At 42.7% G+C, this 72,089-nt stretch overlaps 1 protein-coding gene across 5 annotated transcripts; it reads left to right on the top strand.

Annotated features, from left to right (window-relative positions):
* Positions 1-41,850: 41,850 nt before the first annotated feature.
* Positions 41,851-59,089, top strand: LOC142777221 (uncharacterized). Of its 5 annotated transcripts, none has more exons than XM_075881546.1 (7): positions 41,851-42,661; positions 49,592-49,762; positions 51,133-51,263; positions 51,752-51,865; positions 55,888-56,106; positions 56,922-57,021; positions 58,766-59,089. In XM_075881546.1, the coding sequence occupies exons 1-7, from the start codon at positions 42,276-42,278 to the stop codon at positions 58,881-58,883; spliced, it is 1,239 nt and encodes a 412-aa protein (XP_075737661.1). In that variant the 5' UTR covers positions 41,851-42,275; the 3' UTR covers positions 58,884-59,089. The 5 variants fall into 5 exon arrangements, with proteins under 5 accessions (XP_075737661.1, XP_075737660.1, XP_075737663.1 ...); XM_075881545.1 differs by having other exon boundaries at positions 51,130-51,263; XM_075881548.1 differs by lacking the exon at positions 49,592-49,762.
* The last annotated feature ends 13,000 nt before the right edge of the window (positions 59,090-72,089 follow it).

Below are 72,089 nucleotides of genomic sequence, written 5' to 3'. Positions count from 1 at the left end.
ACGCGTGAATGTCCCAACAGCAAGAACTTGGAATGTTTGCGGGGCACGTCTGCGTAGGCACGATGACTCGGGGATGCCAGCACTACAGGTGTTCGGTGAAGAGATGGGCACACGAAGCAGGACGGTGCCGAAGACCATGGTTGACGAAGTCACGCAGACTTCTCGGACGCGTAGACAAGGAACTGTTCCCACTTGAGGCTAAGCGAAGCAATTCCCTCGGACCCTTGAGCTCTGCCAGGCACTCAGGATGAAACTTCGTCTGTGACCCTGGTGAACCGTCGTCTTCGCTGCCGCCCCAACCGACGCCACCTTGCTTGCTCGCCTTCTTCTTTCCCCTCCCTACCTTGGCTCACACTCAATCTGGGGGGATAAGCCAGTAAACTGGCTTGCCAACCACGTGACCCCCTCCTCTATGCCCACTTCTCGTCGTCTTTTTTTCGCTCCAGATCTTTCATCACACTTCTGCCTGGTGAATTCATCTGCTACGTCCATGTCAGCTTTCCCGCTACACCCCATGACACACGCGCACCTGTCTCATCATATAAGCCTTTTTTCAAAATGTCGGTTTCTCATAACCGAACTTCAGAGAGCTGCACGATAACACTCAATGGTACATGCGCAATTCTACATGGCATCACAAACGAGAACTAGACACATTTGCCAGCTTTTTTTCATTCTAGAAATACACCTCAATATGTGACAAAATAAATCTATTGCCCACATCTCACTGAGACTCGTATAGTCTGCTCCAACGTTTCCTGTTCCATTGATGCAGTTCACGGTAAACGTGTGCTCCTGTAACAATAGGCTCCAAAGGAGTACTCTGCTGTTTAGATACCGAACTATCTGTAGATACTCTAACGGCTGGTGGTCAGTTTGTACAATCAAGTGCCTACCGTAAAGGCACAAGGGAATCTTTTGTACTGTCCATACGAACGATAAGCACTCCCTCTGAATAGTTGAGTAATGGGTTACGCGTGGCAGAAGCTGTTCGATAGCGTACGCTACAGATTGTAGAATCCCGTCATGCTCCTGCATTAACACAGCACCCACGTTAACTTCTGAAGCGTCTGTTCGCAACACAAAACCTTTATCAAAAACAGCAGTGTTCACAATTGGACGGCTGGGAAGAGCAGCACATAAATTGCTAAAAGCTGAGTCCCTTTCAAGAGTCCACTCCACTTTGTTCTTCTGCTTTTTGGCAGCTTGTACTAGCGACTGAGCAAGCTTTGCATACGTCTGTATGAAGTCTCTGTAATAGTCTGCTAGTCCCAAGATGATCGAACTTGCTTTTTTTGTCTCAGAACGCTTTGTGGTAAGCAGCTTATCAACTGTGGTCTCCAATGGACACACATTGCCTCCACCAATTTCATGACCTAAAAATACCACATGGTGGTGACCAATCTCGCACTTCCGTGCCATAATGGTAAGTCCGGCGTCTCTGATCTTTTCGAAGAGCTTGGGTAACGTCGAGATATGTTCTTCCCAGGAATCGGTCGCTACCAGAACATCACCGATATAGTGCTGTACGCCCTTCGTATCTCTCAGCAGTATTCTCATGAGGCGTGTAAATACGGCCAACTCAGTTTTTATGCTAAACGGCATACGCATGAACTGGTACAGCCCAGATGCCATGGCAAAGGCTGTCATTTGTTTTGATTCAGCCGACATGGCAACTTGCCAGTACCCTTTGGATAAATCAAACTTCGAAAAATACCTCCCCCCCCCCCACTTCCACGAACAACCCATCGGTTCGAGGAATCGACTCCGCGTCGGCTTCCAGCGCATCATTTACTTTGCGGAAATTGATGCACAGATGGTATGTGTTGTCGGGTTTCTTCACTACAACCAACGGAGAACTGTATGGAGACGTTGACTTTTCGATCACTCCGAGGCGTACCATTTCTTCCACTTCTGTTTTTATAGTATCCTTCACTGCAAAAGGCATAGGATACTGTAGAACCCAACTGGGTGCAGATGGGTGTAAGTTGACTTGGCACTCCACAATATTCGTTCGTCTAGGAACATCAGAAAATATATCCCTAAATGTTTTCAAGAGCTTCATGATTTCTCGCCGTTGGTGTGGTGACAGAGTCTCAGTGAGTTTGACTCCCACCTAACTATCATTTTGCTTGTTATCGAAGCATGGTATCTGTTGTTCACAAGCTTCATTTTCAATGACCACGAAGGCGCAGTTCATGTCCTCCAGCCCAGTTGTACTTTCACAGTATCTTTTTAACATGTTGATGTAAAAGAGTTTGACTTTGATACCCAAGTCAAACAGGAAGTCAACATCATTTCTTTTACCCACCACTGGAAATCATCCTCTACTTTCTGGAAGGGGCTTGTTCTGAGTAGTCTGCAAGAGGAGAAGAGCCTCATCCCCCACATTTAGGTCAAGCTTCTTTGTTTCCTTATTTATTTTCATTTTTTATCTACAGTGTACTGCAGTCACAAAAGACCATGCAAGTGGGAAATTATACAAATGTATGGTAACACGCACAGGTGTAGCCGAAAGGAACACAAGCTCACGGAAGAATCTATCGCATAGAAATATTACGAAAACCACAAAGCTTTACCTAACTAGGCAACAAATACAGTTTACAGAAGAGGCATGCATATAGAGGAATTAAAACACACACACACACACACGCACACACACACACGCCCCGCCACGGTGGTCTAGTGGCTAAGGTACTCGGCTGCTGACCCGCCGGTCGCGGGTTCAAATCCCGGCTGCGGCTGCTGCATTTCCGATGCAGGCGGAAATGTTGTAGGCCCATGTGCTTAGCTTTGGATGCATGTTAAAGAACCCCAGGTGGTCGAAATTTCCGGAGCCCTCCACTACGGCGTCTCTCATATTCATATGGTGGTTTTGGGACGTTAAACCCCACATATCTATCTATCTACACACACACACGCACGCATGCACGGACACACACACACACACACACACACACATACATACATACACACACACACACACATACTTACCCTTCCTCTTCAGATTATTCCATACTAGAGTGCAAAACGTATAACAGCTGGCAACTGTAGAAAAAAAATAAAAACAACAACGACAATACTCTGCGCGAAATAAGTTCAGAGTGTTATAATGGTATTTGCAACTTATGAAGAACCACTAATAAAAACAGTAAAAAATGATGAAGTACACAAATGAAAAGCATCGAGAAAGAATAAAAAGTCACACGAACAGTCAGTTGTTTAGTACATTCCTGGATAGGTAAGTTGCGCACTTTCAAATGAACTTGCAGGTTCTGAAGCAACAATATTTTTAGGGGGCGAATTCCAATCTGAAATGTTTCGAGAGAAAAAAGAGTACTTGCATTACATGCACTTGTATTAGTGCACTTGTATTAGTGCATGTTTGATGAGAAAGTAGATTATGTGCATGTCGATTTCTCGACATGCGTGACGTAAATGGCTGAAGGTACGCGCGCGCATTCACAATAAGTCTTTTGCGATAAAGCAAACATAAAAATTTAGGTCTTGATATTTTTCTGCACTACTCTAAAGTTGGAATTTTATTTGCAAGCATTAGAGTTTATGGGGACTCTGTTCTTTTATATTTGTTACATACGGAGCGTACTGCCCACTTCTGTACCATATCGAGCCTATGCACATCTTTTGCAGTGAGGATCCCGCGCGTAGTGAACTTTAGGCAAAACGCAGGTTCTGCGGGTGAGAAGCTCAGCAGCATGGGGAGAATTTCTCAGTTGGTGCGTAAGTGAGCGAACTTTTTGAGTAGCTGCTCTACAGATGTATTCGATGTGGGAGGACCATGTAAGACTGTTGGAGATTGTTAATCCCAAATATTTGTACTCCGTGGCTTTTGCGACGGAGTAATTACTAATTTTGTACGTATATAAGAATGTTTGTCTTTTATTGCTTACGCGAAGCAGCACAGTTTTCTCAGAATGAAGCGACTGTGACCATGTTGTGCACCGTTCGTGAATTTCCGCTAGGCTGGTCTTTAAGGAAATTTTGTCATTTTGGTAAGTTATTCTTTTTAAAATTAAACAATCCTCGGCAAAGAGCCTAATTTGAACATCAGGGCACACAGCTGTGGTAATATCTTTCACACACATAAGAAAAAGAATTCGTCCCAATCAGACCTGCGCGCCGGTACCGAAATTGCCGGCGGCGGCGCGGCGCGGAATGGGGAGGGGGGTTCATTTCGTTTCATTTCATTTCATTTTATTTACCCTCAGGGCCATATGGCATTATAGAGGGGAGTGGAAATAAAGTTTACAAGGAAAAGGAAAATACAGTATGAGAATATACAGCATAGAAAATACATATTATACAGCAGAATGTACAGCAGAGAAAATACAGCTTGAGCATAAACAATGCAACAAACTTATAAATGAAAAAGTAAAGAAAAACTCCTGATTATACAATAGTAGCTGTGCAATGACAGTGAACATAATACAATTTTGAGTAACGTTTAGCTCATACAATACTGAGTAAGGTTTGACGAAAAATATTGTTATTAGTAATAGTGACGATGTCTTCGGGAAGGTGGTTCCAATCTACTGATGTACGAGGTATAAATGATCGAGAAAAACACTGGGAATATCAGGATGCGATTCCAACTGTATGACGATGGTCGATGCAAGAAGATATGTATTGAGGATTGAGGATTAATTGGTTATGTAGCATGCGATGAAGGAATAATTTGTTAAATGTACTCAAACGAGACATTTTCCGATGGGATGCAAGGGAAGGAAGGCCTAGGCTGGATTTCATTCAACTGATACTGGCGATGCGATTGTAGTTAGAAAGTATGGAACGGGCGGAGTTATTCTGTACGCGCTCAAGTGAAGTAACCAGGTTATCGTGGTAAAGGTCCCACACTGATGATGCATATTCAAATTAGGAACGTAATAATGTTTAGTACACCTGAAGTTTTAGTGCAGAAGGTGCTTTTGAAAAGTTACGACGTATGTAGCCTAACATGCTATTAGCATTATTATTATTGTATGCAATGTGGGGTGCCCAAGATAAATTAGATGTGATAAGAATGCTCAGGTATTTTTACGAGAAGACTGGATCAAGCGGGAAGTTGCTTAAGTAGTATTTTGATGGGGTGTTAGCAGATCTAGTTACGCGCATTACCTTACATTTAGCGATGTTTAAGTTCATCCGCCATGTGCTGCACCAAGCTGCTACTTTCTTAAGATCAGATTGGAGGCTTAAACTGTCATTATTACTAGTTATTTCACGAAACATGACGCAGTCATCTGCAAAAAGATGAATGTTAGAAGAAAGTGAAGACGTGAGGTAATTATAATAAATTAGAAACAAAAGTGGACCAAGAACTGACCCTTGCGGTGCACCTGAGTGGACCGCAGCAGATGACGAACTGTGATTGTTAGCAGTTACACATTGAACATGGTTAAACAGAAAACACTCAATCCACTTGAGTAAACTGTTGTCAATATTTAGTAGGTTCAGTTTGAACAGTAGTAGTTGGTGACAGATTTTATCGAAAGCCTTACTGAAGTCTAAAAAAATGCAATCAGCACATGATGAACGGTCTAAAATGTGATGTAGTTTGTGAGTGAAATATATGAGCTGTGTTTCGCATGAAAAATGTTTGCGAAAACCGTGTTGTGCTGGTGTAAAAAAAAGAATTCGATTCAAGGAAGTTAATTAGGTTGGTGAAAATGACATGTTCTAATAATTTACAGGAAGTGCTTGTTAACGAAATAGGGCGATAATTTTTTGGAGAGTGTTTATTGCCTGACTTAATGATTGGGACCACCCTCCCGATCTTCCATTGTGTAGGAATGGTTGATGTATCTAAGGACTGTTGAAAGATTTTTGTTAGTATCACTGAACTGTAAGTAACGGTGCTTTTCAGAAATTTGGTACCAATATTGTCATGGCCAGGGGATGAGTGAATGGGCAAGTTATCTATGAGTTTAGTGATACCGGAATGATCAATGGAAATTGGTGGCATGGCAATATAATTGAAGTTTTGCACATCGGGTTGGATGACGTTAAGAACTCGAGAAAAGTTGTTTTTAAAAGTGTCATTAAGTAGATCGGCGCACATGTCAGTAGGAACTGGTTTGTCAAAATCATCTACTAGAACTATGGTGTTATCTGGTAAAGGGTTAACTAAGTGCCAAAATTTACGTACATTATTTGCAAGCATATCTGGGAGAGTTCGAGAAAGGAAATGTAATTTAGAGGATTTTAAGGCGGTAAGGTAAGCGTTCTGCGCTGCTTTGTAAATCGCCCAATGGTATTCAGAAGGCGCTAGTTTTGCTGATCTGTAAAGTCGTTTTTTACATTTAGATGGGCGTTTGATGTAGGCATTGTACCATGGTGCCTGATGATTAGAAATGATGGTTCGGTTAGGAATGTATTTCTTAGTAAGTTAGTCTACTTTTGCACCAAAAATATCCCAGTTCGATTGGACAGAGCGATCACTGAACTGGATAAAAAAGGAAGCAACGAAGTTCAATAGTTCGTCATTATTGACATCGAAATTTGCATTACTGTAATCGACTATAAGTTTATTCACTTTGGTTCATTTTGCGGGTGGCATTTTATTGTGAAAAGCAAGCATAGAATGATCACTGATACCAGGCATATAAGTGATTTCAGAGGCTAGATCAGGCGAGTTGGTCAAGATAAGGTCAAGGGTACTTGAAGTGGTACTGGTTATTCTTGTAGGTTGGGTCACCAGTTGACACAGGCCAAAAGCAGAACACATATCTACGAAATCCTTGGCTTGTGCTGAAAAAGATGATAAGCTTGGTGGATCAGTGTTCCAATTTAAGTTGGGCAGGTTAAAATCGCCTAGTAGAAACAGAGGCGTGAAAGAAAGCGCGAAGCGACCATGTTTATTCAATCGTGAAGTTCACTTATGAACGTTTCCGAAGATGAAGGCGACCGATAGATACCCTAGAATGATTTTTAAGTGACGAATTGTTAGCGGAACCCATACAATTTCAATGTCGTGATTAATCTGTATACATGACGATGGAAGGCATTTTGATATAGCTAAGAGCACGCCTCCCCCTCAGCGCAGTGTGCGATCACAGCGATAAATAGTAAAGCCTTGCACATTATGAAACAATTCATTGTCATGCGTATTTGGAGAAAGCCACGTTTCAGTAAGTGCAATCACATGAGCGCCGCACGAGTCTATCGCGGATGATAAGGAGTCAGACTTGTTAGAAATGCTTCTTATGTTTGAATAAAGGAAGTATAGCTTCGTTTTAGAAGCAGGTGAAAGACCGCCTCCCCTCTTGTTTCCCTATTGTGAACTGTTTGTAGGTTGATGTCGAGCGTGGCCTGCATAAGAAGCTTGTGATTGCGATTATTCGACGATGCCAAGGTTAGTATTGTAGATAAAACACTTGCCGTTACCTAGCATCTTATTGTAGCGAAGTTTAAAGGATGCAGCATTAAACTGATTGTTACAAAATTTAGTTAGCTTTTTGCGGGCGAGGCGGGTGGTTGCTGAAAAATCTTCCGATACACCGATGTTTCTTTTTTTTAATTGGCCTCGGAGCAAAAAAAGTTGCTCTTTAGATTTGAAGTCGCTAAGCTTGACAATTATTGGGCGGCACTTGGTAGGAGAAAAGGAACCTAGCCTGTGTGCCTTCTCAATCGTGCTGCCTGTGAAGGTACTTAAAACTGACTTTATTTGAGAGGTTAGTTTAGCTTCTGTCTCCTGCCATGTTTCTTTGCAATCGGGAAAATCAAAGAAGAGAAGATTGTTTCGCCGTGGGCGATCTTCCAAGTCATCAAGCCGTGTCTGGAGTGAAAAATTGCGTGCTTCGAGATTGTTGACCGAAGCATGCACTTCAGATAGCTCTTCATTAACTTTCTCGAGGATTTCCGATTTTCGCTCGAGGTCGTCGAGGCGCTTTTGTACGGCAATAATCTTTGCCTCTATGTTCTTCTGGCCACAATTATTTGAGTTCATATCAGCTGCTAATTTGTTCTGAACCTTTGCACTTTGCAATGATCTTGTATGAATATCCTTGATCAATTTAAAAAGAACAGGCATTTGCTCAGTTGGGTTTTCAGGCAGAGATTCGATATCTAATAGATTTTCTGAGCACGTAGTTGGTCCCGGATGTGTTTCAATGTCACCAGAGCGTAATAAAAGCAATGCGACTGAAAAACAGTATAATACAGTTTCACATAACATTTGTGGACACGGGAACACTAGCAGAAAGGCGTCATCTGATTTCCTAGCAAATAGCGGTAATGGTTTACACACCTGCATGTTGAACAGTAGATTAGGAAAACTTGATGTGATGCTGTTCCCGTGTCTACTGAAGGAAGGTCGGTGAAAGCAGCAGCCTACGTTCTTCTCTAGGCATGATGTCAGGGTCGATGCGGTTGGCAGTCCGTATTCCACAGCGGAAGATAGCTTTGCCGGCAAGTGCACATGCCCGGAGTCGATGCCGGACGAAAGCAGTATCGGCACCATCGGCGCAGCAGGGGCGGTTATCGGGCTGGCAAAGGCAACCGCTGACCACGACAGCAGGAGTAATGGTAAGTACTGCATGTTGAACAGTAGATTAGGAAAACTTGATGTGATGCTGTTCCCGTGTCCACTAACTTAACTCAAGAGTGAGGAGAAGGGTTAACTCAAGAGTGAGGAGAAGAGAGCAAAGCTTCATTCGAAGTGAGAAAGACGGAAAGAAATTCGCCAATACCAAGGAAATATGGACGGTCTCCTGGAGCGAAGCTCGGTGTTTCTAGATCCTCTTCGCTTCTGCGCAGTGCGCCGGTGGTGTTCCGTGGCCCCGGAGTAAGACAGTGGAAGCCGCCTTCATTTTTTTTTGCTGCCCCTTGCACTTTTTTGGAGGCATTTGATACGGGCCGGGAAAACTGCCATGGCCAGGATGGAAGAATCCGATATTAAGAAGCGCCTCGCGAGATTTCCGCTACAGGAAGGGAGCATGTGCTGCCGCATCGGGAAGGGGTGAATTGGACTCACCAATGTCTATGCCTCAGTTTCTCATGAAGTCAATATCATCCTAATGACGTTACGGGCAGTTTTGAATACCTTTTGCCTTGACTAACACGCACATAGTACTAAAAAATAAGGTGCAAGGAAAGAGCATCGTCATGCAAAAACATGTGACCGGGCGCTAAAGTGACGGGAAGTCGCTACCACCGAACAAATTTTGTCCGAAGTACCGGTAACTTCGCATATAGCTGCCCGGTGATGGATGAACAATAGCGCAAGATTTTGTGTGAAGTGCTGCCCTCAAATGAGCGTAACGTTCGCAAGTCCCCTCTCGTGTGTGACTTTAAGCAAGAACGTGGCTCATGACCAAGTACATCTAATTGCTTTATGCCACAGTGACCCCAAAGCAATGGTTATATATGTATATATATATATATATATATATATATATATATATATATATATATATATATATATATATATGTATTACCAAGGTTTCAAGCACAATCTGCATACATAACTCAATGGATTTCAGGAAGCATCAGTTTATTTTTTCTTAGGCGAAGAGGGGCGGGGCAAGGGAGCTGCATCACAACACCTATATGACGATTTCGTTTGCTGAAACAATCAGACACAATGGCACTTGGTCTGCTTTATTCAGTTATGCACTTATTTATTGCATGAGCAAATGCCAAGGGAGTAAAGCGTACAAACCCGCAGATATATTCGTCTGCCTAAGGAAGGTAATTAATACTCATGTAGAAGCAGTACAGAAAAAATGTCGTTTGAAGGAAACCATGATGTGTGAAATATAGCGCTTGCTACGATAAATAAATATAAACCTCTCCACACTTCCACACTGCCCGTTGTTTGAGAACAACCAGTGTGATTAAGGAATTCTGAAAGCATTTAACCACTCAATACACTGTTCCGTGACCATCATCGTGTGAGGCACAGTGTAAAGAATGTGAAATAAACATTGTAGTAGACCAAGCGAAACGTGTGTCTAACGTCATTAAGAAGAACGAACATGTAACCAATAGTTGCGAAAGGCTTTAGTGCAGCGTCAGATTCAACTCACTGACGACCATCGGGACCACACGTTTCGGCTTTCACTGGTTAACCATATGCACGGAGTGTTTGGGCGGTGATTTTTTTTTGCTGCTGTCGCTTGCTAGAGCTCTAGAGAATCGCACTATAACTTTCAGGAAATTCGGGTGGTGCATTCATTCAACTATTTTGGGAATGATGGGAAGTACACTGCTTGGATGGCATTGCGTTAGTTAGCGAATTGCCTACGGGTGTTCTCTGTTTCGATTTGGTTCTGCGCGAAGCAGCTTCATCCGGCCTGCAGTGTTCACAGGCGTGCGTATATTTGTGTGTCGGGGAGCGGCGCAAGGAACGAAATCTTCTTGAAAGTGGCGGGAGAATGATAGCTTTTCTGGTTTGGGAAACGTTGCATATTTAGGGTTGCTATTTCATAGTTTTGGCAAAGTGTCGTTCATGTACCGATCCCCATTAATGTATAATCCAAAATTTACCAAAGAAACTGCATAGATTTCACTTTATTGTCTGTGTAATTACGTCTTCCCTAGACGCACTCAACGTGGCTGGAAAATTATGACGAAGCTACGTGAACGCCTCTCAATGATCTGCTGAACCTCCCGGCGCTAAAAAAATCTCTTCTGCTCTGCACTAAACGGTTTTTACAGCAGAGTGAGAGATCCGTTGTATACAAATTACTGCTTTCATGATCTTTCTGTGCATGAGCACATGTGGCTGCCGTTTGTGTAAAGAAAAAAAGTGTTTGTTAGTTACTGTTCTATAAAGTAGATTACAGACAAAATAGACGCAAATACCCGCCACCAAACAACAAATTTGACAAAAGACAGGCTGTAACTCAGAGGTTATCACAGACGAATACGTAGCCCAGCCCGGTGATCCTACGCCTGTGTTATCCTCACCTATACCCGACGGACGCGTGTAAAGCGTGCGGGGAAAGGACCACACTGCGGCACATGCTTTGGGAGTGTGCTGGAAAAGTTCACGTCACTGCCATCGTTCCCTTCGCGACGAATGTTAGGCAGGAACGAACTCCGAGGCCAAATGCTGCTGCCACCACCCCGCGAGGGCAGGGGCCGGACTCCGCCGCGGCTGCGGTCACTGTTGCCGATCGGCGGCTGGGAGGCGGAACTCACCAGGCACAAGCTGGCCGATAAGCTTTGCGCCATCCAGGAAGCTGAAAACGCCGCCCGGGTCCAAGAACTTCGAGCAGTCACCTGAGGCACCGCCGTCCTAATTGACGGAGAGTGGGAAGGGACAGGGGTAACTCTCCTCTTTCCCCCCTTGCCCGGTAAAACTGCCGAACTTTAACTAAAGTTCATTCATTCATTCTTTTATTCATTCATTCAATCATTCATTCATTCCTAAATTGATGATGGATATTCTAAGTTCAAAACGCATGTTTATTTTTATCATTTCAAAATATTTTTTTATTATTTGCTAGCGCCAAATCTCGAGAATTCTTAGCACTGTATAGTACCCCAGTTCGGTTGAATTTGTCCCGGTTTTCGGTCAATATCGAGGTCACGCAGAGCTTCTGCGATCAACTTTTTATTTGGAAAAATGAAGCAAGCCTTTATTGACAATAAGTCTATGTCACTTTGTTTTATTCTCAATGAACGAGCGCCGCGAATGGCAAGAACGAAATCCACCCGAAGCAGACGAAGCTTCTACTTTCCATCAATCCTATTATGGCTGGAGAGTCCGGTGTCTAGCCTGTTGGCACATAGATTGGAATCGAGGAACCCATCGTTCATAAAACACATATACAAGAAGACAAATAAGACAACCACACACGCTGGGGCTTGTGGCCGTCATGTGTTTTTTGGAGGCTGGGTTCCTCGATTCCAAGCCATGGTGGTCAAAGCGCAGTTCAATCAGCCTCACTTGCCCCACGTAGACATTTCAAAAAATTAATTTCAGCGCAAACAAACGACTCATTCAAGTACACACACACCCACGCATCAAACATGCACAGCTCGGTGTTTGTGTGCGTGAATGTGTCAAGTGTTCGTGCTGAAATTAATTTGTTGCAATGGTCCACCAGGTAGTCCAACAAAAAGTTCACTCGAGTAGACACTCGAGCCAAATTCTACTCTAGGTTTTGTGTTATGAAATTTTACGCTGAAACTCTGACCTTCTCAATCGGCATCAACAGTGCGCTTGTCGACCACCGAGGACACTGTGATGTGAAAACACTTGCTGACTTCGGTCGTTTTGGTAAAAGTTAGGATGACCGGTGTGGCCAGAGCCTTTATATTGTACGGCGTTGTGTGCCTTTATACCACGTGGGGTTAGCACATTTGCGGCGGCAATACATATATATATATATATATATATATATATATAGGCAGGCATGGTGGTTGAGTGGCCGTAGCGTTGCATATAGTCTAGTAGATCCTCCGTGAGCGGTCACAACGTGGTTTATTTCGACGTTTCGGCCTAGAGTCTGATGAAGGCCAGACTCTAGGCCGAAACGTCGAAATAAACCACGTTGTGACCGCTCACGGAGGATCTACTAGACTATATATATATATATAAATATATATATATATATATATATATATATATATATTTATTCTTCGCAAACCCTGATGAAGACCGGGGTCAACCAGTCGAAACCGTTGGTATTAAAATTAAGACAACCGCTAAGTTGTGTTTCTTCTCTTCCCAAGTAGGTTTGGCCAATTGGAAAACATATTTAGTATATATATATATATATATATATATATATATATATATATATATATATATATTTATATTTATATTTATATATATATTTATTTATTATTTAATAATAAACGACGAATTGTGGCGTGCCGCCACCCGGTAGCGACGCACAGCTCTAGTCCCAGTACGCTTCTCTGAGGCACATTCGACGTAACTGACAAGCGAGTGGATGAGCACCCACTGACATCAACGAACTGAGTACGGTTTGACAAGTACTACTTAATTGAATTTATTGTAAAACATGGTAGACCAAACATGTGAAGTTTGCTTTGGAGTTTAATGTGGAATACACGGTTGAAAGCTTTGCTGAAATTCAAAAATATAAATGAATCAGACCGGCCCAGTCGAGGGTTAAAGCGACCTCATGAATAGTTCTAGCAAGCTGTGTAATTGTTGAAAGGTTTTTGAGAAAGCCATGTTGGGGGTCAGATAGCAGTTCATGCCGTTGAAGGAATTTGATTATGAAAAGTACGAGTATATGTTCAAGTGTTTTGCAGCAGGATGACGTCAGAGATATCGGGTAGTAGCTTTACTTTTTTAAGTGATCTCCTTTTTTTTGTGAACTGCCACTACCCGGGCGACACGCCAATCATATAGAATGATAGCTTACTTTAAACATAAATGAAAAATTGCTGCGAGTATGTAGTACACAGGCTGGGCATACCAGCGCAAAAAGCATTCGGAATGTTCTCGGGGCCACCTGAAGATCTTTCTTTAAGGTTCTATAAAAGAGAACAGACACCCTCAACAGGTATAATGTTCTCAACAAAATCTGATGGCCCAAACAACCGGACGCCGCTTTCGGCTGGAGTATTCATTCAACACGTCAGCTATGCCGCTAAGTTCCATTATTAGGACATCCATTTCTTTTATTTGGTCTCTTTGTTTAGATTTTGAGCAGAGAAAACGCCAGAATTTTCCCGTATTAGTTTTTGTTTTAATTTGGGAAAGTAGTCTCAATATATTTCTTTTTCGCGCACGACAGCGCACTGTGTAATCTTCCCCGAAGTTGACGTAGTGATTCGTTATTGAAGGCCTTTTTTTGCCTTGTCGTTTAATCCTACGCTTCAAATGGATAATGTGTCTATCAACCCAGGGGTTGCGGCCATTTGACTTGATGCGCTTCGAGGGAACAGAATTTTCAGTGTACTTTTCAACAGTTGCTTGAAACGTATTCAACATAATTACAGCATCATGGTCTTGCAAGTTTTCTGCAAGCTACCACAGCTCGTCGAGAATCACATCATCATTCACCTGATTAAAGATTTTGACAGTTTTGCTTTTGGGCCTAGTCTTCACGCAGTTATTTATGGCACAGGAAAAAAGAACTAACTTATGGTCTGATACGCTATCCTCCACACAAGCGGAATAATCAGCAATGCTTCTGTTGGCAAATATAAGATGGAGAATGGCGCCACCCCCTTCAGATTCATGGGTGGTTTCATAAGTAACCTGAAGTAAGTCACTTGCTAGAATTATAACTTGTAGTGCATTGTCAAGCAAGTGAAATGTAGTGGTGCAACTCAAGTTATTGATGGCACACTAAAATCCCCAGCCAGTGTTCCACTAACGTTCGTCGACATGTAATCTGATAAGGACAGCAATAACTCAGGGGGCGAAGATGGAGATCTGTAGAGCACACACAGTCTAACTGCATGTCTCCAGCAGCTTATATTAAAAGAAAAGACATTCATGATTTTCTAATTGTTGTAGTAATTTAGCTAATAGTGTGTTTTTTTAAGATAAAGGCGATTGCACCTCCCCGTGAAGTACGATCGCGACAGAAAATATGGTGCGAGTTGTCAACTATTACCTCGTCTGGCACGCACTCATGCAGCCATGTTTCCGTTATTATCGTATAATGAGTATCGTCGCCAAGAAGGAGGCACTCGAGTTCTCTTGTTTTGTTCACGATGCTACGAGCATTAACATTAAGTATTGTAAGACATTTTGGTCCCGCGCTTGCATGGTTTCATAAGGCATTTGATGTGTTGTGGCCGAGTTCTACAGACTTACTCCTTGCTTCTGCGCTATCGTGCGTAAATGCTCTCAAACTGCTCGATTGTTTCTTTCTTCATGACACATATAAAAAATGCCATCTTCTTTTGGTTCGTCATGAATAAGTGTCACCTTCTTGTCGTTTAACCTATCTTCTTTCCCGGACTGCCACAGAAGCCGTCACTTATGTCGAGTTGAAGAAGAATAATCATTACTATTAGATATAATAGGAATATTGTTGATAGTTGATATATTGATATATTCTAGTAGTATCGACGCTGTTATTCCCGTGACGCCGCCAATTTTTATACGCCAAGTTCAGGGTATCTTCAGCACATTCACGTAGGCCTACAACGTACTGATAAGTCGTCCTTAGCTCGGGGTTTACTTCATCTTGAGTCTACAACTCTTTCATGATAGTCATCGGCCCGCGTACACGTCAGCCCTAGATAAGTAAGAAGGGTGAAAAACCTATGATCTCTGGGGAAACCTACCGGTATGCCAATAGCGTTGGAGCTTGATACCGGTCCAACAACTGATGTTTTTCATGACAACCTTTCTGAGCATTTTTTTATATTTCCATTGAAGCGCTCTACAAGCCTATTGCACATGGGGTGATAACAAGTTGTGGTCATCATCTTGGTAGACAAAAGCTTCATGGTTTCCTGCATTAACTCTGACGTAAACATGAGCCTTTGTTTGTAAGTAACTCTTTAGGAATTCCGATCCTTGAGAACATATCAAGAAGTCTCTCTGCCACAGTGGGTGCATCAATCGATGGGATCACAACAGCGTCAGGATATCTCGTCGTAAAATCAATTAGCACCAGAATTTACCAGTTGCCTTTCAAAGGCGATGGTTTCACATGTCCTATTACATCAATGCCCACTCTTTCAAAAGGTGTATCAATAATGTGCATCTGGCCCAACGAAGACTTAGACAATCTTCCTTTAGGCACAGTTCTTTGGAAAATATCACATGACAGAACAAACCGTTTTATTTCTGCCTGCATCCCGGGCCAATAAAACGCCTCCTGCAGGTGATAACTTCCGCGTTGAATTCCTTGATGGTCAGCGAGAGGACTGTCATGGGTGATTTTCAGCATATATGCACGCACGCATTTTGGTAAGACAACTTGTTTAATTTTTTTTCCGTTGCGAAGGTCATACTCTCTCTAAAGGAAACCGCTTTTCATGATAAATACTTCATAATTGCCCCACCTAGTATGGCGAACCACGTAAATACAGTCAAAACACAGATGAATCATCCTTTTGAGCAACACGCAGGTCATTCTTTGTGATGGCAGGGAATCACATTTCCTCTCCATACTGGCTGGACAGCTTTCTCACCTTCGCTATTGCAACCTTCATGGGACTCTGTGCCCTATCGTCTTCTGGTCATTTGTGACGACATTCTTCTTGATCCTCCTTATGTGACCATCAGAGGTCAGGATCAAAAGGCGCTCGCACTCTTCGTATATTCCCAGTAGTAACCTCATACAGGGGACGTGGCATGCATTTTACCAACACCCGTCCTGCACAATACGAAGTAGACAGGTATATCCACGCTTATGGCAGTTCGTGTGATGTTGCGTCCGCAGGGATGACAGTGCTGTATTTTCCAGTCAAGGCTGCGCTGGTGGCGCACTCTAGGGTTATCCAAAATACGCCAGAAATACCCGAGCTTATAAAACTGAAATCTAAGACAGAGCGGGATCGGTCTCAGATAAATCTGGGAGTTTTAGCGCAGAGGCATGATAAATTATTGTCTAAAGACCAGTCTCACAAACGTTGTCCACATTTCTGAGTCCTAAAACTTCAACTTGTGTGGTGAGAAATAAAATACCCGACCATAATTTTTGTTTGCACCACAAATTAAAAGTCATGTCTAAACATCACGTGTCTTGTACACCCACAAAAAAGTAAATATTTACTAGAAAGTAGGGTGAGAATCCAGGCAAGTTGATGTCTAAAGCGAAAGTTTCGCATTCAGGGGATACATGTTTGTACAATTTTTGACCTTCGAACTAGTTTTAATATTGACAAACAACGTTAAACTTTCACCTTTCGACGGCTCATTTAGGCGGAAAGACCGGAAGTTAGGTAAGTAAAACCAATGATAAGCTGACAGCCATGTTTCTTGCAGTGCAATAATGTCTGGAGTGAATTCACAAAACAAATACAATAAATATGTACTAGCTGAAGTAATAGATCGGTCGTTCCAATGAAGAATTTCGAGAGAACCTATCATTTTGACAAAGTGTTTCGGCAACAACCTTATCTAAAATACTTTCTTTAACAAAATTGATCTTCGATAGGTTATCTTTTTTGGTATTTTTGCTTTTTATTGTTTTGAAGAGCTAACTTTTTTGGAGACAGGTAATCGAGTGCGCTTTCGGGATTTGATGTCCATGTCCATATCATTAGAATCCTGACCATTTTCCAGTATGTCATCACTTATCTTCCGGCTGTCTGTACGAGAGGGCCCTGCAGCCTTTATTTCTGAAGCTGCTGACTATGCTTCTGCTTCACTTATAGGGAGACTACCGTCAGCATGTTGTGAAGCATCCCCCATATCTCTCGGCGACTCATAAACTTGTGTCAACTGATTTGCTAGAATATGTGATAAGGACTCACAAACGGTGCTATCTAGGGGGTCTATAGCTTTCTCCAGTGCCTTTTCGATCATGTTCGCAATGGACACTGAAAGAGAGCCTTCCAAAGTTGCACTATGTCGGGCTGCAGCACCATCACAATTCCGGGTTCTAGCGTGAATTTCAGCAATGGCGTCTTTTCGTGAACATCGTATGCAACCATAGATTTTCAGAATTTGAATCTCATGTGGTTTGGTTGAGTAATTTGCTTATCTGTGCAGTGCGCTTCGTGACAAAGACTACACTTTTCGTGAGTACTACTGCATTCATTTGCATTATGCGCCTCACCACAGCTTCGGCATCTGGGATGACCTGCATCCTTTTAGGGTGTGTTCATAGCGCCAAAATTTTGAGCCTGGAGGGAATGACATGACATTTGTTCCACTCTGAATAATAGAGGCCATGCCTTGATTTCAGTGGGGCGAGTTAACCCGGCTAATGCGACAATCACGGACTAGGGAAATTATTCTTTTCTACCACTCGTGCGAACCTATAAAGTGCAGTTGCACCTGCCTCAGAAAACATCTCTAGGACCTCAGCTGGAGTCATGATGATGTCGACGCCTCGAATAATACCTTTGACGCATGTTAGGTGAGGAGGAATAAAGGTGCTTACCGGATCGGTTGCGAACATTGATCATTTTGGTAAGCCTGTGACACAGAGATGGTGAAGCTAAAAGCAGACAATGCCTCCCTCACCGAACCGCCAGACCTCTGTCATGCTGTTACAGTGAGCTATCGCTGCTTTCAGTTCCGACTGGATCACTTTTCGGTTTTTCATCTTAATGACACCGTCGTTGCTTGGGACTAGGGCCACAGACACGAAAGCAATGCCATTGCGTAGGAACTTGTCTACTGGTAGCTCCTGCGGAAGAAGAGAAGCATACCAGATGTAAGCCCCTAGTTCAGGTGTAGAAAACGGCATCTGTCTGGACTGACTAGCCAAAAAGGCACTAGCTAAGGCACAAGTAGTGGCTACTCAGATTTCAGCCATACCCCTAGAGCCAACAAGCGGGCAGGACACTGGAGCAAGCAGCAGGACAGCAGGCACCTTGCTTGCTTGCTTGCTTGTTCCTTTCTTTTGTGGCTCTTACCCACTAAGGGGGATTGGCCAAGAAGCCGGTGGTTAATGCAAGTCAATACCTATAGATTTTCGAGAATAGGGGAATATGATTACTGTGTTTTGACGGTGAAATTATTTTGGCGCAATGTCAAAAAAGGGGGGGGGGAGAAATAATAGAATTTGTTGAATATCTGAGGTGGAATCGTTATATGAAATTCTCCTGAAAGATGAATCATTGCAGTGTATCAGCTAAATAATAAGTGGTAGTGTGGCTAGTAAACAGTAGAGCTGATTGCTGAGTAGAGTAAACAGTAGAGTAAACAGTAGAGCTGATTGCTGACTCAGCAAGGTAATCTTCTTGTGTTATATATGAATTCGCAGAGAGCCCCGCAGATGTTCCTGTCGCTGTGTCCCAATGAAGTGGCCCCAAAAGACAAAATATTGGGAGTATTAGGTGATATTCCTAATTTTCTGAATAAAATTTCGAAGCAGTTTTTTCTTTGATTTTTGAATCGGTGACATGTGATAAGAAAATGGTTGATATGTTCAGGTTCGTTACAGCTTGAGCACAGAGGGGATGGCACCAGACCAGACCTGTTTAGGTAGAAATTAAGAGGTGGTACACGGCAACGTAATTTTGTTATCAAGACTTCCAATTTACGCGTGGAACAGCATTTATTATTCCATGTGAAGTGCAGGTGCGAGAAATCTGGATTCGGTATCATGATTTTTGATGAGTCTTCAAGAAGGGAAAGTTTTCTAAACCTCGCTGCTGTTACATAAGCTGTAGGAGGCGTGATTGGCACAATCGGAAGATCAAGAGATGTTCGCGCAAGTGTGTCAGCCATCTCGTTTTTAAGTATACTACGATGGCCTGGCACCCATATGATTCGCACTAGACGAATGTTTGCTGTGAATAATGATTTAAAAGTCTCTAGTACTGCTGATGTCGACGACGAAGATAAGAATGAACACACGGAATACGAGTCAGACACTATCGCAGCTGTCGAATGAGTCGCAGGAAGTTTACGAATAGCTAGTGTAACGGCCATTACTTACGCTTCAAATAATCGTGTATAATCTGGGAGGCGTAATAAAAATGACCAGAATAATGAGAGAAAAAATACCCACCCTGCCTTCTCGCCACTCATTGATGCATCCGTTGCAATTATACATTAGTGCCTCATTGAGACAGGTGTTGTTCTATCAATCAAATATTTAAATTAAATATCACTCAAATATTTAGAGGGCAAGTGTGTAGCGTTCATTCGGAAGAAATCATCAAAATTTATTTGGACTTGGCCGATTGGTTTGGCAGATGGTGTGATCTCGAATATATTAACATTTAAAGCATCTAGAAGTGTTTGAACAAATAGCACTTGGAGTTTATATACACGGGACCAATGCTCATTGAAAAAGACACCAGGCTCGGCAAAGAATACAAATGGTCGCCTTCCTAAAGTGGATTCAGAAAATTTTAAATAGGTGTTTACTGTTAAAATACAAAATCTGCAAGCAAGGGTGGGTATCCGAGCTTCTTGATACAAAACATTCTTAGCTGTGAATTTTGGCACACCTAAACAACTACGTAGGGCTTCCCGCACTAAGAGAATGAGGGGGTTTATTTTTTATGCTGGTCCACCAGAGAATAGTACACATCCGAATTCAAGAATCGGACGAACGTACATGCGATAAATCATCATCAGCGTATCTCTGCGAAGACCGGAACGGAGGCAGCAAATCCTACCTATCATTCCAACAGCGCGTGGAGCCTTAATTTTAATATATTCAATGTGGTCACGCCAGCTCTGTTTTTGATCGTACAGTACACCCAGATATTTAATACAATTAACCTGGGGTATTATTTCTTGACGGTACTGAAAAGAAATAGTAACTGGTGCGTCCAATGGAAAAACTATTATAGCACTTTTACATACGTTCAGATTCGTATGAATTTTCTGAAACCAGGTTTCCAATGTTGCCAAATAACACTGTGAAGTCGAATGTAGTGAATAAATATCGTTGTCAGATGCAAAGAACGCGATATCATCTGCATATACATATACTTGTACCGTATCACTCTGTGGTATTGCACTTAACAAAGTGTTAAATAGTACAGGCGATAGAACAGAGCCTTGAGGAACACCTCTCGTTTGGCTATACTTGGGCGTGGAAACACCTCGTTGGAAGCAATAAAACTTTCTGTCTTTTAAAAAATCATATATCCGATTTGTTATGTACTGCGGGAACGTAAGCTCTTTTGGGACATTGATAAGAATAGGATGTTCAACACTGTCATATGCCTTGGCTAAATCAAGGGTTACTAGGGCCGCATATTGTCGTCTGTGCCGAGCAAGCTTTATACGAGCCTCTAAATCAACATGCGCCCACCAGATAGAGTAACCTGGTCTAAATCCAATCTGGCGCGCACTGAGTATCGCATTATCTGTTATGAACTTCGTAACATGAATGTAAAGTATTCTTTCTATTAACTTAACTACGTGTGATGTTAAAGCGATTGGCCTAATGTTATCTATCTGCATTCCTAGTCCCTGTTTTTTAAGAAGCGGTATTATTTTTGAAAGTCTCCAGTCAGGAGGTATCCAACTACTTTCAAGTGAATAGTTGACAACGTTAAGAAGGTCTTCAGGAGAGATATCGAATAATATTTTTAACATTTCTGAAGTGACGCCATCTGGTCCAGGACCTGTGTTTGGCAGAATACGAACGACGTGCGCAAGTTCATCCCTACTTACTTCAATAAAATCATTCCCGAATGACGGTTTTGCACACTTTATTTTGATTTGTGATGTAAATCTCTTCTCCAATCCTATTGCATATTCCGTTAATGTATCTTTCAAATCTGTTGAAGAAATAATAACTTAGTCAATATTTACGTGTGCGGTAATAGCTTTACAATTACGGAGAAATCTGAATAAAGCTTTCTTGTTGCCACTCTTGGATAAGTAGCTGTACCGTTTTTCTTCATAATCGTCTTTCGCTAATGAAACTGTTCTCTTAAAGGTAGCTTTAGCAAGTAAATAATTTCTCCAATCAGTCGGACATTGGTTGGTGATAAGTTTTTTCTATGCAGCCTTGCGGCATCTATAATCTCTGGCCCAATCCGCATTGCACCAGGCAGATATGAATTTTCCCTTCGTTGAAGATTTAGTGAACTGTGATTTTTTTTGTACACTTTAGGGTGGAACAAAGGCTCATAGCTTTCATATTTGCTTTCATATTGGGCAAAGAAGACAGCGTTGACTGTAAGTTCTTTTTAAATTTAGAGTAGTTTACAAAACTTTGCACCTGCCGATCTACCGCCACTAAAGGAATGCTGACTTCAAATACCAGGGGGCAGTGATCACTACTTGTAGCAGTATCAAGAAAAGTCCAAGACGATATTGTCACACTTGAGCCAGCAAATGTCAAATCTAAGACGGACCTCGAATTACATCGAACGAATGTCGAAACTCTGAAGTTCCAACAAATAAGGTTATTCCGATTAGTCCAGTCCCACAACCGTTTTCCTGATGAATCAGTGCGGCATCCCCATGAAACGTGATGGAAATTGAAGTCTCCCGCAAATAGTATACTGTTTCTGCAAAAACTCACAGCCACGTCAAGGGCTCTTTCATCTTGTATTCCAGCCGGAAAGTAGTTGTTGACTATAGATAGTGGCGCGCATCCGGGAAAGTGAAGTTTCAGAACCAATACTTCATAATCGCGTGATATTTGTTGGTAAACTAGGTGTGCTTTATGGCAAATTTTAGATGAAATGAAAAACTATAATCCTCCACCACGTGAGTCTTGGTCAAGTCGAAAGCACTGATAGTTTTTTAGATAACAGTTGTGATCAGCAGACAGCCAAGTTTCTTGTAAAATTATGACGTCTGGAGATTGTTGAGAAATTAGGTATAATAAGTCTGTAGTTGCAGAGAGAACTGAACGGCAGTTCCACTGAAGTACTCTAAGGTACCCTATGATGATAAGCAAGCAGTAGCAACTGCTTGATATAAGATACTATCTTTCAAAAAGTCCGCTTGAGTCCTAGGTTCCTTCACACTCTTTTTTGTTTTTGGATGAGAAGAATTATTAAGTTTGCTAGCGGGTGATCTGGTGCGTTTCAAAAGGCGAGCATCCATATCTACATCCTGATTAACTATTGATTCTGAATCAGATATACCTTCCTGCTCAGTTGTGTTAGGACTAGAAAGCATTGCCTCATTATCGATAGAGGCATCTGACTGATGTTCGGCAGGTTTATTGATTGAGGCATTAGAAGGTTGGAGTTATTCGATCATATGCACCCGACAACTGTGAATCCATAATATTATTGAGTGAGTCAGACAGAATGAGTAAACATTTTTCTAATACTTTTTCTACGGCCTTTTCTACCATAGCAGAAATGGACTGAGAAAGTAATGCATCCATAGAAAGAGGTGGACGAGCTGCTATACCGGCGTAACCCTGACTCCTGCTTTGAATCTCTGCAATTGCTTCTCTACGAGAGCATCGTCTCCTTTCAATGATTTCAATCACCTGAAGTTCCTTTGATCTTGCAGGGCAGTTAGGATCGTCTGCAGCGTGATTTGCCTTGCACAAACAGCATGTCTTATTGTCTGATTGACACTCGGCAGTACTATGACCAGCCTCGTATATGGCCCCGCATATGCGGCATCGAGTCTCCGATCGACAACCTTTAGTACTGTTCCCAAAGCGCCAACATTTAGCCCATTGCAGCGGACGGGGAGCCAAAGCTTCAACCTTATAGATAAGCGGCCATGCCTTGATCTCCAAAGGGCGATCTGTTCCAGCGAATGTGGCAATTACAGTTTCAGTGGGAACTTTTTGTTGGTTTTCCTGTTTGGTACAGCGGTAAACAGAAATAACACCTACTGGGGAAAAGATGTCCAAGACTTCTGCTGGGCTTAGACTTGTGTCTACCCCCCGAACCAATCCTTTGCAGCAAGCTAGATGAGGTGGTATAAAAGAGCTCACGGGATGTGATGCAAAAGTAGTGCACTTCAGAAGGTCTTGGATGCAAGCCTTGTCTGGTGAGCAGCATAGTATCCCCCCGCGTCCAAACTGACGAACCTCTGTTATCAGTAGAGACTGGGGAGTGATTGCACGAAGTTCCGTTTGGATTGTCTTGGGATTTTTTATGCGGATGAACCCACCGGTGGTCGGCACCAAAGCGACAGGAACGCTACGGGTTCCATAGCGGAGAAACACCTCCAGGGGAAGATCTTGAGGGGGAACAGAGGCTGACCAGAGGGCAGGCCTCTTGCCCGGAGAAGAAACAGACATGAAATAAGAAGAAGTTACACTTATCAATGCACTAAAACAGTTACGGAACAAGAGGTAGATCTAATAAAATAAAAGTAACCGCCGGCTACTTGACCGCAACCCTGAGGATTGAACTAGGAACTCAGGCGCAGGCACGAAGTTTGCTTGCTTGCTTGTTCCTTTCTTTTGTGGCTCTCACCCACTAAGAGAGATTGGCCAAGAAGCCGGTGGTTAATGCAAGTAAATACCTATAGATTTTCTAGATTAGGGGAATATGATTACTGTGTTTTGACTGTTAAAATAATTTGGCGCAATGTTAAAGAAAAAAGAAAAAAAAGGGGGGGGGAATAATAGAATTTGTTGAATATCTGTGATGGAATCGTTATATGAAATTCTCCTGAAAGTTGAATCATTGCAGTGTATCAGCTAAATAATAAGTGGTAGTGTGACTAGTAAAATTTCAGAGCTGATGGCTGACTCAGCAAGGTAATCTTCTTGTGTTATATATGAATTCGCAGAGAGCCCCCGCAGATGTTCCTGTCGCTATGTCCCAATGAAATGGCCCCAAAAGACAAAATATTGGGAGTATTAAGTGATATTCCTAATTTTCTGAATAAAATTTTGAAGCAGTTTTTTCTTTGATTTTTGAATCGGTGACATGTGATAAGAAAATTGTCGATATGTTCAGGTTCGTTACAGCTTGAGCACAGAGGGGATGGCACAAGACCAGACATGTTTAAGTAGAAATTAAGAGGTGGTACACGGCAACGTAATTTTGTTACCAAAACTTCCAATTTACGCGTTGGACACCATTTATTATTCCATGTGAAGTGCAGGTGCGAGAAATCTGGATGCGGTATCATGGTGTTTGATGAGTCTTCAAGAAGGGAAAGTTTTCTAAACCTCGCTGCTGTTACATAAGCTATAGGAGGCATGATTGGCACAATCGGAAGATCAAGAGATGTTCACGCAAGTTTGTCAGCCATCTCGTTTATAAATATACTACGATGGCCTGGCACCCATATCATTCGCACTAGACGAATGTTTGCTGGAATTAATGATTTAAAAGTCTCCAGTACTGCTGATGTCGACGACGATGATAAGAATGAACACACGGAATACGAGTCAGTCACTATCACAGCTGTCGAATGAGTCGCAGGAAGTTTACGAATAGCTAGTATAACGCCGTTAATTCCGCTTCAAATATTGGTGTATAATCTGGGAGGCGTAATGAAAATGGCCAGAATAATGAGAGAGAAAAAATACCCACACCTGCCTTCTCACCACTCATAGATGCATCCGTTGCAATTACTGTATTAGTACCTAATTGAGACATTTGTTGTTCTAATAAATCAATCAAATATTTAGAGGGCAAGTGTTTAGCGTTCATAGGGAAGATATTGTCAAATTCTATTTGCACTTGGCCGATTGGTTTGACAGATGGTGTGATCTCGAAAATATTAACATTTAAAGCATCTAGAAGTGTTCGAACAAATAGCTAGAACACGAAGTTCCAGCCGTGCAAATCGTCTTCGTCGTCTTTGAGGTTGAGGTGCGTTAGGTGCGTACCTAATGTCTCCTCTTGCTTGCTTCTTCGTCGTCTCGGGGCCTGCTTTGGCTCTCTCTGCCTTGGCTCGTACCCACTATGGGGAATAGGCCATTCAACCGGCTTGCCAACGTCGTGAGTCTCTCCTCTATGCGCACTTCTCATCGCATTTTTCTTCGCGCCCGAACTACCACCTCGCTTCCACCAGGCGAATTGATCTCCTACGTCTATGTCGGCTTTTCCGCTACACCACTTGACACACGTGCGCATGTCTCATTACAACATTTCCGGTGCCATGGAACCACAGCCGGGCTAGAGGACGGCGCGCCTGCGCGCAGCTTCTCGCCGACAGATGAGAGACGTGGCGTGGGTGAGGACTTGATGCTGACGTGAACAGTGGGCTTGAGCATTGCGAGCAGTGGAGAGGGTGAAGCGAGTGACATGACACGCGGCGAGCGGTGACAGGCTAGAAAGAGAGAGTGACGTCACGTGCGCACACTGCGAAGGAAGGCATGGCCTACTTGGTACCGCCCCGGTGCAGAGAGACGGCGTTACACAGGCTATTCAAAGAGCTGCTTCGCACATAACAATGAAAATGACCCGATAATGTATTTTCTCAAGGGCCTGCCATTGGTCTCTAGGTTTACTCAAGTACCGAAGCAAATCAAACATTTCTCGGAATGCAACCGCAGGGACCTTCAGCCGCCTTTATTGTAAAGAAAGCAGCGAGGCCGTAACCAAGCACTTAAAACAGTGACCGGGCAGGTACAACTCAGTAACAGTGAGGGGAAGTCTTTGTGTTCCTTTCCTGTTAAAGGGTGAAGGGTACCCCATTTGAACACGCCTATGTTTTTTTTCGTCAAGGTAAGAGTGCTAACGAACTAGAGAGGTATGTTCGTTCATTTTGCTGACGCAGACACGATTTGTAGGCCACACAGAGATATATTGGCGGGGAAGTTACGTTTTCTTTTCTCTCGAAATCTTCAATTTTTTCGTCAGTAAAGACACATGAGCTATATTGAGACTGTTGCAGTGCAGCCGCTGACCCTCAAAACTCATCAACATGTGGCCTCTTCACTGCCCCTTCTAGCAAATCGTTCAAAATATACCTGTACAATTTTTGAGTAAACAGGCAGTTATAAGTACTTACAAAATCTTAAAGAAAGAAAATAATGTGGCGCATGAATTATGGCACTCGGCCGCTGTGCTGGAAGAATTGCGTCTGTATGTCCATTCGTCCACCCGTTCGTCAGTCCGTCTGTGCGTCCATTATTCAATCCTTGCGTTCTTCCGGGGTTCTGTCCATGAATTCGTACATTATTCAGCTCTTGCTTCTGCTCATGTGTCCGTCTCTCTTATTGTGCACACTTCTTTTGGACCAATGTCATCTAGGAAATGAGATAAGAAATGTTGATGAGACAGCGCCATCTATAGCTTTCGGAGATACTGCATGTTACACCTAGCGCAGGACAAGAATAGGCTAAGAGGAGCTTCGCCCCTAAAATTGGAGGACTGGCAGCATGAACTGGAAGCTATGTAGGGAGGGATGGCACGTTATGAAAATTTTCTGCACTTTAGGACCTTGAAAATGTTCATTTTCTCTGAACGTGCGGATTACTTCTAGGGGTATCGCGAGTGAGTGCACAGGCATGTCGGACCATCCCACGGTGGCCGCACTAACTTATGCAGCTCACAATAGTGAAAGCGGCTTGTGGCCGTGATCTTTGAGTTCACGGTGATATGGGTTTCTAACATATTTGTCATTTGTCCAGGAAACAGCAATTCATATCTACCTGACATTGAGAATCATTTGTCAATTCCAGGTTGAGTGCTGCGCTCTAGTGTTTGGCTCTCGTGTTCTCGGAAGCCTTGACTACCGATCAGCGGCGTTTTCTCACCATGCTGAAAAAGTGTTGCAGGGCCTCTTTTTTAAAGACACCAGGTGGATAATGTTATCCGGAGACCTCCGCTACGGCATTTGTCATAATCCAAGTAGCTTTACGATGCCGAAGATTGTATACAACAATGCACAGTGAACAAAAAAATAGCGTAACAGTCATCGTAGACACGAGTGAATCAGTGAGTGAGTGAGTGAGCAGTCGAGCTCGTGTATTCTTCTTCACTTACCAGAGTAATTTTCATACTAGATGCAAGACGAAGTGATTGCTAAAAGTTTATTTACCATATGTGATGGGTCAAGGAAAATAAATTAACTGAACTAAACTTCACTGGTGCAGGCTGGCAGTCGAGGCAATCGATTCGCTGGTGGTGGCCCAGTCTCCGTACATGCTTTTGGGAGGACGACAAGTGGCCACGCAGTACAGACATGGAGATCGAGAACGAAAACTGCGCAGAGACCGAGTCCCAAGCCAATTTCTCCTGTGGCACCTTGAACCAAAAGTACGCTCTGAGTGCCTTGCTCGGTTCGTGATTCTACCCTGCCTTGACATAGCGGCACACTCCGCCAACGCACGTGCGCATAGGTACGGCACATTTCACCGCCAACATCTAGCGTCGGTGTTTGACTCAGGTGTTGAAAATAAAGGAGAAAGAAGGGGTGGCAGGCACGAGCATGCGCCAGGGGCACTGTCTCGCTCAGTTGTTTCTTGGACCTTCGATGTCGGCAGACGTGCAGGTCCAGGTCCCCTTCTTAGTTTGTCACACTTCGTTCTGTTGCAGAAGTTTCCCGACGACTTTGCGATCACAGTGTGTCCCGCTTTGCGAAAGTCTTTTTTAGCGCTGAATCCCTGCATGATGCGAGGGTATAGTGCTGGAGCTGTGTGGTGCGGCGCTCGTACTTTCAGCGCATGTCTTTGACGTAAGGCGCTATCTCCTTGTGGTATTTGGCGGCATAGTACAAGGTCGTTGGGTTCATTCACTCGGTTGAGTCAAGCTCGTAGCAGCGCGCTCCTCGCAGTACCGATTATCGACTTGCCTTGGCTGGGTAGATAGGCTACCAGCACAATCAGTCTTGAAGAGCATGTAGGGTTCCGTGCGTTGTTGCTCACTGGGCCAGTTCTGGGGGTACATGGTGCCGCATGACGAATAGTACATGCGTTGTTCGTCTGGGGCACGAAAGTAAGACGGACTTACCGAGCAGCGGCTCAGGTTGTGGGAAGGCAGATCTTTGGAGACGGTACAGACGATGATTTAGTTCACCATGCATCCACCCTTATTTGCACGTTACCTGCTAGAATCCTCAATCATTGGTAGCAAATTGTCGCTCTTACTGCAAAAGACCCCTCCTCTTGCACCACCATCACCTTCCTCGGCCACGTGTGGAGTGCTGGCGCGCTGAAACAAAAAGAAAGTAGGGACGATTTCTGTTCCGAAAAAGAAAAAGAATGATGTGACTTCCGTTGTATATGACCACGCCAAATATATTTATACGCATCCAGGCCTACTAGCGGCCAGCTACGAGTACCGAGTGTTCCAACAATTGGTGAGCGGATGTCTTCCATTCCGCACGGAAAGGGACACGATGCAGCTATTCCTAAAAATCTCAGTTTCGTTTTTGCAAATTATTGCGAGTAGGTGTTTTTTATTGCTTTCATGTCATTTCACAGTAGAGAAACGCTTTCTCAGTGGTTAAGAAAGAGAAACATAACGAAATAGTTTGAAATATGCAGCCTTTTGAATGACGCGTAGTTAAGGAACACTGAATGCGGTGCAGAGCAGTATCCTTGTGTAGCTCACGCATGAGACGAGAGCAAAGCTAATAAGCACGAAATTTCTCACTGAATTTGTATTATATGCGACGCATGCATAGTGTAAGACAATCGTTATATATGTGTTCCGGAGACAACAGCGGCCAATATGTAACTTAAGTCAATGTCTGGTGTGCGATTCGGTATTCGGCCGTGGCCCGGCATTTTCATCGTTCAAGACAAAGTAAGGTCGTCGTTTTCATGGAGAATAAGTTATGGTGCCGCCTTATTATGGACTATTAACCTAGTCGTTTTCTATTTTCTACGACGAAACGACCAGATTCACGGCAGACTACAATATATCATGGAAATGGTTTCTATTGTGTCTTGGACATATTTATTATAATCGACGTCGCGACATGCAAAAATAAGATGTTCATCAAACATTTCATTTTGGCGGTGCCCATTATTTCATCGTAAAATAATCTATATGGAAGTAAGCTACCTAAATGTCATCATCGCACCGTTACCCTCACAGTATTGTGTCGCTATCATCGCTATCATCCTCATCGCATAACCTTCGTATATTTTGGATGGGGTGCAATTCCTTTGCGGTCTCGTAGATAGAAGAGGCCTCGCGCAAATTCAGTGACTATTGCATTGACCGCCGTCTTAGCGGGTCTTCAGATTAGGTTCACCATTGTCACAATTGATTGAAACTCCCGAGACTAGAACGAATGGTTTCCTATTTTTGTTGTTTTGTTCGGCAAGCAGTACAATCTATAACCCACATTACCTGAAAACGTAAACAAGAGAAAAAAACAATAGCAAGACGGAAAAATATCTGCCTCTTCTTCATTCTTCTTCTTTTCACCCTTCCGCCCTGTTTATCAATAACTATGCACAAACAGGCGTTCTCTTGAGCGTCATATCCACCATTGCATCATGGCACATCGTGAGTGATAAACAGCGCCTTTCACAGAAACGGTGCCTTCTGTTGCACACGTGCCTCAACGCTATCCTCGGTGCCCTGTGTACTATCTCGCAGTACACTCTCTAGAGGATGACAGGCTCCAACTGGAGCCTGTCATCCTCTGTTGGTCATCTTTTTTGTTTGTTGTTGTTTTGTTGTTGTTTTGTTTGTTGGTCATCTTTTTCTTTTTTTAAGATACTAAAAGACCACTATACTGCTTGAATAGCGTGAAATCGGAAGAGCATGCGTGTTTTGTCGTCGTCTCTGTTAAACTTATAGTTGGATGAAACTTTAGTACTATGTGGCATTTCCTCCTCAAAGATTGCTTTATACAAGCCTGTAATTCGGCGCGCACTGTGGACGTAAGTTATGAGTCGGGTGACCTGAGACCCCACCTTCGACGAACATTGCCTAGCGCTTGAGCGGGATCATGTCTTAGGGTGCTATTCAGGATCGACCGAGTTTCACCTGAGTGTCGCGAAACTGGGAATCTTTTCGAGCTCTGGTGACACCCCCTTGTGAACGAGCCAACAGTACGAAAAAGTCAGATCCACCCCTGAGTGTGCCCGTTTCATTGGTTACGGTAGAAGCAGTCATCGCGTCAAAGGTGGTCGACTAAGTTGGGTGGTGTTTTCAAACCACAGGCCTCTTCTTTCATTTGTTTGTCGTTCCGCTGAGTGCAGAAGTGCATCACTGGAATAATGTGTCAGAACTTTTTCATGCAGATAGTTCTAAAGCAACGGAGTATTTAAATTTATTTTGAAGCTTTTAATGCATGCACTAGGTCTTAATAAGCAGCAGGGTGGCCTCTGAATTCAGTACCGGTTGAAGGTGTTACAATATCACGACCGCATCTAAACCCGAAGAAGGCGTAAATCACTCAGCCTGTACATTGTAGCACGGTTTTCGGCCAGTGAGCGTCTTCTATGTTGCCATCGTCTGTTTGCACCGGAGCACGTGCGGCGGTTCTATTAGCTATTTGTTTATGCGGTATACTTGGCTAGTTGAGCCAGGACATGGTATGACCAAGCTAGTTACGCCAATTGCTGGTAAAGCCAAGGCAGGGGCATAGCTAGGGTTAACATACCAGGCCCGTTCCACCCCCCTCGAAGAAAAGACGATTTTTTTCGCCATGGCTTAAAAAATAAATTAAGCATTTCAAGGAGATGCACTTTTTAAAATCAAAGAGGTGTCCCCCCCCCCCCTGCAACAAAATTCTGGCTACGTGCCTGGGCCGAGAGAATTACACTCAATCTCAAGAAGACCATACTAATGAAGCCAGCTAAAGCTAGGACTGGGCTTTCTAAAGCATGCTAATTGATCAGCTATATAAGCCTCAGTAAATTACGCAACGTGAATCATTAGCACGTGAAATATATTGCTGCTAATCACCCTTTACTAATATGATAAACATTAGTATTGGGTTAATCAGGAGTATATTTATTTGCTTCGTAGTGAATAAGGTCTTGCTATTTGCGGCCGAGATAATTTACCTTTAATTCAAACCTTATCGAAAAAGACAAAACAGCTCAGTGTAATCATCGTCAACCCTTTGTCTATTAGTTAAATAAAAATAAAACAGAGCTGATGCGGTCTTCATTTAAAAGCAGGTAAGCACATGAGCAGACGACAAACTTATAGCTTGTATAACTTGGAGCTTGTATAACCTAGCACGAAGCTAGTTTATACAAGCTCCTCTATGCCTATAAACTTGCACAGGCAGTGCAAGCTCAACAACCTATTTTATATGCAAAGAAGCTGCCGCTTAACGTTCACCGCATCAACGTTTGACATTCACAACGGCACTATGAATGTCACGAGTTCAGCTGGGGACTTCTCAGATTCAGCGCGCTTGTAGCCTAGTTCACGCATGGGTCAGTTCGATTTACAGACGCCCCCGGCTAAGATAGGGTACACCCACCACTTTGCTTTTGCCCAGAAGCAGTACTCGCGTCGAGCCGCACGATCAATCTATCAGCTTTGTCGCGCAGACTATGCAAACTTGCGCGCATAAGTAAAAATGGTATCATCAAGCGGCTACAATGTTTGCCATTCAATTTCACCGCGCTCACGAACTATCCAAACACATTCACGTTTCTGCCATAATGAGGAGGCTTCTAGGGACTACCTGTCCCTATATTTATCTGCATAGTTTGATGACAGGTAGATTGCACTATCCCCCAAGAGAAAGGTATATAACAGGTGTATTTTGCCGGTACTTAGCTACGGAGCAGAAACCTGGAGACTTACAAAGAGCGTTCAGCTTAAATTGAGGACGGCGCAGGGAGCAATGCAAAGAAAAATGGTAGGTGTAACCTTAAGAGACAAGAAGAGAGCAGAGTGGATTAGGGAACAAATGGTGGTGAAGGATATCATAGTTGAAATCAAGAAGAGGAAATGTACATGAGCCGGACATGTAGCACGTAGACAGGATAACGGCTGGTCATTAAGGGTAACTAACTAAATTCCCAGAGAAGGCAAGCGGTTTAGGGAGGGACATAATGTTAGGTAGGAAGATGAGATTAAGAATTTTGCGGGTATCAATTGGCAGCAGCAAGCACAGGACCGGGTTAACTGATGGAACATGGGAGACGCCTTTGTCCTGCAGTGGACACAGTCAGGATGATGATTATGATGATGATGATGATGATGATGATGATGATGATGATGATGAGTTTTACAGAAAGGAAACGAGCAGCACGAGAGTGCTGCGTGTTTACTCTTGCTGCCTTCAAAGTGGAAATTTGCATGCTGAAGGTGGAACGAAGGAACCTGTTCAAAATGGAACAATGCCCACGAACACGCCTGTGCATGGCGCATGTTCAGTTGGCGGAATAATAGCGCGACAATCACGCTGACGTCGCTGCCCATTTAAAAGTTGACTGAGTGGTGGTGCTGATGAGTTTCCACGTGGTGTTTATTTGATAACCACAGGAAATGTCCTACATGCATTTCAAACGCCACGCGTGTTTTTATAGCCAATTTTATTAACGCTGCTATCATGCGCTACGCACTGTCTTCATGCTATGGCTACAATAGAGCAAGCTCGAAGCTAAGTCATCTGCCCGAGAAGCTCAAATCGTCCTGCATAGAGCCCTTCAAGGGCTACTCACCAGGCTCTTAAAATACAAAGAAACGAGCGTAATATTCACTTCTGATACTTCTTGTTCTTGTTGTGAATTTCTGTGACGCAAATAGCAGTTCTGGTGTCATCTCAGTGTACATGCTCTAGATTGGTTTATTTATATATGCGAAATATCAAGAGTCATTTGTCTCCTGCACTGCTGTGCCATGCTTCTGCCCCCTGTCTTCTTTGTCTCCCATGAATATCGTGCACGATCAACCGATCATGCTTTTTTTTGCGTGTTTACAATTGTACAAGTAGCGAGAACAGCGTGTGGCCGAGAAGTTTGAAATCTTGATAAAATAAAGCACTTATTACCGACATTGTTATTGTGCTCTTAGAAACTAGGGGCGAGGAGGTTATTGTGCTTGCGAAGGGTATTGATGCAGAAGAGGAAACAACGCCCTCGCCTTTGAACGTGTGATGTGGAGTTCTAATCGACTGCCGTGCTTCAGTGAATCGGGCTGCGTGCCCACTCTGCATTTCCGAAGTTGTATCCGACTATACATGTAAACTTATCTTCTTGTTTCTTGGCATATTCAGATGATAACATACTTTACAGCGGGAAAACAGATCATGTCTTCAGGGTGTAAAATCCCAAGAAATATTATTATTATTATTCTTATGGGAATTATTTTCGGTGCCCTGATGAATTCAGGTAATTGGTATAGTTGCTTGAAACATAAGTAAGAAGCTCCGACTATATAACCACGACACGGGAGTCCTTCACTTGGGAAGTGATGCAGGCTGGTCTCCGCTAGAACCGCCTTTTTTGTAAATGCGTAATTTAAGAGTTAAATATTCATCGTTACTCCATGAAACATAAAATTTGACTTAGCCTCCACGTCAAGATGCATGACCAAATTTTCAGGTCGTTTAAGTTTCCGCATGAGACCATGGACACGAGCGTGTACTCGTATGTGAAAAGAAAGTATCTGAATCACTCCAGAACTGCCTGACGTCCCCTAAATGAGCAAGTGCTGTTGGATGGAGCATTTCTTTTGATTCTCAGATGAAAGGGCGCCCCGCCGTGGTGGTCTAGTGGCTAAGGTACTCGGCTGCTGACCCGCAGGTCGCGGGTTCGAATCCTGGCTGCGGCGGCTGCATTTCTGATGGAGGCGGAAACGTTGTAGGCCCGTGTGCTCAGATTAGGGTGCACGTTAAAGAACCCCAGGTGGTCGAAATTTCCGGAGCCCTCCACTACGGCGTCTCCCATAGTCATATGGTGGTTTTGAGACGTTAAACCCCACATATCAATTAATCAGATGAAAGGACAGTGATGGCTGAGGAGGCAGCTGATATTCGCTGCTAGGTTCTAGCAGACTACACAAATTATCGAAGCCCAGTCAAGGACAGTCAGTGTCATTTCTTTCACCAGAAGCCCTTTCTGACTTCTCAAGAGATTGTTCTAAGGACTCGTTGCTTTTGAATAAACAGCTAGAATGGACTACTTAAACAAAATATCTGCACATGGCATGTAATCTTGGGCTTCCGAAGCTTAGTATGAGAGACTACTAATTTCTAATTCAAGCATATTGTGTTTGCGTAGGGAAAATTATTCGCAGACAATAGCCTAATTAGTAATCACTCTCTCCTTTCGAGTGCCAATGGATTTAACTTGTATAGACACGTTCAGTAGGAGAAAAAAACTTTGCGCAGTGATAGTTCATATTGAAGTTTGTAAATGTATATATCAGGGCGCCCCAGCGATCTTTTTGAGAAAGATTTTAAATATGACAGCGAACTCAATAACGAAGCAAATAATTGCATGTTATCACTACTCTAGAGCCATTCATAGTATGGAGCTGATGGCATCAATTTTGTGCTCTGCATAATTGTTTCATTCGTCACCAATGCTAACTAACTTTTGTAGCAACAAGGCAGGGCAGACTTGCCGCGTTGGTCTTGTGGCTAAGGTACTCGGTAGCTGACCAACAGATCACGGAATCGAATCCCGGCTGAGGCGGCTGCATTTCCGATGGAGGCGGAAATGTTGTAGGCCCGTGTGCTCAGATTTGTTTGCACGTTAAAGAACCCAGGGTGGTCGAAATTCCTGGATTCCTTCCCTACGGCGTCTATCATAATCACATGGTGGTTTTGGGGCGTTAAACCCCACATATCTATCTATCTAACAAATCAGGGCAAAAATTCGAAAAAAGCAAGTAGTACAATAGCTTACAAAATGTCACCATAAGACAGTTGGCAACTTTTTATTTCTTAACTATTATTGTTTTAAATGTGAAGCATTTCATTGCAATCTTCAGTGATTTTGACCATATCTATCTATCTATCTATCTATCTATCTATCTATCTATCTATCTATCTATCTATCTATCTATCTATCTATCTATCTATCTAACCACCTACGACATTTAGCTCTCCTGGCCGCTCCGCTAACGGTATCAATAGCAAAATTGGTATGCCGTAACGTGACTGTATGACAAGCATAAATTACTTGCCACAACACGAAACTCCTGGTATATATGTCATGAATGTCATGATTTACATATCATGACCTGTCTGCTTTTGCGGTGGTTTTGTTCACATGACATAGTGCAAAACTGGTATAATATGACATGAGTGCATGATGAAAATCAGTGACGGACCCTAACGTGGAAATATTGACATGCATGTCATGGTAGTCATGACTACACGCCATCCTCAAGGTTTGCTCCTGGTCGTTTCACTAGCTTCATTTATACCAAATTTGGTATTATAGTGCGTGAATGGCGGACGAAGGTTTATAGCTGGTGGAAACATGATAATCATGAGATGCGTGTCATAGAAGAACACGAATACATGCCACACTAATAGTGTATTTGCGGTTGTTTTACTAGGTTCACATATACCAAATTTAGTTTTACGGGACTTCAGTGTATGAAGAAATTGTGTTACTGGTTCAAGCATGATAATCATAACATGCGTGTCGTGTAAGAACTTCACAGATACCTTGCTCATGGTGCGTTCGTGGCTGTTTCGCTAGCTCCACATATACCAAATTTGGTAACAAGTGATGCGAACAGATGACGAAGATAAATGACCCGTCCAAACATGATAAATATGCTATGCGTGCCATGTAAAACATGACTTCATGATGCGCTGATCGCGTGCTCGCTGCCACTTGACATTGGCATGATTTTATTGTCTCCACATGGCAGCGACGATGGTGGTGGTGACGATCATGTTTTGCTGGCGGCAGCACAAGCAATATTCATTGCGTCTTATCAAAACTGTAATGTACCGTAAACTGTAATGTAGGAAAGCATATCTTTCGTACACTTAACTATAGAAAACGCTACAATTATTGCTATTTTACACGCGCAAGCGGGCATATCACATTTTAATATTTTCTTTTGCGTGCATGTGTACTAACCAGAACAACACTGTTACTGAAACCTAAAAGCTAGAGACGGTCTTATTCGACGTTTTGCAAATCAATCAATAATTTTCTCATTAAAATTTTTCGCCAGGATTACTTTCTTAAAAACTCACATAACTGAAGTCGCTAATTCAGGCAATCAATTAAAACACAAAAACACCCCCACTTACTCTAGTTAACAGAAGTCGGCAGGATGCGCTTGATCGCGTCTTGATTTTATCTGTCGCCACCATAATTTTATTCTCTTTGTAGATTTACCTGCAGCACGCAAACAATTTGAAAAAAAACAATAAAACGTCAAATTTCTGAAGATTTCAGCGACTCCGTCTTTATCAGTAGTTGTTGGCGCAATTTTTCAACGAACTGCAGCCAATGCGAACAAGAAGATGGAAAACCTGGAGCTCCCCCACGCCAACGACGACAAAGGGTCCGCAGCGCACGAAGATGTTGAGCTGCCCACGGCCATTACGAGCACGCAACGTACATTCAGTCCTGTCACGTTGCCTCACCACGCCATGCATGCTCGGTGGATATGTCATCGTTCTGCTGCGCATTATATTTCCGGCTTTATAGCGGCCATGCTCTAATTCAAACAGCTTCAGTATTACAGGAGTAAATGTGATGACTAGCAACGCAGAACCATTGAAAATATTCGAAGAAAGATAACCGAAGGTGAGCGTTAAATATATTATTGTCAATTATACTCTTTGTATTCAGTCAAGGCTTAAGTTTTAAAGGAGTGTCAGAATATAAAGACTAAAATGAAGGCGTGCACATACAAACCTACCAAAACGCCAGTATTTGTATTATGTATGCGTACATGTTTCTCTTGCTGTTCAATGTTCCCATAATATAAACAGTGAGTATTAAAAGTGTGAAGAATATAACTGTATGTAAAAGTATTTTCCACCCTACTACAGTTATTCAACTTCTCAATACTGACTTTAAGCGCAACAAAATGCGGTCTTCTGGTTCCCACAATTGAAAAATAGGTTTACATTTCGTATTTTTCACACGAACTAGAAAAATACGGAATAAATAACCGTGCATAAATACCAAATCTGGAATAGTACCCTAATTTTGTCTATTGGGTGTTTTGTTGCACAGTAATGTGTTACTGTTTTTGAAAAATTATTCTCGGCTTTTCAATGCTTTAGTTCTCTCCTCTCTTTCATGGGTTAGGCTCCTGAAAGAACATGGGAAATTTCTGAAATGTATTACTTACCACGTTAACTCATTGGACCTAATAATTGAATACAAAAAATACAGGCTTTTTGGGAGTGGAGCCTTGAAAATTCAAGAAATTACTCTAGAAAACAAACTTCTGACCAAAACGCTTGGAAAATTTTTCTTAATATTGCGATATCAAAATTTTTTCGTTTAAACAGTTAAAAACCATTTCACGCCCTAAGGAGCCGAAGAATCTTTGTATAATGTATGAACAAGTGTTTCTATAAAACTGTGCGATTACAAAAGCGTTTCTACATGTTGAGTAAGGATGCTGACTAACCACACTGACTAGGACAGAATTCGCCGCACAGCTGAACTAGAAACATTATTAATAAATCTGTGGGTCGTAGTTTTTCGAGTCCTCGTCACAGCGGATGGCCGAAAACTCTCTTTTGTGCAACCAACCAGCTCAGGCAAGCGTTATTCTGATGTTTCCGCATCTTTGATCATTTCAGTGACGAACGTATTATGCGCAACAGGAAAGTTGATAATTGTAATCCATAAACATCAACCATTTTTGCCCAATGTCCGGTTTTTACAAAAAAAAACCACTTTATAGCGTTCCTTGAAGATATGGCCCTGCAGTGCATTTGCACGCATGTATTGGTGCGAAAGGGCGTCGGAAATAAACTTCCAGTGGAGTCCCCAGTTTGTTTACGTTGTTTTCTCTCTCTCTTTCCCTCTCTCTCATATTCGCTACTTCAAGTAGTTGTGAAAGACATGAATGAGAACACTGCCTAAACTTCATCGGCTGAAGCATAGAATAGTCGCTGAGCGTAGCCAGCATTTATTCTGAATGCGGGATAAAATCTACACAGTACTGAATTGTAAACAGAAACATCCTTCAGTATATAAACCCTGAACATTAGTTGTTGTTTTTTTCACTGCACAGTTTTACGTTACGTCATATTCAATTGAACGAGTGTATGTTTGTTTTGTGTCATTTGGCTGTTTTTAAGCTGCATGCACAGTTGAATAGGTATAGTCATTCTGGTATTCGTATAACCTGCACTTCATGACCAGCAAGAATTCACAAAAGTAGAGATCTTGCTTTACCTGGCGTGAAGGTGGTGACACATATTTGCTAATAATATTGCTGTGTCTCAATCTTCTCTTCAGACATTCTTGTGCCTAGCAATAGTGCCCTAAACATATTCGCACGTAATGCAGATATTTGCCTAGGCAGTGAAATATATTATTCGCAATTCGGCGTCTTACCGAACAAGTCATATACCTGGTAATAAATTTATTAGTGAAAATCCAGAAAATAACCCGTAATAATTCCTAACAAGGTTCGACAAGGAATTCAATTAGTGACGGAGTCATGGCTCTGCGATTTCGCAATGATATTGACAAAGCAGATCTAAACACACATTGGCAGAAACAGACTACACAGGACAATACTGGACAGGAACCAACAAAATTTGTTGAACGATTAAAAAATCTCCTGGAGCCACGATTAATGTGCTTGAGTCAGAGTACTAGCCAAGTACAAGAGATATTTATGTTACGTAGACGTGACAGTGAAACAACGTATTTTCAAACGTTTACCTTTCTCGGTGCGTGTCTTCAAAGTAATACAAGTACTTCTGCTATAGGACGAAGTAACACAGATGTCGCTAATATTGTCAGCATCTGGCAATTAGGATTCTCTTCCTATAACTTTGGAATTTTAATTTCAAAAGAGATTACAGCGCAACAGAAAACAGGGGGCAACTAGACTAACGAAGACTGGCGCTGGCTGCAAACTAAACTTTATTGTCAAGAACAAGTAATTTATTAAAACTGCCAGTGAGTGGTAATAGCGAAAGCATGTAATTAAAGTACGCTTCCTTCCAAAACACGACGCTAACTAGCATGAGCAAGCAAACTAAACCAACGAAGCAAGCAGAGCCCGGGCAAAAACAACAAGAGCTGATGTCGCAAGAAACCAAGTTCTTTATCTGCTAAAGCTGTCGAAGGTTTACTAACAGAGACACCATAATGGTTTGCTGCAGCTTCTATGATTTGCCTTGGATGATAATTTAGATTACTTGTTAGTACACTTGTCCTGTAAAAGTCAAAATACAGTCAGATAGGGTGAATTCCAAGGTATCTATCCCTTCTTTCCCCAATTTGTTGCTGTGTTTCTGCAGTGGCATCTTCAGACACCTATCTGCCTGCCTCACGTAGCACAGACCACAAGGTAGGAGTATCTTGTGTGCCGCGCCTTCGAACAACGTAGTTCTTGTTATGGGTAATGCTGAAGTTCACTAAGTTCGCTAATGCTGAAGTCAATGAAGTTCGCTAAAGAATGCTTTGCATTTAAAACGCGAGGCCAAAGTTTTTGCGTCACTGCCCTTTAAAATGGTGCGCGACAAGTGCATGAGTGACACTTTTCAGGGCAAGCGCTTCGCACGGGAAGCGTCACATTGTTGCTTTCTGGGCAGTTTGTGGTGTCATCTTGGTAACATTAAGGCACGCACGCAGTAGACGGGAAAACGAAAGGTGAGGAGACAAAAAAGCACGAATTCACAACAAAGTTTTTCAGAAGAACAGTAGGGTTGAGAGCTGGGCTAGTTGGTGAGACATCATTTAACCATATGGTGTAGTAGCGCAATTTTCACGGGGACGAAGAGGACAAGAACAAGTAGCGGGGACAAGAGGACAAGTAGCGAGTGTCGTGTGTTCTTGTCCTCTTCGTCCCCGTGAAAATTGCGCTACTACACCATATGGTTAAATGATTTTTCAGAAGAAATACACAAAACTTATATCCCAGTGTAGCGCCAATGCACGGTCTGCACCTCATCGACAACCCGCCATGGCGCGTTTGTCGATCATCCGACCTCGCCTCTTGCAACACAAGCAACCCTCAATTTTATATCGAGGCTCGCTCTCGCTATAATGCGAGGCCACATCATCAGCGCTAACTGAAACGTCCGTTATGCAAATCCCTGCTAAGAACAGCTTGACTGATAAATGTTGATTCAAGTTATCGTTATTTAAACGCTGCAATCACAATATTATTGAGCGTGGGCAAATATCGCATAATTTTGCACAGGTTAGTTTGTACAGTTCCACCTGGCTTGGATTCTTGGCTTTCATAGTGACGTACGTCCACTACGGCTCCGAATGGAGCTTGAACGCACATTCAAACGAGCCTAGAGAGCAAGAAAAAAATACGACTAATAATCAAACAGAGTTAGGATAACCTATTCATAAACTACTTGAAATAAAATCACCATGATATAAACTAGAATTGTTTTTTAGTACGACATCATTGAGGAGAAAAACAAAATGAATAAACGTGGCAGGAGCCTAATGCGTACCAGTCACGTTTCTCAGGGATAATAGACGGAACTAGTAGCGCGTCCGCAGCAGCTGTACGGATGCAGCCTCCCATTGCAAACTGCTAACAGGCTGCGTCCGTATGGCGGCTGCGAACGCACAAATAAATCAGTCTAATAACAGTTTGACCGACAAACCGATCCACCAGTCAGCTGATTCATTCAGGGCAGTAACTGTTTATGGTAATGAGGGTTGGAAAAACTAATCACTTAACTCGCCACAATGGTCTAGTGGCGAAGACACTCGGCTGCTGACCCGCAGGTCGCAGGGTAGAATCTCAGCCACAGCAGCCACAATTTTGATGGAGGCGAAAATGTTTGAGGCAAGTGTGCTCAGATTTAGGTGCACGTTAAAGAGCACCAAACGGTCGAAACTTCTGGACCCCTCCACTGCGGTGTCTCTGATAATCATATGCTGATTTTGTGGCGTTAAACACTAACAATTATTAATAAAAATTAATTACTAAAAAATAAACTGACACTTTCACCATAACTTCAAAGCGTGATACTCAAAGTCAATTTATGCAAGAAAATGGTAAAGCTGAAGAAATAAAAAAAGCAACGGAAACATTTTAGCGCAAGTGAATATAAAGATACTTAAGGAGACGTTAAGCCTCATTTGGCTATCATATTCCTGTAGTGTCCTTAGTAACTGGAAGCTTATGACCGAATTTACGTCAGAAAACCTAACTTTTCTCCTTCCTCACAAGCTTTCTCTCCACTGGAGATACAATACTTGAATCTACTTTAAATATATTGCAAATAAGTGATTGTGAAACGTAAGAATATTTGAATAAATAAAACATGCTTGTTTTGTGTTCATAGTCTGTAAAATATTATTTAGGCCTTTCGTTCATCTTTTTTTTTTCATCCACAGGGCAAAATTCTTCTTTGTCCTATCTGACACGTCACAGCGTGTGCCACGATAAGGCGCAATCAGTGGTTCTCTTTGCAGATCATTTATTTTTATTCTGTGATCGATATTCTTATCAAAGAAAAAGATACCTGGCCAAACCAATTGAGAAGCTAGGTTTAAAAATAAAAGTGGCAGGAACTTTATCCTCTGGAGGGTTTACATTAGGTGATAGCCACAGGGAGGTTTCCTCTGCTGTGTGCGTACGTAATGGCAACAAAAAGATTACCTTGTTAGTCTATTGTTATTATATTTTTGGCTCCGAGACTACCTGAATGCCTAACCGTTAGCGCGTGTAGCAATTTTATACATTTTTACGACCTGTTGTTTTATAGTGAGATTTATTTAATGATTTTAAATGCATAACTAACTAACTTGATGATCCTGCCGCCCGGTTCTTGGCCGATCCCCCTTAGTGGGCGAGTGCCAGCAAAGCTAAAGGCTTATCATCATCATCAGAAGCGCCAGAAACACAGCAGCAGAAGCCGCATCCTTGAGGAGCGTTCAATTGCTTCCTCCAGCTTTCCGTCCGCCATTATGCTGCCAACTTCGAGCCCCGCCAAGTCCATGCGCAGGGCATCGTCTCCACCGCCAATGACGCCACACACGTCGTCGGAGAGCCCACTGCGCCGGTCAGCCAGCTCTCCGTCCTTCTGCTTCCTGCCATGTTCACTGTCCGAGCTGCTGCTAAACGAGTCGCCTCAATCGACACCCACTCCTCCCAGGCGATGGGAGACCGAGGCCTACATCGCGGGAATCGAAAAGTATGGCGCGTTCCATAACCCATTACATCTGACAAAACGATTTGTCGTTGTTCTTCCTTACTCCCCTGTTAGCTTACCACGTAAAACGTTGCGCCGCTAAGTTCCAGCACGCAGGCTCGATTTCTGGTCACAGCAACAGCATTTTCACAAGGAGGAAGTGTAAACAGCTGTGTGTCAGATTTACGAGCTACATAAAGAGCCCTATGTGGTCGTGTTTTATCCGGAGGCTTCCCCCCCCCCCCCTACGGTGTGTTTCATGTTCTGATTTCGGTGGCTACCCCCCCCCCCCCGTTTTTTTCTCCTTATTTTAATGTTCAAAAAACGCAAGTAATAAATGTGAAGGGTAAACTTTTCAGTTAGTTGGTTGAGAATATTGCAGAGAAACAGCACGAATGACAAGCACAGTAAAGACACACAAACAACCACACGTATAGCACTACGTGGGGTTGTTTGTGTGCCCTTAGGTGCGGGTCTGTTGGGCTCTTTCCCTGTGATAAATGTCGCTGTGCGTAGGGTTGGTGGTGGAGTACTCGGTTAGTGTTTTTCGTTAACTGTCAAATGATGCAACCTGACGTGAGTCACGTACGGTCACAAAAGCAATTGTTTATTACAGGGTCAACTATTACCTTTTATTGTAAGAGCATTATTACTACACGCGAAGTTCGACACTGAAGCATTGAAACGGCGTTTGTTAATGAAAGCTTGCTATCTTGGTAATAGGAAATCCTATCATAATACCGCCAGGAAAAATTAGTGAAAATGTGGAGGTGATCACTGAGTGTGTTGCGATTGGCTACCTTTCCTGTCCTGTACACTGTACAGGATGCTAGGTAATATAAAATTCATATAAAATATACAACAGTGGGAATATAGCAGCTTATCTCAATAAACATTCAGAAAACAGGGAGTAGGTGCTCGAGCCCACCCTTGTTTTAAATTAAATGTATAGCTATATTCTGTTTTACAGAAATAGAATTTCTTTTACAATGAGAAATGAAGATCCTGTTTTTCAAATGATGTTTGTTAGTTCTACCTTATACACAGATGGTCTTTTTTTGCAAACATCACAGTCATTTTATAATATATCAAGGACGTTTTTTAGATATAATTGCTTCTTCAGCAGAAAAACCATGTTTTGTGCATCAAGGGAAGCCACGTAATGGTTTACTAGCATGCTTCATCCGCTGCAAAAGGGCATTTGACACTTCGAAGTACAAAATTTCTTTGTATGGGACAGAGTGTGGAGCCCACAATGAACATCTATAAAATAAGAAAAAGAGGTGCTACGAAAAATTTATGCAAAGCTCGCCACATCAAAGATGCATTTTGGTGATCACGGAAAGTGCCTTCTGTGGAGATGTTGAACACGATAACGAACGATAACAACAAGGCGAAACACGCTCTTCCTCTGTTACCTCCAAAGAACTTTCCATGGAAGGTCCCAAAGTATAGCGAATGGTGCATGTGATTAGGTGCAAGAGTTCTCTATGAAGCACCTCTGCATCTTTGAAACCTGAGAGATGGTTTAAGCATAAAATTTCTGTACAGTAAAGCATAAATTAATTGTAAAATAACACAAATATGACAAATGCAAAACAAGGCCTTTTCGTATACCGCAAAACTGAGATTCGCTGATGCTGAAAGTTTCTGTAAAAGTTAAAACAAGCAGAAAACAAATGTTTAAATAAATTAAGGGGCGAGAGTGTGGCCGAAAATTTGCAACTAAAAATATTTTCACGGTGATAAAGTTGCTTTTTATACATGGGTCTTGACACAAATGTTAGCCAACAAACGGACGAGCCGGATGAAATTAAAAATGGTGCTCCCAAAGAAATTTGCGTATATGCGCAGAAGACCAGTAGGCAGTTTTTATAATAATATTAATAATAATAATATTAATAATAATAAACACCGCTATCTGTGGTTATCATAATAGTGTTTATATAAAGCGTCGTCTCGTTGCACCGTTCTGAATAGAGAAAACGCAATGAACAGCAAGACGGGTACAAGAGAGACGCAGTAGGCGAGACGTTCCTTGTGACTTTTTTCCTGTCTGTTGCACAATCATTATTCCTTATGTGAATGGCTGGAGCTACAGTTCAGTTGAACGTTTAGTCTGAGAAGGCTTCAGAACGCTAAGCTGTTTTTGCTCGGTGTTAACGCTGCAACTGCAATAGCCTCTGACTCGATTGGAATTCTCCTGTTCAATATTCGATAGAGACGGCGATTTTTCTCGCTCATAAAACTACACTTGGCCGGATAACATGTTTCTTGAGGTATACTTTGTTCTTGTTTATGTACTTGTAGGTTTGGCAAGCAGACGATAGTTTTAGCGTTGTTTTGTGCGTACACTGTGTTCTGTCTCGCGCAAGGCGTACGTGAGCTGTGTGTTAAACCTTTCACTTGCGACCAGGGCTGCTGCTAGTTGTCTGCTGCATCAGTTGGCAGCGAAAATGGAAATTGAAGGGTTGCCCTTTTTCTCGATCTGCCCGGGAAGTAAACCCCGGTATCTCTGATGTCTTGATAGTCTCAGCTGGGTTATAAGGTTGGAGTATGGTGGTTATTTTCAGTGACCAGTGAACTCTGTAATCCAACGGATGCAGTGGGTCACATTTGCCGGGTGTTCAGACGTTGCAGAAGTTACACAGCGGCATCACGTGCGATGGCCTCGTGCATATATTGTAGTGCTAACTTGCACTCAGATAAGTTTCGTTTACATAACGAATCACAAAACACATGTAAGGAATCTCAATACGAATACGAGAGACGCCATTTTGTAGAGCTCCGGAAGTTTCAACCACCCGGCACTCTTGAATGTGCTTCTTAATCTAATCAAATGAGCCTCTAGCATTTCGCCTTCATGGGAATGCGGCAGCCGTGGCAGGGATTCGTTTCCGCGGCCTTAGAGTCAGCAGTCGAGCACAACAACCGCAAAACAATGGCGGAGGGTAGCGAAAACCATGCAAAATCACTGATGAAAGCCTTTGAAGGGCGAAAAACGTGGACATCGTCGTTCAATTTTGCATCATTTATTACGGTGAAGGTAGACTGTTAAGAAAAAAACAAAGCATGCTTTCCTTGGAACGTTATGCAAGTTAGCTTTCATTTAGTATTGAAATACCAATTTGGGTAAACATTCGCCGTCGTCAGGCTGCTGTTTTAGCCAGGATAGATTAGAGCATTGCCAAGTGAGGGTAGCCAGGCACGTTGGATGTGATCACTGAACAAACTGTCATTTCACAGTCATTTTCCTAAGACTTAGTGCTTAGGAAAAGAGCTACTCGGCCTTCAGCGTTCAGGAATATACAGATAAAAAGATGCAGCGATACTTCTGGACTAGAGGCATACAACGGACAGACGGACCTAGCATATAGGCTTCCTGTTCTGGAAGCGGATAATCATTGTGCTTCAACGATCAGTTCTTTACGCTAATATGATGCTGAAGGTTTGTAATGACATTGTTTCAGCGCCGGAGTTGCTAGACCGGAGGGTTGTTTGGCGGCTTAGGTTGAAGGAATGGGTGAGCATCCCGATCAAAATCAGAGGGTACGTACTAATCAAGCGGTTGTGAATGCTTAATCCGAAAACTTTGCGCAAGGGACGTTTGTAATAAGGCCTATTCCAAGTTCATTGGCATGATGGTAATTGGGAGGAGTGAGATTACGCTAGACTGGTGTACCTTCGCTAAGACGAGAGCATTAAATGGACGACCGGATGACTGCTTCACCGATAGTGACGGAACCTTCGCCAACCTGCAGGGGCGCCGACAGCTTGAAAAAGCTCACGCGTCATACGTTTCTGTGTCGGCGTCCGCGACATTGTCACCGGTAAAAATCAAAATGGATACAATTATATTGTTCATGGGTTCAAGTCAAAAGCAAACCCAGTAATTCTGCGTGGCAATCGTGCATTCAACTAAAAAAGATACAATGAATTGAAATGGCTTCGTGAAAAAAAATCTTATACAGGTGTCATGTAGGAAGAAAAGTCTCGTCCCCATAATATACTAGTGCGTGTCATAATCATAGACTCGCAACATGCAGGTGTCACACCATGTGGATGGTGCAAGTAGTGGTGGTAGGTTTCAAGGAGCACTAATTACAAAGCACTCCGCCACAATTAATTATAATCATCAGCCACGTCCTCAAAAAAGTGCAGCTACCTATAGGTGCACTGGTTGCATAACGGAAGCGCAGTGTGACGTCGCAAACTGGTGAATTATGGCATCGTGCAAACTTTGCAATTGAACTTGCAGGGATAGTTCAAAACGGCCAATGACACACGCAAATGAGTTCCTTCTCTTGCTGCACAGGTAAGGTCTCCCCTGAGAAATGAATTGTGGCAGGTGAGTGAGAAGGTGATGTGGACTGTGCCGGATCGTGTTATCGTATCCAAATCTTAAAGGAGAAGCCTTCAAAATATTGTTTTTTTTTTCAAGGGTATACGCTTCGACCTTGAACATATTTTAACACATTGTACGACCACGCGGACAAAAACAAGAAATAAACTGCAGTGCTGTTTTTTTTCAAGTACTGCCCCCAACTGGCCCAGCGTTCAGTCTTTTTACGTTTGCATCACTTTTTGTTTGTCAATTTTTTTTCAAAAAATCTTAAGAAAAGCACATTGTCACCACTCGCCACAGACGTGCCGGCCGGTGGCTAGTTTACCTACAGTTTGGTTTATACTTTCTTATATACACCATTGAAAGTGTAGAGGAAGGTATCAACACAATCACTGCGTCACAATCGGTGCTTCGTCATAAGCTATTTTTTAGCGACCGCACAGAACCGCTCGATATGTATAGCCCGACCACATGTCAAGTAAGAAGTCTACTTTCATGCACTAAAATAAATGAAATGTGTCAGACGATTCTACATTGAATAAGGTTGAGCGCATCTTGACAATCACATTCAATCAAAACAAGAAATGGAAAAAGTGCAGCACTCAACTTATGGCCGAGGTTAAGAACCATCAACCTGGTACGAACAAAATCTATTGCTGTAAACTACTTTTTTTATTTATTTATACTGCCAACCCTCACTTGAGGGTCATTACAGAGAGGGAAGCATAGGATATGGAAAGTAAATACAGACATTGATATTTTCAGCAACTTTGAACAATAACACAATAGCATATTCATTGCTCGGCAAAGTAAAGATCAAGAGCACATTCAAATTTTTTAGCGTCAAAATTTTCAACAATATGTCGCGGCAATTTGTTCCACGCTTCTATAACATCAGGGAAAACAGATTTGCGAAAGACGTCCGTGCGAGCACCGAAGGGGCGAACTGCCGCGTCATGATTGATCCGGCTGCTGAGCTTATGCGGGGTGTGTACGTAAATTGTTCTATCTATTTTTATTTGACCATGTAATATCTTAAAAAATACTTTTAGGCGCTGCTTTTGTCGTCTAATTTCTAGAGATTCCAAACCACTTAATTTCAACATCTCGGTAACCGAATCAGTCATTTTATACTTCCAACATATAAATCGCGCGGAAAGTCTCTGAATTCGTTCCAGTTTACCTATTAAATCCTTTTGGTGGGGGCTCCAGGCAGCACAAGCATATTCTAAAACAGGGCGTACAAATGTTTTATATGCAAGCAGCTTGACGTCTTTTGTAGCATTCGGTAATTTAGCACGCAAGAAACGCAGTTTTCTGTAAGAGGCACAGCATACACTCTCGACATGTGCACGCCATTTCAAATCATTCGTAATATGCACTCCCAAATATTTAAATGCACACACCTGCGGTAAATAATTAGGTCCAATGCTGTACGTAAATGGTAAAACGTGTTTCTTGGTAGTTATATGCGTATATGTTGTCTTAGAATAATTTATTTTCATCTCCCATTTATCGCACCATGTTTGAAAATCATCAAGACAATCGTTAAATACAATTTGGTCATTCGCACACGTCACTGGGGCATAGATTAAACAATCATCAGCAAACAATTTAATTTTTACAGGAGGGTTAACAATGTCAACAACATCATTTATATACACCAAGAACAGCAATGGGCCCAACACGGAGTCTTGGGGCACACCGGAATAAACATCAAGTGATTCAGACTCAAACCCATCAATTCGTACCAACTGCTTGCGGTTCGTTAAGTATGCCTCAATCCACTTCAGGATATTTTCGTTTACGCCTGTTCGTTTGAGCTTGAAGAGCAATTTATGGTGGGAGACCTTATCGAAGGCTTTTGCAAAGTCTATGCCTATCACGTCGACTTGTTCTCTGTTATCTACGGCAGCGGCAAAATCGTGGAGAGTTTCAACCAGTTGGGATAACGTGGAAAGCCCTTGCCAAAACCCGTGCTGTTGCCTACATATCAGCCAATTTGTCTCCAAGAAAATAGCCATCTGTTTGGCAATGACGTGTTCGAAAACCTTACAGCAAACACACGTCAGAGACACTGGCCTGTAATTGGTAAAAAGCATCCTGCCGCCACTTTTAAATACCGGTTTCACAATGGCGCTACGCCAGTCTTTTGGAAGCCAATGTGTCAAGAGTGATTTTTCGAAGATAATGACCAAGTAAAATGACATCCACTCCGCATACCGCCTCAAAAACACAGTTGGTATTCCATCCGGTCCATTAGCCTTCTTTTCGTTCAAATTGAGTAGCTACTGAAACACGCCCGCTTGATCAAATGAAACTGGATCCATGGCGCATGTGCAAGTAGCGGCCATTTCCTTATCTTCATCCGTGAATGCCATCTTTGTAAATACAGTTTGGAAAAAGCGATTGAAACCATTAGCTATATCTTGTTTCTGGGTTACAACATAAACTTAAGGACATCTGAAACCTACTTGCATTTTTCTGCATGAAATGTTTTTGTGTCCATCCCCCCTAACTGTGAAAAAACCCCATTACGTTAAGTCAATGGTGATCCTTCAATTAAAGCAACTTCCGCGCTAACGCAGGCAGATGGTAAAGACGGGCGACTCCGTGCCTCAGCTTCCGTTTCAAGGCTACACTTCAGGGTACTGGGAGGGAGACTTCTGGACTCGCAGCACGCAAACCGAAGGGGCGAAAGAAAGCAGCACGCAGACGGAGCCACTCAGCATCTCCAGCGACGGCGTGCGGCTGAATAAGTATGCGCTGTTGGCCAATACTTACTTCATTACTTCCGCTTGCAAAGATAGCAGGCTTACCGTACATGCGCAACGTGTGGGACTGCAAAACAGGTGCGCGGTGTGTCAGATAGATCGGCTCGACTTTAACTCTTTAGATTAAGTTATAATTGCTTATTCGACGAGAACAAAACTGCTAAGACGTGTCATCGCGTCGCAAAACGTGATAGCTTGCGCACAACCGCAGTTCTGTAATCAAATATTCACCTGTTGTTGGGCTAAATATTAGGTTACATTGTGCGAAATGTAAAATAAGAGTGACCGGCCTCTGCGCAGAACAAACATGGCAAATTATTAGAAGAAGATTAGGCGTAAAAATTATAGAAATCATCTTCGATGCTGCTAACTGTAAGGCACAATGCCAGAAACTCGTGTTCTGTACGGTGTTGGTGCACGTTGGAGGACAGCCCGTGGTCGGATCCCTCATAATCATAACATGATTTCAGGATGCAAAATACGAACAACTATACTTGTATGTAAGAATGTATCTGGTGGTAATTTATAGAAGACAAGCACAAATGTCAAAACATTGCCTCATGCGGATTCTCCTGCTTCTGAATCTGTCTTGGCCTCTGGACTTAACTTTGGTGAAAACGACCGCTGACGGGGTCATTGTCAAGGTGATATCTCGTCATCCGCTTATTATTTCACTGCGATTTGGAGGTGATCGCCATATTTTCAATGCTGATAAACTCCCTACCAAAACACGAGATAACTGAAAGACACTTCATGATTTAGCAGATGCCACTTTCACATACCGAGAAGTATCTAAAAGGCATGTCATTGGCACCACATCAGTAACAGAATTTATCTCTCGAATAATCTTTTGAAAACATAATGAAGCTGTGGCTTACCTCCCACAGGTACGAACAACATGAAAAAAAAGAAACGCACGTTGAATTTTCACAATAAATTGCTGACTCAGTTTTGGGGTTCGAATTTTTCAATCAATAATAATTTTTTTGCTTTTTAATAATTCTACCCGTTTCTAATCACTTTTATCGCAGTGTGGCCAATCTTGGTGAAATCTTAGGGCTGCATCTTTGTTTGTGACTAATGCAAGAAGCTGACACAATACAGATGTCAAAACGCGTTACAAAAAACCATTCCTGATGGCTTAAGTGCAGTGAACGTATTAAGTGTCCCAGTAGAATCGACTAGAATGGCGTATCCATGTACTGCGCGATGGGCGTTGCAACTTTTACCGGAGGTCTTCACTCTGAGGTATTTCGCCACCTTAACGCATTTGAACGGGAGCTGAGCAAGATACAAAACTCCATCGAAACAAATTCTGCAAATCCGCTATTCCCCGGCCCCTGTGGTTGCAGCAGTGATGATACCAGGCACTCGTTCAGCGGGAAGTTTGCTCCTCGCTGGAACTCGACGCCATTTCTCATCGTGGTGGCGGCACTCGTCATCTTCGTCTTCGTCTTGGTTGTCATCGGCACGGTCCTCGGAACATGTAAGAGGCGTTGTTGCCGTCAAGCATATTCCCTCTGCACGCGCGCGCCATATCTGGCTGAAAAGAATATAAGCATTTACCTTGGTTTTAGGAGCATGATGAAGGAGCCCTGCAAAACTGTTACCAGCAACAATCAAATGGCCTCATTAGAGGAGATGCTTAATTCAACTAATGGCCGTAAATTTTTTTATTAGGCGTGGTTTTTTGGATATATGGCATTTGTAAAAAAAAAGAGGAAATAATTTCTAGACGACTTCAAAAATTGCACATTGCAGGCCGGGTGCCGTGCTACAATGTATGGCTCGCTAGTTTTCATCCACATCAACTACCGATCGGCAGTACTTTTGTAAGATTGATCGTGACTTTATCTTAAAAATAGTATTGATTTTGATCTCGGCAATACACTAAGTCAATCTTATATTAAGACCTACACGGCCGACTTCATTTACACCAAGTAGTTTGGCGCTGATGCCGGCATATTTTTGCAGATAACAGCAACTCGAAGATGGATAGTCTGGAGGTGCTGCCTGACTTGTTCGAGAACGAACCTCCCCACTCGGTTGTGCGCGGGCAAGTGGTGAACTTCACTACTACAACTAAGGGTGAGTGAGAGACGCCAGTTTTTTGTCCCACAAACAAGACCAAGAATACATCAGAGGGAACTCTGGCGCTATGTTATCTATGGAGGCTGCAAAGGAGAGCGCTTCAGTCAGCGTAGGAATTATGGGTTGTGCACAAATTTGCCTAGTCTACATTATGTTGGCTTTGTTTAGATTCACGTGGTCTGGGGCTGGTTTGTCAAGAGACAAGAATCGGCAAGTGGTCAGCAAAATCATTTGTTGTTCTAGTAGGTATTTGCTTGATGAGATGTTTTTAGCCGCGAAAACACACAAACATAGAGCAGACAAGCACACAACGACAGAATATGGATGTGCCGCCTGTCCTAGTACTGTCAGTTTTTGGTCTATGTTCGTGTTATTTCATGACTAAAAATTTCAAAAAACTGCTCAGCCGTTTCACTTCACCACCAAGAGCTTTCAGCCTCACCAATTCAAATTATGTCACAAAATGCCAACGTTTTTTTATTTGAAATAAAGCCGAAAACAAAGCTACAAGTTCGTTCGAACCCGCAAGCATGATGACTGTGTACAGCCCATCATTGTGTGTTGGCTGAACGATCGCAGCGCCACTGTCTCCTCTCGTAACCTTTAGGAAACGCTATGATTAAGGGTACCTTAGCTGTGACATTAGCCATCTTACAAGGGCTGTCTGCTACATGTCACACGTGTGTCTCCACTGCGCAACACCAACACAACCGAAACGTTCACCTGTGCCTTCCGGTAGCGATATCATGTCGTAAGTTTTAATTGGCGATTCACCATGAGCGTCCACCTGAATGAAAAAAAGTGAAGGTGGATAATCATTTAATTTGTTATTCCTTGCATCAGACAAAATGTTTGCATGCCACACGCGGTCTCTTTTATCATATTTGCCATACGCATACGCAACTTCACCTATTGGCGGGTCTCTTTTTATGTGTTCTCTTGTGGTTATTGAAATGAGTCTAAAAAATCAGCTACGATTCATTTCTGGACTTTAAAATTCAAATAAGTTAGCTACCAATAATAAGTTAGCTACCTGCGTAAATTAAGCCCCCTGGTCTAGTGACTAAGGTACTCGGCTGCTGACCTGAAGGTCGCGGGTTCGAATCCCGGCTGCGGCGGCTGCATTTTTGATGGAGGCGGAATTGTTGTAGGCCCGTGTGCTCAGATTTGGGTGCACGTTAAAGAACCCCAGGTGGTCGAAATTTCCGGAGCCCTCCACTACGGCGTCTCTCATAATCATATAGTGGTTTTGGGACGTTAAACCCCACATATCAATCAATTACCTGAGTAAATTAAGCTACTTGACGTTTGCTCGACGAAAGCTATACGTCACTTCAATGATGTGGTCTATATATTATGATGTCTGGGTTGAGGCCGCGTTTATACAGTCCAAGGCCTCAGCCTTGGACTGTATAAACGCGGCCTCAACCCAGACATCATAATATATTGACTCAGCCTTGGGCTGTATAAACGCTGCCTCAACCCAGACATCATATATATATATATATATATATATATATATATATATATATATATATATATATATATAGCTATATATCATCACATAGAGTATTACGTCTAAAATCAATGGATTATAATAGTCATGGTAGTGGAGGGCTCGAGATATTTCGACCAGCTGGTGTTCCTGAACTTACACTGACATACCATAGTACACGGCCTTCTAGCATTTCCTCTGCATCGAAATGGTACCGCCGCGGCAGGGTTTGATCTTTCGACCTTCGGGACGTCAAGAAGCTAAAGTGTACCCAAAATAGAGCCACATGGTTTACATCATGCAACTACGACTATCATTCTAATGTTACTAACATAAAGTGCTCAAAAACTTTGTCTGCAGCCATTTTAAGCCCGTTGCTTCGTTTCACCTGGTGTTTTTTTGTAAACGCGTTGATGTTTTGCCACTCGATCCATCGCTTCCCGATCTGAACTTTACGCTTAACCCTGGCTTTAACATTACAGCTTGTAACTATGAGGCACATTTCTGGAAGCACTGAAGCCTTTGATTATCATGTGCAACCACGCGTAATTTTGATAGAATAATATTCTCTACGGCACTGTCAGAAAGTATGACCATACCCACTTGTGTGAACAGACAGTTTATTATCATTTAGCAATTTTCATTCGATGTAGCTTTCTTGCTTTTGGCCTAAGGTACTTTATTGAGGTCAACCTTGATTTTTATGGTTTGCTGAGTACCCCAAAAATAAACAAATAAAAGGCAAATAAATAAATAAATAACAACATAAATAAGCACTCTCTGCTTTTTCAAAGTTCGTTAGAGCATTATTTGCAAGCAAGCAGAGCTCATGCTTTAGTCAGTTTCATGTGAGCTTAAAGTTTGATTTTAACATCCACGCTCCTTTAAGGCCCTGAAATGAAAATCAAACAGACTGACTCCCATTGCGGGGCCGATCCTCATCGTGATGTTGTGTGCGCAGTAGATCAGGTGCTATATTAGTCAGTGTCATGTCGTGATAGAGAGAAAGGTGCAGAATCACCGATGCACTTTTGCATGTCAGTTGAGAAATTCATCAAAGTTGCAACTACATTCCTCGTATAGTTACATTCGTACGTTCCCGATCTTAACTCGAGTAACCTATTGTGAAGATTTCGCGTACTTGAGAGAAATGAGAAATTTGATGATGTGGTCACTGCCTCGAATTATCCGGGTGGTTTTAACGAGCGATATTAGTGTGACCGACCACCGGATTGTCCTGCTGCTAATAAGAAGATATGCATGCGGGCTTCACCTTGTTACAATCGCCAGCACAATCTCCAACCGGGACCGTGGAGTGCCACTTGAAAGAAGCGGTTATCAACCCAATCATGAACCAGGAAGTTTTGTGACAAACTTGTGATAATCATTACTTTATGAAATGCGAGCCACGTGCGCTTTTAAGCCGCCACCGTTTCAAATTTGAAAGTTAAGTGACAGCTTAGAAGGCTTCCATACTCTCTTCTGCTGGAAGGGTAGCTTACCTCAGAAACACACTGCTTGACAGCTTGTATTTCGCCTGTCTACACGTACTTGAAATTTCTGTTGGTGTATCACGCCCTGGACATTATCTTGCGACTTGAAATGCACAATTGGAGTCACCAATGATGAGGTTCGTGAGGAGCCCATTCAGTTATTTTAGGGATGGTGTTGCGTAGTACATCCCAAAACCTTAATGTCACAATTTGTGACAATGGGGTGTAGGGCTCCAGAAATTTCGATCTGGTGTTCTTCGATGTGCACCTAAATCTAAATACACTGGCCTCTAGCATTTCGCCTTCATAAAAATGCGGCCGCAGCGGCTTGGAATGAATCCAGCCACCTTCGGATCAGCAATTGGGCACCAGAACCACTTGACCACCGTGACGGGTAAGAGCTCTTCAAACGTACACAGATGCGCTTTTTGAAGGCTGCATGATAGAAGAAACTATCAAATTGTAGATATTGTTCATGGCGTACACACTAGTGCAAACACGGCAAAATACAAGGGTCCCGTCCGTATGTCTACCAGTTTTCCGCTGCATGCGGCCAGATAACCGTAATAAGGCAGAAAACATAACTGCTTTTCTCTTTATTTATTTTTCTTGATGTATATGAAACCACTTTCGTCCTGTGATCACTTTAACGAGAACGATGACGTTACATTGGGAGAAACAGCTCTTATGGTCTTCAGACATTTGTACACGCTGTACGGAATGAGGAACAAGCAGATGTACGTCTTCTCAATCTCTCACCATTGATTTGTCCTTGTCGAGCAATTATCTATAACCAAGCGTCTAAACACAAATTCCCTGCAGAAAAAAGATAGAACAGTCGAACGCTATTCCAGCACAACTGAAAGGATGAGTTTAAAGAGAATGGTTCAATGTAGATACCGTTAGAATAACTCTTGAAGCGAATCGATGCCATTCAAGACATATGTGTCATGGGGCCCTTATTCGAAAAATGTAGATATTAACGCACGTTGCCGAACGTGTTCTGAGGCAGTGTTGCGTTGCGTTCGTAGCCCATGTGGACACTATTGCCCCGGTTGTAGCAAAAAGGTCAGTGACAGCGGTCCACAGTGCCCGTAGTGCCAAGGTGCGCAAGGCGACCAACACCGCCCACCGCGAGTCCATACCAACGGAAGACGCACGCAGCACAACCTATGCGGTGAGAAAGCTGCCGATCACCGTAGGCCTCGGGTCGACGTCAACTCCGTCAACAACCATGGGCCACCGCAAAGGTATACGCGCGCGTTTACAATAATGCGACCAGGGTACGTGAAGTATTTCATACTGGGGCTATCCTCGTTCATTGCCACGAATGTACAGCTGAAAGCGGGTTGTGAAATGATGCAAAGCATTTGACAAGAATCAGTCACAAAGTAGTGGGAATGGAACGATGGAGTGAAAAATCAAGCTTTCATAAAAAAGGTGAGGAATTGGTTTTATCTAGGGCACTTTCGTTGCTTTTGAACTGGATTCCTAGTAAACAATACTTAAGCATTTGTTGTGAACCTTGATAAAAGAGGCACAGATGCGATGACGAATTCAGATGCAACGCTGGCGAAATTGATGACCGGTGCTCGGCGCCATTACTATTCAGTGAACCAGAAGCTCAAGATCAGGTATCATCGCAGCGATGAAAAAATGTGAGAATGCCGTAAGATACAATTTAGACAAGCAATTTGTCTGTGAATGGAGAGTGGTATTGTATTTTGTGTAGTTGTTTTCAACAGTTATGTGTACGTAACAATTTAGGAAAATTTTAACTGTGGGGCAATAATATGCGCAGAAGCGAGAACATATATGGCATGAAATCTAAAAGATGCATACACGTGAGACAACGCAATGTTGTTTATAGATTTTTCCACAACAATATATGCTATTAACAAATTCATTTATGACGTGTGGCAAAAAATGTGGACTATAAGTCACGCACCACGAATCACTAACAGCGTTAATGGTCATGTCGTTTTCGTCGCGTTATGTGTATCGACGTGCAGTGTTTTTATCAATAAATCCTAAATGCAACAAAGTGCTCCATGTCCTTGAACAGGCGTGCAGGTTGTCGGCCCACAAGTTCCTGCCCAACGCAAATACCATCTGGACGAAGTGACTGGAAATAATGACGTCCTCTCACGTATGGCCTACGAATTGTGAGTTTGGAGGATCCTTGGCATTTTTAAAGCGAAACATTTCTTAGCCAGGTTGAGCGAGTCTGACCATATCTATCTATCTATCTATCTATCTATCTATCTATCTATCTATCTATCTATCTATCTATCTATCTATCTATCTATCTATCTATCTATCTATCTATCTGCCTTCGACTTTTACTTCCTGGCCGTTTGGATAATGGAATGTAGACCAAATCTGGTATGACTCAACATGACCATACGACGAGAATAAGTGGCTAGTTATATCATAAAAATCTTGACATGTATGTCATGAATGTCCTGCTTTACTTGTGCCGAAGTTGCACGAGAACAGGCTCACGTAGTGCATCAGAAACGGTGATTATAGAAAACTTACGGGGCAAAATTTAGCAGCACAAGCAACTATCATAGTATTTAAAATATATAGTAAAGTTCAAGTTCAACACAAATATAGGTTTATGAAAATATTGAGAGAAAGTCGTGTCAAACTGCAATATTTACCGTCGTTTACTTTTCCCGAATCGTGGGAGCAATCTATGCGCATTATTTTCCCCAGGGGAGTCATCTGATGACTCTCGAGAAAGCTTGACTGGGTGCCTGCGTGGCAGCACCGAGATTCCAGCTTCATTAAAAAGTGTTCTCAGAGGACATCAAACAATCGAGGAATTGCACTCTCCCTCAGGTTCATTTGTTCTTTTACGCGACAGTCTCACAGTGTTGTCTTGGTTATATGAATCGCATTTACCAGTGATGTCCTCCTTATCAAACTATCTTTGCCATACACAAACGTTTCGGGAAGCTAAATAAAAAAAGTACCCGTTTCCGCTTTTCTAGTTTTTCGTTGTGTCTGGGAAACGCCAACGACATCATTTTGACAGTTCCTCTGTAGCCAGAGAAATAGTGTGGAAGTAGTCATGTCTTCGGCATCGTTTGCCTAGCTGCGCTAACTATTCCTTGCGCTCGAAAACTAACAGGCACACACAGCTTCGAACACTCGCGATTAAACACGACGCCAAAATTTCCAACACACCACGCCATCGTCCGGCTGGACTCGACGAACGCCTCCTTAGCACTAGTGGCGCCATGCCGCAGTCAAAATTGGCAGCACAGTAAACTATCCCATTTAAAGACGGGGAAGTATCATGACCCTTTCCCCTCTCCTGCCCTGTCGTGGAAGTATTAGCGTGAGAGGTGTGGGATCGACTCCCCGTATCAGCGGAGCGAATCTACATTCCAATGCATTAGAGGGGGGTGGCGCTTATACCATGATGCATAAGGGAGCAACCGCTAAGTCCTATGCATTGTTGTGAACGGTTGTGAATTGCGCACAGTTTGAAAAATGCCAGCCCGAAGGAAGACGCAGCAAACAGATTGTGTGCAACCATCGCTCGATCGGTTTTATGTCTTCTTTCGTATCCACAAGTAAAATCTGTGTGAAGTAGACACGCTCAAATTGCACACAGTACCATAGCTGTGCACATCCTCATTGCATTCTTGTCTGTGTCGAGTTCACGCTGTATATACCATTGTATACGCACCAAATGGATCAAATTCACTCTTTTGAATCTTCTTTCGCGTAGTCCTTCTACTATCTTGCGCAGTTCACAATCAATTATAGATATAGGACGCGCCAACTCGCCCAGAAAGATGTCATTGTTAATCATCAGGTAGTCGTGCGCCATCTGGCTAAAACAGACTTTTTTGACCCCATCTTGTTCTCTTTTTCTTTTTTTTCTCTCACTAGTGACGCAAACAACATATCGGAGCTACCGGGCGAATACGCTGGTTTTCGCCCCAAGAAGCGCATGCGCCGGTCGCCGTCCACGACACCTGCCGGCGACTTCGTGGACGAAATCGTCTAGCGCCAGTGCGCTCGCCCTTTGCGGCGCTTGTCTATCACAAATGTTGAAGAAGGACACCACGGCTGCGCAATTCAGCGTTTATTATATTAAAAGAAAGTGAGTTGTAGACTCCCGCTGCAAGTGCTATGCCATATTGTTGACCTGTTAAAGGGGGGCCAATGATGTGCAAAGGCGGGAATGAGAAATAAATGGACGCTTTTTAAGAATTCACGTGCCAAAATATACCTAGAAGAATGAAGTAGCTGCGGCCCTCTTACAATGGGGGCATATTTAAAAGTGCCCATATATATACCATTCACACTGCGCACCAATGAGAATCACTGCAGAAGCTTGAGTGACTTTGTTTTGGTTCAAGACAGCGTATAACGCAGTGCATGAACAGGAAACAGAGAACACAGAAAAAGCGCTTCTTGCTATATATGTTCCTCTTTTTTCAATGCTCACGCACTCTGTGTTATACAGAGTCATGCACTACATAGATCTCCAAGTGACCAAAATGGCGTCATGAAAAGCATACAACCTGATCAAACCAATGAAAGATATAAAAGAGAAATATGCAAGTGGTAGTACATTTTCTTTTTTCTCGTGTGCGTATTATAAACATTCCATAAAACACTCTTGGTCACTTCCTCCCAACTCCCAGGTATAGTTACTCATCCAGCTTTCAATACTTTTGACCAAATATCCTGAGTAGGTTAGATCTTTATATTACGTATTATAATAACATTTACATTTAAGCGCGGAATTATTTACAATATTTTGGCAATAACAGCAAAACAAAAGACGTGCATACTATGAAGACCCCTTTCGCGATGAGCCTTGCAGCAAGTGACGCAAGTGCCCAAGAAAGTCACTCGTTCTCGAGGAATGAACTGTTTACGTGTCTTCACACTTCATGCGTGTTGTAATTTCTAGGGTTTCCGCATTTCGACCTTGCGAAATCTCCGCTTACCTAATAAGGTCTATACTTGACATAACATTCAAACATAGCTGCGCTCAGCGAGAGGAACCAAAGAACTGGACAAGTAGTGCACACTATACTTATTCCGTTCGTTTTGCCTTTAGTCCCTCATGCTAAGAGCTCAGCGCAACTTCGATTAAAATATTCGACCACACAGGATTTGAAAGCATTCTGACTCGTCCGCTTGGATCTCCACGTTCTCACGCAGAAAAATAACGCTAATGTCAAATAAAAATGTACAACGCCGTGTCATTGTAGTCGGACAGGCGTTCAATATACTAGGCGCCTGCAAATGACGTTAGAGCGATTCCCAGACCTGGACAGTCGGGCGTATATACTACTGTCCCTTGCCCAACCGGCCTAGTGTTATCTTCTGTACACGTCCCTACGCAGATATGTAAGTACGTACATCACAACAGTATCGTGCATGACCAAAGCATGTGCGCCACTAGATCAATCATGATTTCAAGGATCAGCACTTTGAAGTTCGACAGAATTGTGCTGCTCTTGGTCTCCCCCCCCCCCCCCCCACAAATACTTACGTCTAAGAAATATGCTACTGAGTTAAATGCACATGTATACTACATAAATTGAACAGGGGGAGGGCTGCCGCGTAGCGCAGTTGGTAGAGAATAAAATGCGTTTTTATAATATCGCGGGTTCAGTCCCTGCCTACGGCAGCTTTCGTTTTCGTCCACTTTTCTTTCTTCACACTTACACTTCAATTGTTTCTAATAACTTCCCCTCTACTTTCTTTGGCATGATTGTCTGATCTTCCCATTATTTTTGTGTCTAACAAAAAAAACAAGCCCAAAACTGCGCATTTTTATCTTTGAAATCTGTTGCGTGTTTATCATGCCAATTTTGAAGGCCACAACGTGGATACATTAGCCCTGATAAACAACCTCGTTTGCGCTAAAATTTGCACCTTGCACTTTGGTAACGTTGGCTTGCATTTACCTAAATACGACCTAATTATTGATGATGTTGATAGTGACCATAATTGCTTGAATTATTACCTCCTTTCTGTATGGCTTGCGTTAATTAAAAGCTTGCATGCATCGCACAATGCTGCTTGGCTAGAGGCACTTCAAGTTGCTAAGAAAACATTTGAGCCCTTCGACTACTCTGAAGACGTGAGGAGAGGGAAGCTATTACTGTGGTGATTCTGAGTTAATGAATATTGATACAGTGTACGTATATATTATCATTATTCACTTTATCGAGCGAGTAAAGGGAAATGCACTCCAAAAGCTCGGTGTTTTTTTTTTTGTGCGTGAAGGCTGTCAACGGTGGTTTCAGTATAAGTACGCTTGTTCTTTCGAAAGTACGAAAATGGCATGTTGTTCGTTTCTTGTGAAAGTTGTTTTGTTTTCGAAAAAACTTGCATCATTCTATCATGCTAGCTTATTTACACACCTTTACGTTAACGGTCTCTCCAGATGTCCTCCCCCTCCCCCCTTTTTATGCAAAATCTCTGAATTATTCAATTAATGGGTTCACCAAAAACTGTCGTCTACGCGGCTTTGCATCCTTGGACGCGGTCAGGAAAAACCAAGCCGCACGCAGCTAAGCTGTCTAAAAAATCTCACGTATATCGGGGATAATTTTTCTGGTACACAGCATATTGAGGGAATCGTCATACCCCGACGCGTGTCGTTGCTAGTGAGGCAGAAACGTCTGTGGCAAACTTTTCTGTGGATGTATGAATGACGATCAGGTGACAGGTGATCACGTGCGTTGAAATACCTTGATCTGGTCACTAAATGGCGATTTGAGGCGGGTGCAGAGATGCACCCACCCGAGAGAGATACCAATGCTGAACTGCTCTTAACTGGAGAAAGACCGACCAAGCAAACGCAACAAACTACGAACCCTGGGAGAACAGGATTGAGGGGAATCGCTTTATGAATAAAATTATGATCTTCATTACGCACTGTATGCATTTTTGGACTCACTTTCATAAAACAAAGTTCATTATTTTATTGTTGGTTTGTCGACAGAAACGACAAAATAACCAGAACAACTGTGGAGGTTAATTCAGTAAGGGATATGCAAAAACCGACACAAATTTCATTGTTATTGTCTTCAGTTATATGATGCATGCATAACGGTAATAATAGATTGAAAATATCACACGTACATGACACCTCTATGGCAGGAAAATTCATTTGCTGTATTTATAGGCATATTTTTTTTGTTAAAAAAGGTATAGACCAAAAAACTGGAAGAGACCTCGTGGAAGCTAATGTAAATTGTTCCAACGCAAAGCTTCATTAAACAGAAGGCTTTAGGTGCCTCGTCACAAGCGAAAATTGACTGGTGGAGTCGGCGGTGTCACCACGAATGATGAAAAAAATCACGTGACAATGTGACAATACGTCATGACGACACCACACATCAACAAAATTAGTGACGTTACTATCGCATATCCATGTTCACATGTCATTGTGGCTTGGTCAATGGAGCATTCGAGGGTCCATCATGGAGGCAGCGCAACAGCAAATGAATTACAGAAACCCTCGAACACAGCTGATATGCGGCGGCTGCATTTCCGATGGAGGCGGAAATGTTGTAGGCCCGTGTACTCAGATTTGGGTGCACGTTAAAGAACCCCAGGTGGTCAAAATTTACGGAGCCCTCCACTACGGTGTCTCTCATAATCAAATTGTGGTTTTGGGACGTCAAACCCCACAAATCAATCAATCAATCAATCAATCAATCGAACACAGCTAATACTGTAGGCAGTCAAACACATCGTTAGGTGCAGAAATATCACAAAGAAGGGAGGGAGAGGATCTATAGAGATTAAAAAATTTAGCTTGAGCAGATTTCAATGGTCCCTCGTATCGTTCAGCGACCATGGAATCGTTGGTGGGACGCGGATTTCCCTAGTCCTCGTACTTGCGGGCTTCAAACGCACTTGTGGCTTTGTTTATAGCGGTGTTTTGGTGTTGTTTCACCTACAATAATAGATCGTTGCGAACTTCCTGAGCCCATTTCAATCTCAGAGAGACTAAAAAAATAAGGTAGTGAAGTGCAACTGCCAAACTTTTGCTGATTGTCGTTTCCTGACAAAGCAGCTCCAAGCCACGCAAAGCGGAAAGGAGCAGACCAAAAAAAAAATGGTACAAATCCATGAGCTATACCCATCATTCCTAATCTTACTGAAGCGCCATGCATTGCAGCTCCGATAGATACTAGCAACAGAGTTCTCTCTAGTGTACTTATAAAAACTCCACGGCAGGATCAACCCGTCTACTCAGAAGAAAAGGAGGAATATATATAAATTTCGCTTTCGAATTGTCAGAGTTGAATGCACAAGGAAACTATAGAAATTTTAATGAACGTGAAAAGGAAGGCAGTCATGCACGAGTATTTTGGATTCATAATTCGAAACAATCCTATTTATGCCTGCCAATCGCTGGTTCGTTTAATGTATAACGCGGTGAGTTAGACTCGGACGCGTCGTAGAACGAATAACGGCTAGCAAAATCGCGTCGAGTCTCTTTAGAACACGAAAATAGAACCAGATGGAGTGTTAGAATCTCGGCGAGTTTCAATTATGATGCGCATTGAGGAAACCTGGGTGATTGAAATTAGCTCCGAGCTCCATACAACATAACTCAAATCAAGTTGTTTACCTAATTTTTCCACAAAATGGCGTACAACGATACCGTAATGGATGAGATACGGGTTATAATGTAGTGTCAAAATTATGCATCCTAATTAGCATGATGCATCACGTATGATTCACTCCTGAATGCATTAAGTGCTGATTGAAAGGCGCAAAAAACTCTGGCTGCGGTAATCCTGAATGAACTGAAAACCAACAAGATGAAGTGACAATTAAGCCAGTTTACCGCCAGGAACTCAGATGGCCAAGTTTTTCGCATTTAACTATTTCGACTATCTTCAATACGAAGTCTGTGAAGCGTGCGCAGTAGGCACTCGCGAAAGAAGAGCAACAAGTGCGCCCGAAGGCGATGCAATCAACGCGCACGTCAAAGGTGGTTCTGCTTGTGGTTCTCTCTGCCAAAGCGTCACACATCGAGATGAGTAGCTGGTATCCAAACCCCAAGTAACTGCAGCGCGAGGCATTGTCTCCGTTAGCCGGACCATCGCCAACTTTGCCCACAGAGCAGCCTCCAATGGAGCAGCCACCGGGCCCAGCTGACAGCTCACCGTCTTCGTCTGTCCTTCCAAGCTCGTTTCCTGAGCTCCTGAAGCTCCCTTCCTCCGATGCGCTGGGAGACTCTCTGTTGGATGTCAAGAGAACGTACAAGACCACATTTTATCCTGACGTTTTTCAACCAGTTCTCTTGTTTGTTTCTCTCTCCCTTTCTTCGTTTGCTTGCATAGGCGTGTTCTGGTTTCGGCATGACGAGGCACAAAGTTGCATCGCAGGGTTCGACCACCGAGTTAGAAGAGTGGAGGAAGGGGGAGGCAGCGTTGGTCGAGCAATTGACAACATACTCCATCACTTATAAAAAAATGAGAATTAAGCGTTGATGTAATTCTCACAATGGCCTGCTATTGGTCCCTATTTTTACTGAAGTACCGAATAGAAGTAAACATTTCTCGGACTGCAACATTAGGGACCTTCAGCCACCATTATTCAAAAGAAACCGGCGCGGACATAACCCACCCCTTGAACCATGACCGCGCTGGTCCCACTGAGTAACAGTGTGAGGAAGCCTTTTTTTCTCTTTCCTGCTAGAGGGGCAAGGGTGCCCCCATTGAACACGTTTACGTTTGTTTAGGTTAAGATAAGAGTACTAAAGACCTACACAGCTATGCTGGTCAATGGCAGTCGGCAAACGCTATTTATAGGCCACACACCGATATATTATCGGCAAAGTTACGCTTTCTTACCTTTTGATACTCTCAGTATTTCCGCCAGTAAAGACGTAAGCGGAATATCGAGGTTGTTGCAGTGCAGCCGCTGAGTCCTCAAAACTCGACAACAAGCGGCTTCTTTGTGGTCCCTTCTTACAATTCGTTCAATATATGCTCGTACATATGAATAATTGAGGCTGTTAATGGCGAGAAGATTTGCGGTAGCAATTGTAAGTACTGAAAGAATTGTGGAGAGAGAAAATAATGTGGCCGATGGGTTACGGCACACGCCTGCTATAAGTGTCCCGCTCAACAGAATTGCCTCAAGAATTTGGCGGTATGTTGGCAGAGAAATAGGAAAATTCATAATGCAAAGGAATTGAGCATCAACGAAACACAGAAAGAAAGGAAAAAAATGTAAACAGGCGGGTTGGAGGTAGGTGACACGCTAGCGTTAACAGACGAGGATAGGAAAAAAAGAGACGCAGAGAAATTGGTGGCTTGACAGTGACTCAATGGTGCACGGTAGGAGTGTTTTTTGAAGCGACAAAAGAGGAAAGATAGCTGTGGTCGAAAGGTTCTGGAAAATAAAAACTTCGTTGTTGTGTGTATATAGGCACATGTATATCTATATTTATAATTTAAAAAATTTTCAGAGAACATCAATAGTACAACTTGTAGTCTAGGAGCGATGCCATGTAATACCGGTTATGTCTATTTGAACGTTGAACCTTTCTCGTTTCTAAATGCTGTCGTAATTATGCTATGGCTTTCAGCGATTCCGAATTGCGACGTGCTACATTGATTCGTGATTGGTGTAGGTGCTTACATTTGTGTATCAAATATCATTCCATGTATTTTCTCTCTCATGGTGAGCAGAAATTTGTAGAACATAAAGCTTTGCTTGGTTGAAATTGTGGCCCTGTTGGTTGAAGTGACTGGCTACTGCTTTTGGTAAATTGTGTTTTGTGTCTGCACAGTGGCCGTTCAGTCTTACGTGAATTGGCTGCCCAGTTGCGCCTATATATTGTCTGCAGGTGGCACACTTAAGACAGTATATTAGGTTGTTCGTAGTGCAGATGAAGATCGATGGGACCTTGTGAATGTAGTGAGATTCTGTGCTTTTTAAGTTGTTAGCCACCTATATATTTTTACAGGTGGAGCATCTGGGCCGGCCAGTGGGACCAAACGTCCTAGTGTTTGCTTTAAGTTTTGCGGGAATTCGCAATGCGTGGCACGTGGCATTTGCAACGCTAACCTAAAGACATGATTGTTCACGCAAACTTAGACTAGGACGTCTGATCCCTTTGGCTGGCCCAGGTGCTCACCCTGCAAATATATACAGCCGGCTACCAACATAAAAAGCACAGCATCTGACTACATTCACAAGGTCACATAGAGCTTCACCTGCACTTTTAAACAACCTAATATACTTTTCTGAGTGTGCCAGCTGTAAAAAACAATATATAGGCGAAACTGGGCCGCCAATTCACGTAAGACTGAACGGCAACCGTGCAGACACAAAGCACAATTTATCGAAAGTAGTAGCCGGCCACTTCCACCAACAGGACCACAATTTCGAAAAAGCAAAGCTTTACGTTCTACAAAACAATTTCCGGTCACCACGAGAGAAGAAATACACGAAATCATACTTTATACACAAATTTATGTCCCTACACCCATCAGAAATCAATGTTGCATGTGGTAATTTGGAATCGCTGAAAGCCATTGCATAATTGCGGCCATATTTAGGGACTAGAAACGTTCAACCTTCAAATAGACATAACTGGTATTACATGGAATCACTCCTAACCTATATATTGTAATTATAATATTCGCTCTAAATTTTTAAAATTTTAATTATAGATACACATGTGTCTATATACACACAACTACAAAGTTTTTATTTTCCAGAACCTTTCAACCACAACTTTCTTTCCTCTTTTGTCGCTTCAAAAAACACTCCTACCGTGACTGTTAAGTCATTGCCAAGCCACAAATTTCTCTGTGTCTCTTTTTTTCTTTCCTCGTCTGTTAACGCTAGCGTGTCACCTACCACCAATCCGCCTTTTTTTCATTTTTTCTTTTTTTGTGTTTCTCTCGTCGTTGCTTATTCCCTTTGCATTCCAAACTTGCCTCTTTCTCTGCCAACATGCTGCCAAATTCTTGAGGCAATTCCGTTGAGCGGGACACCTAAGGGGATAGTGAAAGCATATTTTAACCAATGACCTTCCCCAATAAACACGTGGTCTTCCGAACACATCTGGTGTCGCTTACTTTTGACATCTTGACATTTAAAAGTAGCCGCCTGCTTCTCTCTTGCGCCTTTTTGTAACCTCTTTCTTATGAGTCCCATCCATAGATGTTTGAGAACAGCATAGGCCGTTATCGCCGGCAACCCTTTGTGATGGCCAAACGCAGGGACCGTCTGTTGGCTTCGAACTTTCAAGCTCTTTGCTTTTTTCGTGTCTGTAGCGGCCACCCATGGGCAGCACGCCGCTCCTACTTTGGGCGTTTCCTTTTTCTCCTTTCTTTTTTTCTCCACCCTCTGAGAACATTCTGAATCACTACCACCCAACTTGAAATGAAGCAAGGACTGCACTCCTCTGCTTTATAGTTTTTTTTCAGGCTACGATTGCCAACAGGGACACATGCCACCACCAGGACATGACGTCGTTACTAACCCCCTTGAAACTAATATGCCAAGGATGAGAAGGCTAGGCACCTTTGACGAAGATAGGTTCTCCTATCGAAACTTTGGTCAGCCTATCTGAGACATTTCCACCTGTCGGCTCTCATTTTAATTTTGTTGTGAAGAGTGTGTTTTTGAAAAATGGATGCTGATGCTGTCTCTATTACCTAGAAAGATGCTGAAAAATAAAACTTGAAATTTTAATATGTGGTGAAGCTTCATGGGGTGAGGGCTGATCTGTTAATCATCTTTCTTCAGCCGCTGACCTTACCTGTTTGAATATTGGCGGTAAAATGTTTTAACTGTAGTATGTATGAAATATCATAATAAATGTGTTTGCTTTCAGTTGAGAGAAAACCTGTGTTGTGGTACATCTACTTGACATTTATCTTACGCCAATATATGTCTACTTTTGGGAAGTGGGAAAAGATATTTATCAATAAGTGGAAACGATGTCTACCAAAGCAGCTCTGTTATTTTTCTTTAATCAGAAAGTTTGAAATAAACTACATGAGGCTGAACTCGCATGGTTTCGTGATACCAAGTGAAACTGCGAATTAATTTGCTGAAATATGTATATGTCTACATTCTGCATGAGACGTGTGCACTGTTACAGGTAATAATGTTTTCAATATAATGTGTTTCTGTGTCTACACAAATGTATGCATACCAAGCACTCTTGCTGTATCAACTCACTGAGCCACCAATTGATATACCCGAGATCCTTATGCTATTTAACACTAAATATTTGTATTTATTTGTATCACCATAACAGGCAGTCTAAATTTCTATAGTCGGCTTTACAAAGAAGGCTTTAAGGAATATCACGGCATTTCAGTAAGCTTGCTTATACACACACACACACCCACACACACACACACACACACACATATATATATATATATATATATATATATATATATATATATATATATATATTGAGATCAAACAGACAATATTGCCAAGGAAAGTATAGGGGAAGTTATTAGACCGAATTGTAATGTAAATGTGAAGAAAGAAATGTTGGTGAAAAGATAATTTGCCATGGACAGGAACCGAACCTGCGACCTTCGAATAATGCGTTACTCAAAGGTCGCACACCCTTTCAACACCCCCTTAGAAGGGTGTTGAAGTATAAAAACAGCCTATAACATTTTGCTGAACACCCTTTTTGTAGGGTGTTCAACTAACACCCTTTCAGTAGGGTGTATCTGAAAACACCCATAGGGTGTTCCTCTGGCGACAAGCCAGTTTACACCCTGAAGGGTGTAAACAATTTTACTGTGCTATAGGCTGGACGAATCGCGATCGACCCCAGGCCAATTCCGTTACAAATCGAAGGTTGAGAAATGCTAGAGGTTCGTGTACGGCGCCATTTCTGTACGCTATAAATGGTTCCTGCAACACTTTTCTAAGCACGGTTTGAATGACTTCCCTAAAGGAGTTTATCGCATCACGAATCAACTGGCAAAATGATTTCAATCCGTGAAGTACAAGCGGAGTTAATAAGATTATTGGAGCCGGAGTGAAAATTGGCCCTGAATCTGCAACATTACACTGCAAATGTCGTCGAAAGACGACATTTGCAGTGTAACATTGTTGTAACAGTGACATTTGTTTGGAGAGAGCGAACAAAACGTTTATTTGGTGTTCTGCACAAGAAAATCGGCTTATGGTATTCTGTAGGCGCTGCGTTAGAGTTCCTCGTGCGTGTAGCGGAGGCGAACGAGTGCATTGAGGCACGTTAGACACGAACGCCATCTGGCAATTATCTTCGAAAACGAAGGCAAGTGTGTAAGCGGGGAAAGATGCGCGCCTGTTTCGGAGGTGATAAGGTGTAAAACGCAAATCAACGGGCAGGTGCCCCCATCGTGTCGTCGTAGCAAAGCGTTGGAAATAGCTACCTTTTTGAGCATCACGTTGCACTGTCAGCGCAGCGCGATAGACCCTACAGTCCTTAGGGAACAGTATTAAGGCAGACATACAAAACATCGCCGTGTTGTTATGGCGCCTCAGATATGCACAATAAATGTTTTTAATTGACAATCACACAACTATGAACGCTAAATCTTGAGCAATATTGGTGGGCGCAGCGGACGGGGTTGGCCGTTTGGTGCCGTTTGAGGAATCGTTAAGGGCGAACAAACAGACAAGTGCACAGACAGACTGACAGACCAAAACTTTTCCATCGATGGCCCCCAAGAAAGACTATCGTCTTTAGAAATGGCCGATTATTCTCTGAGTCCATGATGTTGAGTGGGTCGAAGTGTCCATCCATTCGTCCGTGTGTTTGTTCTTCCGCCCATGCGTCTGTACGATTATTATTATTATTATTATTATTATTATTATTATTATTATTTAGTACATACTGCGAACCATAAATGGTCCAAGCAGGAAGGGCATATCGCATAAAAAAAACAAGAATAACATGCACCATACATAATGCAATTCACTCCACATAATTCACAATGAATGGGGGTCACATAATTTGTTCCAATCAGACAATGTCCGTGGAAAGAAAGAATACATAAAGACATCAGTTCTCGCGAATTGTGGGGTAAGCAAATTGGGATGGTGATGTCGGGTCTGCCTAGTTGATAGGAAAGATAGATACGGTGATAGATCATAGCGATACGGTGATAGATCAATAGCGGTGGTGGCAACTAGCCGTCTCTTGGCGTTCTACACCTTATCGCCTCCAAAACTACAGGGTCTAGAAATATACTGTCTAGTGTGCTGAGCGCGGGCTAGGAGATGGCCCCGCAGCTGATGACTGGCGGCGGCGCCCACATGAGGCGCTGCTGTGCGAGTGGGTGCGTTTGCGTGCAATCCTTGCGCTCTGCAAGCACTGCGAAGCTTTTAGGAGGCCGAGCTCTGTGAAGCAAACTATTGGTTTGCTGCGCTTTGAGCGTTTTTTACATAATGCTTTATTGTATCAGAACTACTCGATTGCTTTCACAGCACTGGCGCTTCGCAATACCAAATGAAGAAGATTTCGTGGCATGCATTTCGCCATCCGCTACTGCCCGCAAAAAAAGAGGCAGTACCCACGTAACACGGGAATCATTGCTATGCAAGGTGACTCTGTTGTAATATTTTATTAAGTGAAACATTGTGATGTAGCGCTATATATATATGTGATAAATTGGATAGTCAACACAAGAAGCAGCGTTGGTGTTTCACGAACATTTGGCTGCAAAGTATTTCGAAGACCTGGCGTGGCTCTGTAGTAGAATACTTGGCTTCCACGCAAATTGTTTGGCTTTGATTCCTCTGCTAAGACACAAACGTTTATTATATGCATTCATAGGGTCAACGTTGCCAGCTTAGCGCTCACGCGTTAAAATGATTTCGCGAGAAGGGTTTCATGGCGTACGTGACAGGATTGTGAAGTTATTCATGTCAGGACCAGCGAGTCATATTCGTCAAACCGTCTTAACCGCCCACACTAATTTTGGATGACTTTAAGTGAAGGGGGTGGAGGTGATCGCGAGGGCGCCCAGACGTAGGCGATTTGATAGATAGATAGATGGATAGATAGATAGATAGATAGATAGATAGATAGATAGATAGATAGATAGATAGATAGATAGATAGATAGATAGATAGATAGATAGATAGATAGATAGATAGATAGATAGATAGATAGATAGATAGATAGATAGATAGAGAGATGGATGGACGGATGGACAAACAGATAGACAGACAGACGGACTGACCGACAGACAGACAGACGGACGGACAGACGGTCAGACAGACGGACAGACCGACGTACAGCCAATTCGAAGGATGGATGCACGCATGGACGGACGGACAGACAGATAGATGGGCAGATGAATGGACAAACAGATGAACGGACAGACAGACAGACAGACAGACTAATAGATAGATAGATAGATAGATAGATAGATAGATAGATAGATAGATAGATAGATAGATAGATAGATAGATAGATAGATAGATAGATAGATAGATAGATAGATAGATAGATTCTCATGGTGGTTGAAGTACGCAAAGAAATTAATTTTAAAAACCATTCACAGTATAACCACAAGAGTTATTTTTAATGTGCTTTGTTCTTGAGAGCAAGAATTATCACAGAAGGCCCACAAACCTTTACCTCTTAGCCTGCATTCCACCAGAATTCAAGTGAAAACAAAGAATGATAATATGCCAATGAACAGTCTGACACCCGCTACATATGATGCTCAAAACGTTGGAAAAGGAGCCCAACGTTGAAATGGGAGAAAAACTGTGTGAATGAAATTCGAAAGGGTATTTTAGATTTTTTAGATAAATTTAGATATTTGAAATTATGTCAAACGGCAATTTCGTTCCCGACACCGTTCACCGAAATCCGAAAAGATATTTCGATGGAGTCACTCTCAGAATTCTTTTCTCCCACAACAGCTTTTAGATTCAGCCTTTGGTCTGCCCTTTTTATCCTACTTTTTCATTCAGTAAACCGTGCTGGATCCGTTAGTGCGGGCTACAAGACACCATTTCTTCGTTCGGCCGATAATTTCTTGGAGACAGCGGCACAATACACATCATTTTTTTTTGCATTGCCGCATAGCTTTTAAACTCACGATTTTGCATGCACATATGGCGCCATCCAACTTCACAGTATATCAGAACGCAGCTGTCATACACTTATTTTTAACGTGGTGAGGCTCCGGCAGCAACAGGACGAGAGGAAACTCGCGGGTTTGTG

The sequence above is a fragment of the Rhipicephalus microplus genome, chromosome X (assembly GCF_043290135.1).
Source record: "Rhipicephalus microplus isolate Deutch F79 chromosome X, USDA_Rmic, whole genome shotgun sequence".
In the NCBI taxonomy this organism is placed as follows: domain Eukaryota; kingdom Metazoa; phylum Arthropoda; class Arachnida; order Ixodida; family Ixodidae; genus Rhipicephalus; species Rhipicephalus microplus.
This window is presented reverse-complemented; position numbering and strand designations above follow the sequence as displayed.

Bases quoted from the DNA above. Each gene is read 5' to 3' on its own strand.
- LOC142777221 (XM_075881545.1), top strand. From the start codon at position 42,276: ATGATCCTGCCGCCCGGTTCTTGGCCGATCCCCCTTAGTGGGCGAGTG. The intron at 51,264-51,751 runs GTAAGAGGCGTT...ATATTTTTGCAG, and splicing joins CGGCACGGTCCTCGGAACAT to ATAACAGCAACTCGAAGATG. The intron at 51,866-55,887 runs GTGAGTGAGAGA...TTGCGTTCGTAG, and splicing joins CTTCACTACTACAACTAAGG to CCCATGTGGACACTATTGCC.